Source organism: Sprattus sprattus (assembly GCF_963457725.1).
Source record: "Sprattus sprattus genome assembly, chromosome: 15".
NCBI lineage: Eukaryota > Metazoa > Chordata > Actinopteri > Clupeiformes > Clupeidae > Sprattus > Sprattus sprattus.
The window spans coordinates 20940981-21010919 of record NC_137913.1 but is presented as its reverse complement, the minus strand read 5'-3'; the positions used below and the strand labels follow the sequence as shown (position 1 = coordinate 21010919).

At 42.4% G+C, this 69939-nt stretch overlaps 7 protein-coding genes across 8 annotated transcripts in view; 6 read left to right on the top strand and 1 right to left on the bottom strand.

Moving 5' to 3' along the window:
• The window catches only part of ier3 (immediate early response 3), a 984-nt gene extending 25 nt beyond the window's left edge, over window positions 1-959 (top strand). Inside the window, exon 1 of the mRNA XM_080852150.1 lies at window positions 1-959. This exon is cut by the window's left edge and continues 25 nt beyond it. Within this exon, the coding sequence (XP_080708276.1) occupies window positions 35-568 (534 nt within the window). The 5' untranslated portion in view covers window positions 1-34 and the 3' untranslated portion in view covers window positions 569-959.
• Window positions 960-7663: 6704 nt separating this feature from the next.
• ddr2l (discoidin domain receptor family, member 2, like) lies at window positions 7664-26436 on the top strand. The gene is made up of 17 exons (XM_080852345.1): window positions 7664-7787; window positions 12935-13039; window positions 13529-13631; window positions 14055-14280; window positions 15809-15956; window positions 16698-16803; window positions 17015-17201; window positions 17658-17904; window positions 18310-18399; window positions 18727-18869; window positions 19141-19348; window positions 20808-21052; window positions 21561-21688; window positions 21965-22162; window positions 22651-22885; window positions 23211-23360; window positions 23722-26436. The coding sequence occupies exons 2-17, from the start codon at window positions 12982-12984 to the stop codon at window positions 23854-23856; spliced, it is 2607 nt and encodes an 868-aa protein (XP_080708471.1). The 5' UTR covers window positions 7664-7787; window positions 12935-12981; the 3' UTR covers window positions 23857-26436.
• Window positions 26437-26946: 510 nt separating this feature from the next.
• Window positions 26947-30247, top strand: LOC308376057 (sesquipedalian-1-like). Its single transcript, XM_080852310.1, has 3 exons — window positions 26947-27013; window positions 27973-28075; window positions 28578-30247. Exon 3 carries the CDS (start codon window positions 28599-28601, stop codon window positions 29451-29453), a length of 855 nt encoding a protein of 284 aa, XP_080708436.1. The 5' UTR covers window positions 26947-27013; window positions 27973-28075; window positions 28578-28598; the 3' UTR covers window positions 29454-30247.
• Window positions 30248-31973: 1726 nt separating this feature from the next.
• On the top strand, window positions 31974-49445 carry ube3b (ubiquitin protein ligase E3B). 2 transcript variants are annotated; one of them, XM_080852346.1, is made up of 27 exons: window positions 31974-32054; window positions 32775-32907; window positions 33114-33284; window positions 33493-33610; window positions 33753-33812; window positions 34187-34291; window positions 34867-34963; window positions 35058-35143; window positions 35353-35435; window positions 35540-35645; window positions 36064-36184; window positions 36446-36623; window positions 38891-39060; window positions 39368-39535; window positions 39861-40032; window positions 40480-40598; window positions 40737-40851; window positions 41045-41144; window positions 41402-41521; window positions 42720-42896; window positions 43411-43659; window positions 44074-44139; window positions 44250-44308; window positions 44755-44937; window positions 45180-45291; window positions 45661-45753; window positions 46153-49445. In XM_080852346.1, exons 3-27 carry the CDS (start codon window positions 33124-33126, stop codon window positions 46342-46344), a joined length of 3210 nt encoding a protein of 1069 aa, XP_080708472.1. In that variant the 5' UTR covers window positions 31974-32054; window positions 32775-32907; window positions 33114-33123; the 3' UTR covers window positions 46345-49445. The 2 variants fall into 2 exon arrangements, with proteins under 2 accessions (XP_080708472.1, XP_080708473.1); XM_080852347.1 differs by lacking the exon at window positions 31974-32054 and adding an exon at window positions 32197-32222.
• A 1479-nt stretch (window positions 49446-50924) lies between these two features.
• Window positions 50925-55105, top strand: aldh3b4 (aldehyde dehydrogenase 3 family, member B4; the record flags this gene model as incomplete). Its single annotated transcript, XM_080852006.1, has 8 exons — window positions 50925-50954; window positions 51396-51516; window positions 51694-51779; window positions 51897-51978; window positions 53439-53828; window positions 54087-54253; window positions 54534-54633; window positions 54906-55105. The coding sequence occupies 8 exons, from the start codon at window positions 50925-50927 to the stop codon at window positions 55103-55105; spliced, it is 1176 nt and encodes a 391-aa protein (XP_080708132.1).
• A 960-nt stretch (window positions 55106-56065) lies between these two features.
• On the bottom strand, window positions 56066-59250 carry mmab (metabolism of cobalamin associated B). Its single transcript, XM_080852513.1, has 9 exons — window positions 59109-59250; window positions 58895-58959; window positions 58604-58697; window positions 58442-58499; window positions 58275-58347; window positions 58003-58100; window positions 57653-57717; window positions 57478-57537; window positions 56066-56252 (listed from the first exon to the last, which is right to left on the bottom strand). The coding sequence occupies exons 1-9, from the start codon at window positions 59210-59212 to the stop codon at window positions 56168-56170; spliced, it is 702 nt and encodes a 233-aa protein (XP_080708639.1). The 5' UTR covers window positions 59213-59250; the 3' UTR covers window positions 56066-56167.
• A 287-nt stretch (window positions 59251-59537) lies between these two features.
• mvk (mevalonate kinase) lies at window positions 59538-68606 on the top strand. Its single transcript, XM_080852041.1, has 10 exons — window positions 59538-59771; window positions 60311-60458; window positions 60589-60736; window positions 61608-61763; window positions 62244-62347; window positions 63850-63895; window positions 64025-64115; window positions 64972-65091; window positions 65323-65476; window positions 67860-68606. Exons 1-10 carry the CDS (start codon window positions 59694-59696, stop codon window positions 68009-68011), a joined length of 1197 nt encoding a protein of 398 aa, XP_080708167.1. The 5' UTR covers window positions 59538-59693; the 3' UTR covers window positions 68012-68606.
• Window positions 68607-69939: the final 1333 nt, after the last annotated feature.

Genomic DNA, 69939 nt, shown 5'->3' with positions numbered 1-69939 from the left:
CAACTTTTTACAAGAAAGTTTTTCCTTCAGCTCAATGCCACGTAGCAAAGAACCAGAGATTTTCACCTTCGACCATATTCCTGCTCAGGTTCAGCACCGACCCGCTGCGGTTACCCGCCAGCGACGGAAAAACACACGGGTCATGTACCCATCGAATGTCCGTAAATACCTTCCACCAGTTGAGAAGAGTGCTGCCAAGCGCTGGCTGGTGATTCTGTGCCTGGTGGTGTTCCTCCAGATCTGGACCGAGGAGGGTGTCATTGACACTCAGACCGACTGCGCCGTCTCTGACTCGACGTGCGAGGAGACGACTTTCGCTCAGTACCAGGTCCTACCATTCCAGTCCGCCGAGGAACAGGCGCGCCAGATGAGGAGCAACTCGGTTGAGTCCCAAGTGAACGAGCAGGAGCGTGTTTCCAGCGAACAAACCTCATGGAGCCTGCTGCTCAACACCACTTGCCCGAGCTGCACTGAAGGAATCGAGTGCTTGCCTGAGCAAAGCACGAGCAATGGCTACGTCGTCGCTCTTCTGTATCCAGTTTACCACACGCTGGGAAGTGACAACTAAAAGAACTGACACCAAGTCGAGAAGAGACGACAGAGAACGAACTAGAACTGCCTCACCTGGTTTTGAGACCGAATAGGTAGAGGACTCGGGCCCGCCATGAAGGGCAGACATCAGAAGCACATTGATGGCAATGGCCTGAGTGTATCATAGATACACACTCAAATTGAAGTGGCTCTGAAGGGACTGGCACTGATTGCTGACCTTATCTTGGAATGACACTTGAACGGCTTATAGATAAATACTTGAAATTACTTTGAAGGCAGAAAGGATAGTTGTTAAAAAAAGCCTTACGAGTAGCCTTACGAGTAGACCATCCTCCAGGTCCTTGCATAATTCCTGAAACCTGCTTGATGATGTCACCTTTGACGTTTGTGTGTGTAACACATTACTACTTAACTGACAGTACTTGAATTCGATACTAATATTGTTAATGTTGTTATAATTGTTGTTATAATATTGTCTTGTTTTTATTTAAAGTTATTTTAGTTATTTATTTAATATGTTATTTATTTAATATGTTGTGCTAAATTATTTGTGAACAATGAACTAAATATGATAAATGAAATATGTGAACTACACTTTGGTCTCTGAGTTTTCCATTTAAGTATTGTTGAAAATTTTGCGAAAGCAATAACAACAGCAGTGAAACTTTTTGTTCAAAGTAGCATATCAAACACACAAAACATATGCAACAGACAAAACACAATTCCAGGCATATTGTATTCATTTTATCTTTAAATTACAGTACAGGTACAATAAAAGGGTTAGATAAGTATTATGCTTACAAAATGTCTACAGAGTGTCAAAATAAAACTATCAACCTTTGACCCATGACACTTTGGACATACCTGATGTCACAGAACCCTTAGTTTAAGAAGACAACTCCAGAAATCCTTTCTGGGGTATAAGGAATAGAAAATGGTGCCTTATAAGAGGTTGTTAAAGTGGAGCACATACCAAAAAGTGGGAATAAGACTTGAAATCCTTAGTATGAGAGAGAGAATGTTGACGTTCAGGAGTAAGGATGCTGAAGATAATTGACAATATGGTACTTGTAAACATGCTGTAGGGATATCAACGGTAATAACATCAAAGATTCTGGACCGGTTACATCAAATTGTAGATGACTGCATGACATTGGATATTAATAATAAAACCAATAACATTCACATGTTAATACCAGAGCAGGGGTGTCCTTCCAGAGCAGGGGCATCCTTTAGCTTTATGAAGCTCCCAACTCTTCAGAGAGCACCTCCTTTCCTAACTTGCACTTCCTCTCCCTTCCTCTTCCTTCATATCTTGCCTCTAATGCTATCTCCTCTGACTAGTACTTAACTTGCACTTACAGTAGTTACATTCCTGCACTTTTTATTTCTAATGTAAAGTAGTATTTATTGTTACACTGGGTCTTCATTGCTTGATTGTTCTCTCCTTTGTATACGTTGCTTTTGATAAAAGTGTCTGCTAAATGACTAAATGTAATGTGATGTTAATACAGAATCGACTCAGATGGCAGACATTAAACTGGTGCTGTGGCCATGCACTAGTCTGCATGCTGAACTGTGTGGCTGACCCAAGTGACAAGCCTTTCCAATATATTGTGACTTATCTATCCCAGAAGAACACAGATTTGTGTTCCATTATTATCACAATGTTGTTTTGCAAGCCTGTAGTTGTGCACAACACAATTAGATCAAAACGTTAATTTGCCGTTAATTTAAAGCTGTGCAAATACTCCCTGAAATCAGTGTAGAGTATACTATTTTGCTTTACTCGTTACAAATCTGTGGTTATATTGTTAAATGGCAATATCTGTCTTTATCACAATAGCTATTTGTTTGGTATCATGTCACCATTTGTTTTCGTGTTATTTAGCTAAATTACTGCCACTCTGACATTGACATTGTCTGACATTGTTTTCGTGTTATTTAGCAAAATTACTGACATTCTGACATACTGACATTCATATTTTTGTAATGTATTATAAAACTTTTACAAAGTGTCATTGATGAAGTAATGCAGAAATACTGGCCAGCTGCCACATAATGCAAAATGCCTTTTGTTACTCATTTGATTGTAATGTATAAAAGTAATTAGTGCTTGTGATATAAATAATGACCTAGATTCTAATCTGCATTTTGAATTTTGTCAATAGTAAATGTTTTTTACCCAGTTTTATACAGAGCATGAATGAGGGCTTAACACGTGTGAGCATTGTTTGAAACGGTTTATCTTTTCCATGTAATTGTTTATCCTAAATCTGATACCTCTCATCCCTTCACAACAGTTGGCTGGTCAGAGCTGGGGGCTTGTCACGGCACAGCTCCGAGGCAGGAAGCTCAGTTGACCATGGAAACTCCCTACCACACTTGCTTCCTCCTACATGCAACAGTTGGTTTACACTCAGACAACTCAAACCGGATAGGTAGGAGAGGCCTCTGGACAAACACGCACACGCAACACAACAGAGGCCCTACTTCCTTCCCCCTTCCACACACACACACACACACACACACACACAACTCCCTCCTCCCATCTCTCGAGCCTTGTGAGTTAGTTGGGCATTCCAGAGCAGTGAGTCAACCAGGCTGGCAGAGGCTGGCAAAGGGAGGGGGAGAAGGAGAGCGGGGGAGGGAATGAGAAACCCACAGCTTACGATTGGGCAATAGGGAGAAAAGGGGATTCTGCTTTGATGATCTGCCCCGTACACAATAAAGAGGAAGGGAAGGCAACCTGTTCAAACTTGTGCAGACCGAAAGTACATAAAAAAGAGAGAGTGATCGAGACTGATAGAGAGTGTGTATAATTCCTCTGTCACTGTGCAATAGAAGTGCACAGGCCACATCACAGAAGAATATCTTTTATCGATGAAGTCAGAAGAATAAGTTGATATAGTCAGTATTTTCTTCCTCTTCATGGCAACATTTGACTTGTCCCATATCAACCATTTTCTTTTGAATTTTACTGACCTACGAAAAATGTGCTCTTGAGTGCACTTTTGCCCTCTTTAATGGACAAAACCATTTCTGTTTGACTTTAAATACTATAATTATTATTATTTTTCACAGCTTATCATTATTAATAACAATGAAGTTAAGTTCAAGGGGAGGTTAGCCAGTGCAGCTGAGAGAAGTCTGCAGGATCACATGGATAACCTCTGAAGGCTGCTATCAGAGTGGTTTGGCTAAAAGATGTGCCCAGTAAGCAAAAGACTGCCACAAGTCCACACCATCAAAACAAAGCCTGCATGCAGAGGGTGTGGAGTTTGGATATGCTTAGTGAATCCGCTCTCTAGGACACATTTATTTTCTAATGCAAATTTACTTCTAACTTATGTGTACAAAATTTCAAACCTTCTGAAACACAATGCTATTACACAGCGTTCAGTGCTCAGTTTCTAATATCTCAAAAATAAATGAATGGTTCTTCCTCTGTTGTAAGTGCTGTGCTTCACACCTTTTTCTTTGCAAATATTTCAAATGTCTTTCTCACAAGGAAAGAATTCATGCTATGAGTAATATGTATGCCAGCTGTGGGAACCCCATTGAAGTTTACATTGCGGGCAGAAGAATGAAAAAGGATTGCAAAAAGTGAAAGTATGAGAAATAGAGACAGGTATGAGGGCGAGTTCCACCTGCACATTCAGTTTCTTTGTAAGGAGATCAATACAGTGACATGCAATACAAGAATTGTTCCTAGTTCCGGGGAGATGAATGGCATTCTTGTGAAGTATGACTGGTATGAAGTAGAGAGCTTCCTGTGAACAGCTTGACTTTTACCCCTTTTTTTTTACCTGCATACTTTGGCAGATTAAAACAAACACGCCCAGTTTGTCAAGGTGTGCCACCAGTGAGTAAACTGGCTTTATCAACGATGTATTTTTAGACAGTTGTATTTCCTGGGAAGAAATGCTTAGTAAGAAGAAGCAGAAATGGCTGAAGCTGAATCTGTCAATGGCGGAAGTTTCAGTTATTCAGTTTTGTTGACTGAAATGGCTGCTCTGCTTTTTGGGAAAAGACAATTATCTGGGGGAATTTATCTATTATGAAAGACCAACTTTTGTACTTTCTCTCTTTTGGATAGAGTGGACTGCCCTAATGAAACTTCCTGTCAACCTCCCCCCCCCACCACCACCTTTTTGTGACTTTGAAACTCTCAAACCCTGGTTTTGGTTATTGACCTACACATCGTCCTGTATTGGCAGCATGAAGACTAATTATGTATAATGTGAAATCTCATTGACACTTAAACTGTAGCCATTCAACACTGAAAGTGACACATTCCTTCAGTATCACAGCAATCTGTGATCAAGGTCAACTAGTCCATCTTCCTGCCAGTCTGTGGGTTTGTGCAGAGGAAACTGCTTTTCATTTGGAGTTTCCATATCATCATATCCTCTTCGTGAGAAAATATATAACACTGTGTTGTAAGCATTTAAAGCAAACAGCTCTTATGCCACCTGCCGAACTGTCAACAATCCCCCACACACAACTTTTACAGCTGTGCTTCACCATGGTTACACACAAACAGACCTGCTTGACTTTCCTGAACATTTCCTCAGCCTCCCACACAGTGAAGATGCTATCTACACGCAAGCCACTAGAATACATCCGGTGTGTACAAGTCAATGATCTTAGCCATTGGTACACATTTTTGAACTCATTCAACTTTGAATTGAACTTTGAATAAAACCGCTTACAATACAAGGGTATTACCTTGCCATTCTTTGCCGTGACATAAGAGCGACACACCCTGAGATGTGGGGGTTATAAGAGGTACACACCCCAATGGAGACGTGAACACACAGATGTGGTTCAAAGATGAATGGACACAAGTGGATATGCTGATTCATTTAACCACTGAGAATGTGGTAAAGGTTATAGAGGGCTGAGCTTCCATTGATACACTGAGAACAATGATTGGACCAAATCTGTTTTCTCCTTTCACTCGCTGCCCCAATGCTGTTTAATGGGAGTAGGATGCATTCGGAATTTGGGATATAATGAGTTCTACTTCACCAATTATTGATTTATGTGATTACTGAGAGGGTAGGAAATGGCGTCATCTGCTGATATTGTGGTGGACGCATGGACATACTATGAAACCATGAGCCCCTTGGCCTGGACATGTAAAAGCCCCCCCTCCCCTTTGGCACGCAAGTAAACGTGATATTGTGACAGCACAATAACTAAATTCACCTGTATCTCAACAGGATTTACAGCGGACACACATTTTCTAACACAGCGCATGTACACTCAATTAAAGCCAACAACAAATGAACAAAATTCACCTCTTTCAACAACATGAGATACATTAAGAGATACATTGCTGCAACTTCACACAGAGGCTCTGGCTTGGGGGCCCCCTGAGCTCATGGGCCCCTGGACCGGGCCCGGCCAGTAATCCATCCCTGGGTGGACTCATCCCCGTCCCCCATCCGCCATCCTCCCTACGCCCCTGGCACATACAGTATTCATCCACTTTTTTTCGTAACTTGACGTCCTTATGTGACACCATGTGCCTCTCTGAATCGTTAATTTATTACCAGTACAAGATTGATTAATTAATGAGTCTCCACAGGGCACATACTTGGCTCTGTAAATGGGAAACAAAGTGGTTCGGACTGAGCCATGCACTATTCCAGCAAATCAATAACATAGAGCAATGAAAGGGAGAGGTGTATCAATGTTTTAGTTCAAATATCTAAAACCTTTCACCAGGATCGAGGACTGTACCTTTAATGCCCCTAGTTAGTTCAAACTATTTGAATCAATTTGACTACGATGCAGAGAAACCAGAGACTTTTTAGACAGGCTGTAAGTTTTTAAAGAGGGTGATTGCTTCCCCCTGCTGGCCGTTTACGACATCACCCTCTTTGAAAAACGTACTGCCTATATAAAAAGTTACTGGTTGGTTTCTCTGCATCATAGTCAAATTGATTCAAATAATCTATTCTCCGGAATTGAATAACAATTACTTTAATGAAGATTATACATGAATTGTTGTGTGGTCGTTACATTTAATTTGACACAGACCGTTTAAAACTCTGAATTATGTGGATAGGCTAATATAATATCTTTCCTAGTGGTTTTGTCTTTTTATTATGAAAATGAAAAAAGTTGACGTCGAAATAAGAATGGATAAACATTAAGAATGGATACAAATAATAGGGGAAAATATTATATTAACCTAAAACAACTAACAAAAAAATGGAGCTGAATCAAAATTTGTTGCAAACTTAAAGTAATAGGTAGTTCTGTTCCAAAACTAGCAGGCTAACTACCTAAAATTCTTGCAAAAACCTTGCCAACACCACCAACAGCACAGTTGGCACTAGTATAAGCTTGCCAACACACTAAATGGTCTCGTTTGGCAGTATAGCTGGCAATGTCATGAATGTGAAGGCTTTTCTTCCATTTTTGAAGGGTGTTCCGGCCTGGAACTCAGAACTTCACAGTGTATATCCTGGATGGCTATTGGGAAAGATGCAGGTGTGTATCTTTCCTTCACATGACCATATGCTATGCACATTTATTTGAGGATGTTACCAAAACTAGTTGCCTATTAAAACATACCTCAAAAAGTGTCAAATTGTTACATAGTGTTGCTTTAATATCATGTAACTTCAGAGTAGGCCTATATGCCCATATTTCAAATGCGAAAAGATTATGCCAGCTCTGAATTTAGTCTCTCTCTCTCACCCTCTTTCCCTATATGACATATGCTAAATGCACATATAAACAGTCACACTTGCCATATACGCTATAAACGCGTGTGTATGTGAATACAGCATGTGTGTGTGTGTATGTGTGTGTGTGTGTGTGTGTGTGTGTGTGTGTGTGTGTGAGAGAAAGAGAGAGAGCTGTTGCGTGTGAGAAGGAAGTGTTGCCTGGGATGCCAGAAATGTTTTCACTGCATTTCCCTGCATTCAACGTTCCTGACCAGCCGAGGGAGTCATGTTTCATAGCTAGTGAGCTATTCAAGCTGTACTCCAGAGATTGTATTGCAGCCCCTTCTCTAGTGGCCGGAAGCGGGATGTGATGTAAAAATCACATTGAAACTTTTTTCTTGAGTGTGCACATCTCCCGATGTATTGTAAAACAACGAGGAAGATCACTTTACTTGAATATTTTCCGAAGTTTTGAACTGGGTTTTGTACCTTGATGCAACTTCGACAAAGATAAACCACTGTCGGATCCCGTCAAGAGCCCAAAATCAGGTAATCGATCATATTGACTACAAGGCTACAGTTGAACAGACAAAAGTTGTTCCTCTGCTGTTGATGTTGGCCTCTTTGTTACAGTTGGAACACTGAAACAAAGACCATTGTGGTTCGTGCGTGTTTATAATAAAGTCACATTGCCTAAACAGCTGTTGAATTTACATTGTGCTTCGTCAAAACAACTTTGAATTTCAAAGTATCTAACGAGTGAATTTATAGTTTAACAGGTAAAATAGTGCGTAGTTTGTCGGGGTATGTTACTTTGGATTAATCAGTTTGAGCTTCTGCTATATTTATTTCGATTGTCTTTTCGCCCCGTTTCATGTAGCCTAGTGTATTAGAAAGTTGAACAGTGCCTTTACGAATGCGAGCTTCACTGTAGTTGATAAGCTTTTCCACATCTTTGTTTTCTTGCCATTGCGAATGTTGGTTGGGATGGAGACTGGTGCTAGCGGTAATTTATAGGGACAACGAAGTCACTTGGGAATGGGTTACAGCCTTTGTAACATGCCAAACGGGACACGAGATGGTAAGGCCATAACGCCGCAGCTTCTCATTAGATTTTCTCCATACTCAAGCCGAACTTTCCGCTGTGTTCCCGTTACCCTAGCCATGCGCGCGCATCTTCAGTGGAGCGCTCGCTCGTGCCCTTGTAACGTTATCAACCGGAGGCCTCCTCACTGACGGGCCATCGTGGGGTTTAATTCAACCTGAACTTAACGGTGCTTAAGCATATTTAAACTCTCTCTCTCTCTCTATATATATTTTTTTAAAGAAACAAAATGGAGAGACACAAATCACTTACTTAACAATACATATAATCAGGAGCAGTTGTAAATTACAGTAAAACCTTACTGCTGAGAATCACACGTATCCCATATTTTAGCCTTATCGACTTTTTCAACTGTGCAAAGTGCTTCGAAAGGTGTGGGGGTCAATGTGTACATCTTCAGTCGTTAAAAATAAACAAACTGTGTAGGCCTTCTTTACATTTTAATCTCACTCTCTCTCTCTCTCTCTCTCTCTCTCTCTCTCTCTCTCTCTCTCTCTCCCTCTTTCACGTTCTCTCTATCTCTCTCTCTCTCACACACACACACACACACACACACACACACACAAACACCATAATGTAAATTTTCTTTGAATCATTGTCAACCACCAATTAGTTTTGCATTTGGGCTACTAAGGGATTTAGGGCATCTTCTACAATTGCATGCTTTGCCTGCATGCCCATTTCCACAAGACAAAAGAGTGACATTATTTGAACTTGTTTCGCATTGTTTTGTCCAAAACTATTTATGATGCGCTTACAATTATATGTCAAAACACAATGTCTGTGATGTTGGAAAATTACATGCTTATCTCATGGGTAGAGACTACAGACTGTTACAGCTGTTGTCTAAGAAGCTGCATTTGGGGATCTTTTGTCAGTCATGGCAAACTGAGAGGAAGGTCATGGATTCCCTGAGGTAAAGGATGTTATTCCTGGACTCCTGTGGGTTTAGTTAGTTTAATCAGTCGTCTCTGAGATAACTACCAGCGCTGTGCTAATGTACATCATACATGATGTGAGCTACAAATGGAGTCACTTTCAATAGACAGTAAATCTGATTTTATCTGATGCTACACCTTTGACAACACGGTCAAGGAGCTCCTGAGATTTTTTTTTGCTGGCCAATTCTGTTTCACAAGGCGAGGATTGGAGAAATTGAACATACCGTATATCAAAGGCAAAATAGATATTATGGAGAATTCCATTTGGCTAGGTCTAGTCAACTCTGAAACCCTCATCTATCATTTAGGCCAATCAAGATAACTGAAAACTATTTAACATTGTGCAAGACCTGGGTTTACAACAGTATCTTTCATTCATCCTGTTGATTGATCTGTACAGAAGTCATCAAGGTTAGAACAGACAGCACTACACCAGTTTATACAGCACCTACCTACTACAACAGTAGAGGCTGGGTGTATTGTCAACATGTTCGGAGTAACAATAATGTTATTAATCCTTGATGAGGATGTATTTGCAAAATAATGTTTGCAAAATGTCCATAGTATTCAGTCTGACAAATGTGTCAGTGGTTACATTTAGTTGTTTTTATTGTTGGTGGTGTGTGTGTGTGTGTGTGTGTGTGTGTGTGTGTGTGTGTGTGTGTGTGCATGCATGCATGCATGTGTGTTTGTGTGTGTGTGTGTGTATGTGTGCATGAATGTGTGTGAGTACGTGTGCATCTGTCAAAGGGTGGGGTAAGAGGTCACTTGCTGAGCAGTACCAGGGCCTTCCTCTGGGGCTGCTGGTCAGATGTCTCAGGTTTCAGTCACACATGCATAATGTCACCGGGGGACTCAGAGCAGAGAGTTACAGAGCAGTCCTTACCTATGGTAATCCTTGGTGGGAATGACCTAAGTGCTGGTTTCCCAAAGCACATTTAGTTTTTGAGTTATGTAATCTTTTAGTTTTTGAGTTATGTTATGTAAGCTCGTACGCAAACCCCTTAAGTGAGCGTGCAGGTGGTTAGCAGAAGATGGTACCTCCTGTGCTCTTTTTTTAGTGTGTGTTTAGTATGAATTTAAAATTCAAATAATAATACAAAAAAAATAACCGTCATGAGTTGCCTGTTGTCAAGGGACATCCCATCTACAATCCTATCTGCATTTTGATTATTTTTTTCTCCCTCTTGGATTCACTGGAAGAGCATCCGCTATGTGAATGCACGCAATTGCACTGTAGTCCTCAATCCCTACTGGAAGAGCATCCGCTATGTGAATGCACGCAATTGCACTGTAGTCCTCAATCCCTACTGCAGTGATTTTGGGTCAGAGCCAGGCCTCCCTTGAGAACAATGTGTTGCACATTGTTTATCGTGTTGCATAATAAGTAGATTAGGGCCAGCAAGCTTGTCTCAGCACTAGAGTTAGTGTCTCAGCGAAACAGGCCAAGAGTCAGGGGGAGGGTTCGTGTTTGTGCTTTGTTCTCACTGTGTGCTGATTTACTTACCTTGGGCATGCTGCGTCCTGCATGCAAGCTGAAATACGTCTTCTGTTAGGAATCTGCATTTTTTTTCGCATTCTGTTTTTTTTTCTTCTTCTTTTTTTTTTTTACTTGCCTCCCAAAAATGGTGGGTGGCTGTGTGGGGTGTGGGTCATCGCTAAAAGATGTCGGTATGTGTGTTTATGAGTTTTAGTTTGACCGGGGATGGGGAGGGGGGTCTTCTTGCTTTAAAATAGTCTGCGCCCTCTCCATCTTTTGTTTTAAGCAGACACCCTTTGGTTGTTTGCGTTTTGTTTTGTTGCTCTGTTTCCTCGCTGGTCACATGATGAGGCCCCTCTGGAAGATGAGCAACGACACAGGAATCCGATTGCTAAACAGGCCTCGGCTTGTACCCAAAAATTACATAAACCAGCTGTGACTCCCTGTGCTGTTATGTATCCCCCCCCCCCACACACACACACACCTTGTCACCTCTGCCTTGTCAGAGCCCCTCTTCCAACCCCTCTCCGCTCTCACCCTCTCCCTCGTGCGTTCCTTTGAGAAAACACATGGGCTTCTAAGGCCCCGAGGCAGTGGGTTATCTGTGGTGCCCCGGCGAGCCGAAGTCAAAGGCAGGATCGGCGCCACGTGACATGTGGGGTGTAATGAGCGCGCCACTGCTTTTGAGAAAGGAGAGAGAGAAAAGCACTCATCAGCACCAGAGGAATGTGAGGAGATGGGCTGGGGAATGAGGGGAGAACGCAAGGAGAGAGGGAGACCAAGAGAGAGAAGGACACAGAGAGAAAAAGAGGGATTTTGGACCACATTCCTTTGTGGGTTGTGTAATGACTGTGAAGTAATGGGACATTAGCCTGGATTTGTAAACTGCTCATTCATTACGGGGGCATTGAAAATGACACTCTTCTCAGAGCACATTCAAGAACAGGGTGTAACTCTTGCGTGCGCCATCCAAGATGACATTAACTGCAGAGGAATAGGCTCTTTAAGCTATTAAAGCTACGACAAAAACTAGATTGTCTTTGGGTTGTGAAGAGATCGGAAGCATTACAATCAATGACAAGCCTAAAATTCAGAACTTTCTGTACCCAATTAAAAACTATAACAGCGCTTACATGTAATCACTATACTTTGCCCACATACTGTACTTTCAGGAGACATGTCATCCTCAGAGTCGAACACGCTCTTTTAGTTAGATATGCACGAAAAATCAGTCTAGGCATATATTTCATTAGCACATGCTGTTCTGGACATGACCTTCTATGTACCCTTACCATTTTCTCTTGGCACCCATGTCTTTCTGTCAGAGTATTCATTTGCGAACTTGTGCTCAGCCTGGGCCTACAGCTCCAGTGACTGCCCCAGGGGAGGTGTAAGGACGAAGAGCAATGAAAACCAGAGACGTGGGGAAAGAGAGAGGGAGCGAGAGAAAAAGAGGCAGAAATGAAAAGGAGAGAGAGAGAGAGAAGGACAGAGGGGAAGAGTGATTGAAAGAAACAATAAGAAAGAAGGTGAAAGAAAAACCATGTGCTTGTGGGAAGAGAAGGGAAGAGCTCAGGGAGTGGGAAAGAGAGCAGGCAGGAGAAAAGAGTGGCAGAGGAGGAGTAGGTGGGGTGAGAGGGGGTGGGGAGTTGTTGATGAGAAAGATGGTGGGGGAAGGGTGAAATAATGAAAGAGAGATTACGGAGTCATTACAGAGTTACAGAGAGAAGAACTCAGTGAACCTAGAGGGGAGAGAAACGTTTAGTAAAGACCAGAGAGGTACTAGTTAGGATTATGGGCTTCTTGTTTTTTCATCACACCATCAATGCTTTGTGTATTTGCACAACTTTAGGCTCTTTGATGGTGAAGTTATGGAGCTCTGCACAGTAGGCAGTGAGTGTGAACCTAGCTGAGGGATGTGGATATGGTTTGTTCTGAAACTTTCTCACAGCCTTCTCAGATGTATTTTCATATGATAGTAACAGGAGTCACACGGTCGTCTACATCTGTATTCAGGCTCCGTTACTTCACTCGTACGGAAATATTTTTTTTCTTCAGGTGAAAAGTGCACTCAGATCAACTGCCATTCCAAATGTTATAAAATGTCAGATTAGATGTGCTCACTTAATCAAATTCAGTATTTTTAAATCTTTTTTTCTTCTCCCTCCAGAGATGTAGTCTCTGTCCAAGTCTGCTCGCAGACACCCAAGGCTCACCATGCTGTTGTTCCTGCTCCTGGCGTTACAAACCAGTTCCAATGCTCAGATAGATCCAGGTGAGAGCCAAAGAGAGCTACTACATACGCATACATAAAGCTGTGGTACTATGATCATGCTATAGCTATGGATGAACACCAGCAGAATCTGTGGTTGTAACACCTCCCTCACATCTGATCTCTGAGTCTGATATCTTTGCATTGTGATCTTTATTCAAAAATGCACTATTAATAATTGTTTTAATAATTTCCTATACTGGTACATTTATTTTCTTCGAACTCCTTCTATTTGTCTTAGAGAATTTCATATTTTAATTCCACTGTGTTTTAGTAATTTACAACGAAAAGGAATAGAAGCAGTTGTTGTCATACGCTGAGAAAAAGCATTAGTGCCATAGCTCTTTACCTGATGTAAAGCATTACTGCAATTTGACCACACCCAGAGTACATGCTGTTGGTAAATGTAACTCATCCCACACATTGAGATGAATAAACAAAAAACCTGTTTGACGTCAGTTTCAACATCAGTTGACCGCTGTCTTGTTACAGCGCACTGCCGATACCCTCTTGGCATGGAGGATGGCAGGATCAAAGATGATGAAATCACTGCCTCCAGCCAATGGCACGAAAGCACTGGACCACAGTTTGCAAGGTATGGTTTGAATAACTGATCATAGTCAAGTATATTCAGTATGAAGTGTTTTCTAGGGAAAGGCTCCTTGAGCAAATATCTTTTTATCTACTGTCCTGTTATGAGAATGTGAGTAAGTTACCTTAGCACTAGTGGTGTGCTAATTGCCATCTCTTTCTTCTCCCTTGACACTTTTTATTTGCCTTTTACTTCCTAATCTTTTGGGCCATGGCCCATATTCTCCATATTTCAACTCCTACTTTACTGGACTAACTCTCTGCCTTGTGTTCCTGTCTTTGTGTATGTTTTCCCTTCTCTTTCTCTCTCTGTCTTTCAATCTGTCTCTTTATCGCTGTGTGTGTCTCAATCTTTCCGCTCGGCCATTGAATTCTCTCAATCATTCCTCCATCTCTCCTCTGTTGTAATCTCTGCACTTGCCCCCAGGTTTAACAAGGAGGAAGGGGACGGGGCATGGTGCCCGGCGGGTCCCCTAGAGCCCACAGATGTTCAGTACTTGCAGTTGGACCTGCGCCAGCTGACATTCCTCACAGTTGTTGGCACCCAGGGCCGTTATGCCCACAGCTCTAACGAATTTGCCCGCATGTACCGTCTAGACTACAGCCGCGATGGTCATCACTGGATTTCCTGGAAAAGTCGCCTTGGTAACAAGGTATAGTGAAAGGATCTTAATGCCTTTACTGCCATTGTGAGGGATTCAGGCGTAGTCTATTTACGTTTATATTGAAAAGCAACTTACTAGTGAGAAAGAATTTAACACAAGTAAATAAGTCAACAATTAAAAAGAAAAGACTGGAAAAATAAATGACACAGAGCAACATTTCTGCTTCACCAAACTTGAAGACCAATTAGCTGTGGGAAGTTAAAGAAACTGGTAGGTATATTTAATATAGACAATGGCAAAAATATAAAAGGCTAGGATAGCAAAGGATGACAGTCTAGAAACAGATGCAATGTGTGTAGTCAGTTAGTTGATATTGACTGTGAACTCCAGATTTCTGAATGACAGAGATGATGTGTTTCAGCAGGGGCAGGGGTATCTGGTGCTTTAACAGGTCAGACACTGGTGACAGAACCAGCAAGATAAGTCTGACTACTGGGAGGCAGCTCATAATGTCCATCTTGTTTCTACCACCAATTTATCAGACTTTTCCGTGGAAAGACCACTCTTGAAACACGTTATATTGGGATACAGCAGATATTCATGCAAAAGATTTACTCTGACCTAGTTGAGAACAGCACGCTCGTGGAACTTAAATAGATAAAGGAGACTCTAAATTGGCCTGTAGTTTGCAACGTGAGATGGGTTGAGTGCTTTTTTTTTTTTTTAAAGTGGTAGGGTAAACTGATCCTGCTGAAATGTGGTGAAGAACATGGCCACTGTGGGTGATGAGTTGATGATATGTGTGAGAGCAGAGGTCAGGGAAGCGCCAAGCTTGTCTAGATTGCCAAGCGGCTCCAGCACTCCTTGCTTGTTTGCTCAGTTGTCGAATGGTGAAATATCACAACATTTTGAAAATTCAGTGGCCTCCTTATTGAATGCATTGCCTCAGTGGCAAAGAGCCACCCAGCAGCCCTTTCCCAGCCACACAGTCATACAAATTACACCCAGAATATGTAGGAGACAAGTCTTTTTACATTCCCTCTACTTTGTGCATTTCAGTTACGATGTTGTGCATCTGGCATAGACCTAGGCTGTTGAGAACCTAGTTAAATACACACAACAGAGCTTCAGGCTGGATGTATATATTTGTATATTTATGTATGATCAATATGCTCATAATGCATGTGCGTTGGAGTCTGTATAACCTTGTGATATGGAAAATAATTTAGGAGTACAAAGTTTACAATACATAATTCCTTTAAATACATCGTATAGCGCCCATCATAGGTCTACATATTTATATAAACATGTAGGCCAGATAGTGTTTTTTTGTAATAACTAGGACTAACAGTAATAACCAAGCTGGACTATTTAGCACTTTTTGTTAAAAAAAAACGTTCTGTACTCTCGGTGGAGAGGTTTTGAAATGTGTTGACTTCCTCCCGCTTAACATCTGTTTCCTGCCATTTTTATACAGCAGTCCATTAGTCAGTCCAGTTCCTGCAATTAGGGATTTATTATGGGATATTAACTCACAAGCACGCTGAGGTCACTTTCATTCATTTCTTCTTGGCAGGTGATAAAGGGCAATGATAATGCCTACACCTCAGTGATTAAGGACCTACACCCGCCAATTATCACTCGTTACCTCCGTGTCATCCCCGTCACCAGTGTGTCAACCAGCGTGTGTATGAGATTGGAGCTCTATGGATGCCCTTGGACCGGTGAGTGCTGACTGCACAAATGTGTTTTTCTCTTTCACTTGGAGTGGTTATACGCTATACACAATGTGTACTTAAAGGGGAGCTTAAGTTTTTGGTGTGTGTCCCAATTACAACCACTATGTCCCATTGTGGATAACACCAAAAAGAAAATAAATCAGAGGAAATTTAGTTTGAGGCTGTGTAGACACGGGTTTTAATTAAAAGACTACATTCAGGATATTTAACTTTTAAAAGAGTTGTTACAAAGAGTTTGAGACAGGAGAGGAGAGGGTTTTCATTAAAGTCACCTAAAATCTTCTCTCACTTCATATTTTGCATGTTTCTAGGGCTTCGTTTCTGAGGTTGCTAAGGACACTTTCTATAGTGTTTGAGGCAGTGACGCACATACATCAGTCTGCCCTCTAGTGGCCTTCTTGTATACTAAGCTAGTATGATTTGTTATGAGTTATGACTGTTACACAATTCTTTGGGTTGGAACTGTGGCCACCAAGTAATTAAACCCGGTGTAGTCAAAACAAAGCATTCCCTTTTGGAGCCAGTTAAATTGTTCTCTTGGAGTGCTTAATGTCTACCAGAACCACAAACTTAGTGCCCCCTTTCACTTTGTTTCACTCTCTCACTCAATCACTGGTGTTCTGTCTCTCTCACTGTCTTCCCCCTTTTCTTCTCTCTTTCATTCGCTCTTCTGTCTCACTCTCACCATATCTCTGTCACCCTCTCCCCCTGACTTGCTCTCTGTAGATGGTTTGACCACGTACAGTGCTCCTGAGGGTCAGGTGATGATGGCCCCAGGGTACTCCGTCGCCAAGCTCAATGATTCCATTTATGACGGTGTCTTTGAACGCAGGTAGGCCTTGAGACCACACGCTGCTGTCACACTCACACAGACAAGAGCTGTTTACTCAGCCACAGTGCACTCTCGCCTTGGGCTACAAATTAGACCATGCCACAAACAGATCCGAGCATGCCATGCAAAACCGCCTTTATTGCTACACTGCTATGCTGTGCCACCGTGATATGCACCACAGCATCGCTGGTTACTCCCTCCCTTTTCCCAGGAAACTGAGTGGTGGCTTGGGCCTGCTGACGGATGGCGTGATTGGGCAGGACGACTTCCTGCTCACCCATCAGTACCATGTGTGGCACGGATATTACTATGTGGGCTGGAAGAAGGACAGCCTGGGCCCTGGATACGTGGAGATGGAGTTTGTGTTTGACAGGCCGAGGAACTTCACATCCATGAAGGTAAAGAAGACATGGTGTCTAAAGCTGATAATTTCTGTCACTTCTATATTTGAGTGCTATAGAGTTTTTTTTTTGTCATTCCATGACTAGACCACAGTGGCTGCTTACTAGGTGATACTGGGTTATTAACTTGATTCTTAATGGTTTTCGCTTCTCTTTCACAATCCTGTGGCAAAAAAATGATTCTAAACATGCATCATGCCAAAGCTTGCTCATACATGCTAAAGGCTGATACATGATACAAGCTAAAATATACATCGCAACAAGATGCATAGCAAATTGTCATTTATACAAGTAGAAAACTTTCAATAGTGTACGTTCCTAGGTGACGTCTGCTTCATAATCAATCAAAGACGTTTGTGTAACAAGACACTTTTAAAGTACTTTGCTTTTGTCATTACAGTGAATCTGTAGTCCCTCAGCACCTAACCAGTCTCTCTTCCTCTCCTCACACAGGTGCACAGCAACAACATGTTCACTAGAGGGGTGAAGATCTTCTCCTCGGTGGAATGCTGGTTCAAGCCACGGCTCATTGCTGCCTGGGAGCAGGAGACGGAAGAGTTCCGCACCGTCCTGGACGACCGGAATCCCAGTGCCCGCTACGTAACCGTGCCCCTGGGCCGCCGCATGGGCAAAGCAATCCGCTGCCGATTCCACTTTGCAGACACGTGGATAATGTTCAGCGAGATCTCCTTCCAGTCTGGTAAGGTCTCAGCGAATTTCGCAAGCAATTTAGAAAGTATTGCTCTCTCAGTGCATGCTTAGACAAGGCTCACAGTAGAGAGCCCTTAGGCTTCTTTAGAAATCTAGCATCTAGAAATGTAGCCTCAAACATAGAATTCATGGCACAATGAATCCGAAAAGGGGTTTAGAATTTTTTCCAAAAGCTGCTCTTTGGAGAAACTTCAAAGGTTGTTCAATGCCGACAAGAGACAATAATCTAACAGTGTAGAGAGGCTGTCATAGCCTTGGTGACTTTCGTGGAATCGACCTCTACTCAATATGTACAGTTAAATTGCCAAAGCTTCAATCCTGGTGGAATTGAACTATGACACAAATGCATGTTATTATTTGGTACTATCAGTGATCTGTCCTTTCCCTTCCTCAGCCCAGGACCTGATCCCTACCCAGGCCACACCTGTCATGGCATCCTCCTGGCCTAAGACTTCCAGCTCTTTGCCTACCACACTGAAAACTGGTAAATGTTTGACCTTACTTGGACTTGCCTCTGCAGGTGTCCCAATGGATGGCTCAGCGTAGCGTTTAAAGCAAATGCAAGGGCATCTCTTTCACTGACTTTGTGTTTAACACCTCTGAACAGAACAATAGTGACACACAATCATCTCTGTTTGTTGGTCATCTGACTCAGAATCGTGTAGAGTCAGCTTAGGTCAGATTCAGCCCTGGTAGAAGTGTTCACCACACTCATTTTAAATTGTTTCTGAAGTTAACCAATTACTGTTAACCTGATTAGTCTATTAAAGTCCTGTTCCTTTGACTGTCCCTTCTGTACGACTCTGTTTAGTGACAACTGCATGGAAGACGGTCATGCCTGAGGAAAGCAACACCTCCATCCTCATTGGTTGCTTAGTGACCATCATCCTCCTGTTGGTGGTGATCATTTTCTTGATCCTGTGGTGCCAGTATGTTTGCAAAGTGCTGGAGAAGGTGGGTGTGGAAGACGATACACTTGGCTCAAGACGTTACATCAGCAGATGCCGTAGTTCTTCTGCCAGTGTTGAATTAAAATTTGTATTAGCCAACAAGTGGCACTCAGATATAGGGTTATTATGAATTATTATTATTACGTTTGAAAAGGCAGCAGCAATAACAACATATACTGATTTATGGGAACGAACAATTAAAACAAACACATAAAGAAGAAATTAGCCCTTTCTGAGCAGTTTGGAGGCGACACTTATCTCATGTTCCCTCTAAGGCCCCGAGACGCATCCTGGAGGAGGAGGTGACTGTTCGGCTCTCCTCCACCAGTGACACCATCATCCTGCAGACCCCCCCTTTGCCTCCGCGCATGTCCCAGCCTGACCCCCCCTATGAGAGGGTCTTTCTGCTGGACCCGCAGTACCAGGATCCGGCGGCACTGAGGAACAAGCTACCGGAGGTTTCGCAGAGTGCAGAGGCCTCGGGTGAGTGGGAAAAGGGGAACTCTTACGAAGATAAATATAGCTAGTGTTTCATTTTAGCTTTCGGGTAGTGGGATGACGAGCTTCTTCCTAAACTGAGGGACATCAAAGTTGGACTTTGATGACTTGTATTCACATGATTGTTTCTTGGAGGACAATTCATTTCCTATTAACAACCTTTATGTGTGGTGTATATGAATATTATTAGAACTGAAATAGTTCTAATGCACATTTCAAGCAAGTTGTGCATTGTTTCATATGTGGTGCTTGCTAAGATTGTGTTAATGTCACCACTGCAGGGACATTTTGTAAGGCAGACTACATGTGATTTTAAATTTGTTTAGTATTTTCCCTCGACTTCTCTCTAACCACAAGGTGACTGAAAAATAAAAATATGTAAACATGGAGAAATGTTTTGATAACCACATTCTGTTTACTGTGGTGAGGTTGTAGGAACGAGTAGATGTGAGTCAAGATAACAATGTCACCTTTGTGTTGTTTGTGTAGTGGTAGTAAAGCCTTTAATTTGGCCTGTATAGAGTGTGAATGTATTTGCAGCACAGCTGTTGGGAAATGTATTATACTGTAGCATTGAATGGGACAAAGTAGCTCAGTTGTTCTACTGTATGTTTGAGCCTGCATGGATTCTTTGTCTGGAATGGTTGCCACTTTCCTGTCTGCGTATTTTTTCCCCCTGCAGACACTTCTGGACAATGGGCCAGATTTGTCTCTGCATTCTGCCTCTTTTTCACTTATTGAATTGCTAATCCCTCAAGAATGTTTCTGAGGACATAGAAGAATGCAGTGCATGCTGACAAAAGCTTGAGTTTCTCTTTCTCTCTCTCCCTCTTTCTCTTTTATCTCTCCGTTCCTTACCCTGTCCAGTCCCCTGCCCTGCCCCTTTGCCCTCTAGCTTGTATTGCTGTCTCTGACCTCTTCCTGAAAACTCAGTGCATGACACATGCCCTGTCTCATGGTAAGACCCTACTGATTTACTTGGTCTCTTGTTCTTCTTTGGCACTTTAAAACATCCTTTTCAGTTAGGCCTACTTGTTGAAGCTATTGTGGTTGTTTCAATAGAAATGGTTGGTACTTTTGTGTTATGGTCAGCAAAATTATTATATATCTCTATTTGTCTCTCACCTACCCTGCTTGTCTTTTTATCTGTCCTTTATAATTTCCTATGTCTTTTTCTTCTTCTCTTTTTAAACTGTTCTCTTTCTGGCTTTATCTCTCTACACACCTATCATTCTGCCTGTCTTTCTCCCCCACCATCTCTCTCGCCCTTTCTATCACCCTCTCTCCCTTCCCCTCCCCGCACCCCCTCTCTCGCCCTCTCTCTCAAACTCTCATTCGCCCTCTTTCTCACCCTCTCTCCTGCCCCCCCCCTCTCTTACCCTCTCTCTTGCCCTCTCTCTCACCCTCTCTCCCTTCCCCTCCCTCTCCCCCCCTCTATCCTCAGGCTTTGGAGGGGGCTATGCAGAGCCTGACGTGACCCAGTGCACACCTCACCAGGGCTTCCAGAGCAGTGTGCCCCACTATGCAGAGACAGACATCGTCAGTCTACAGGGCGTGACTGGCAGTAACATGTACGCCGTCCCCGCCCTGACAGTCGACTCACTCACGCGCAAAGACATCTCCGTGGCCGAGTTCCCTCAGGAGCAGCTGATCTTCCGTGAGAAGCTGGGGGAGGGACAGTTCGGAGAGGTGAGGGCAGAATCAACCCACACACACACGCACACATGTAGTAAAATATTTTCTCAGATTAAATTGTTTTATTGACTTGTCGAGTGGTGACAGTGGTGCACCCACCCACCCCTACGCCCACACTTTTTATAACCTGGCAATGTCTGTGACAGTACCTCAGATAGCACATATAAAGTTTATGTAAAACCGCATCACTCATAACATTTATATAAAACCCGGACCTTTCTGTCGTCACTCAGACCCCATACCTCCTCTGCAGCTGGCTCTGATTTAGCAGTTTATGTGCTGATGCCCTCAAGGGGTTTCACAACACACAGTAATGAGACCTGGCTTAAGAATATTTACCTGCAGGATGTTGTTCTGTGCCCCCCTTGTCTCTTCTATTCTCTTAATGTCAGTAATCACTTTTATGACTACCTGCTTTAATGACCTTCGCATGCTTTTGGAATTGTGTGACCTGATGTTTAGGGGTGATTGGTATGAGTCATTTGTCGCTCTGTGTACTCAGGTTCATTTGTGTGAGGCGGAAGGCCTGCTGGAGTTTTTGGGAGAGGGGGCCCCTCTGCCGGAGATGGACGACAGGCCAGTGTTGGTGGCGGTGAAGCAGCTGAGGCCGGATGCCACCAGTACTGCCAGGTCTGTTAGACTTTGGCTTATTTTGCTGTTGTTAAGTGCATCATTAAAAAAGATGTGTCAGTAACACTGATATTTTGTATGTCATATTTACATACATCATACAGCATTAGATACAGTATCTCTTACGTAACAACACTGATGGTTGATACTATGTATATAACGGCCATTCCATGGTGAGCCATTTACTGCCAATGTATTTATTATGAAGTATTTGCACCTTAGATATGACCTCACTAGTTACTCACTGACCCCCTCATTCTCTTGTGCTGTTGACAGGAATGACTTCCTGAAGGAGATTAAGATTATGTCCCGACTCAACGACCCCAACATCATCCAGCTGCTGTGTGTGTGTGTGAGCTCGGACCCACTGTGCATGGTCACTGAGTACATGGAAAACGGCGACCTCAACATGTTCCTCTCCCAGAGAGAGATAGAGAGCACGCTAACCCATGCCAACAATATACCCTCCGTCAGGTCTGCACCTTACCCCCACTATGACTTTGTCCAAAATAATTCCAGACATTGAACAGTGTGTACAAAGTGTACTAAGCACATGTTTGAATTTCTTTGGCTAATTATTATAGATAAGAGGGTTTAGGGGAAAACCATTTAATTAAGTCAAGTCAATACAAGTCACTTTGTTTGTATATCACATTTCAAAACAGTTGTAGCAAAGTGCTGTCCGTTTAAGTTTATGATGCAACATAAGTTGTCTGTCTCTAAATTGCAGTGGCCAGTGACATCTTGGAAGGTTCTGTTTTTACAACAAAGAGTTTTTATGGAAAAGTCCTTTGAAGAACCTCAGATCTTTTTAAACAGACTTACCTTCTTCTTTGTAGTTGTTTACAATGTTACATGTGATCCAAAGAGTGGGTGGGCACGACTGTTCCTGTACATAAGCTTCACTTTCACTTGCTGAACGTCTCTGAACTTCACTTTGACATCACAACTCTACTCCACAGCCCCTCGGATCTCTTGCACATGTCAGTACAGATCGCCTCTGGCATGAAGTACCTGGCCTCTCTGAACTTTGTGCATCGGGACCTTGCCACTCGCAACTGCCTCCTGGATCGCCGGCTCACCATCAAAATTGCAGACTTCGGGATGAGCCGCAATCTCTACAGCAGCGACTACTACCGCATCCAGGGCAGGGCCGTGCTGCCCATTCGCTGGATGGCCTGGGAAAGCATTCTACTGGTGAGTGGACACATGTGTGTGTGTGTCTGGGGGTTGAATGTGATAATGATATAGGTGCCCAACTGTAGAAAGACGTAGATTATGTGTGTGTGTGTGTGTGTGGTGGGGGGGGGGGGGGGGGGGGGGGTGGCGTAGGTTTGTATTTTAGAGATGGCAATGTTTGTCATTTGTGTGTGAGTGGATGGATGGATGTACTTTGGACATATTGCACGTGCTTCTCAAGTGTGTGTTTGTATGTGCCCCTACTTGCAGGTATGCCCTCCATGTATGTTTGAATACGTTGCTCTGGTGTTTTTACGTATTTTTGTCGTCTGTCACCCTCCAGGGGAAGTTCACTACTGCCAGTGATGTGTGGGCGTTCGGGGTCACCCTTTGGGAGATATTTACCCTGTGCAAGGAGCAACCGTACAGCCTTCTGTCTGATGAACAGGTCATCGAAAACACTGGGGAGTTCTTCAGGAACCAGGGGAGACAGGTACACAGACCAATCCAACTTCTACTTTAAATTCTGTTTATGTTTAATGTTAAGATAACAACCTTTAAGATGCAGTCTGCGTCTGTAGTTTGCAGTCATCTAAGGATGTTGATATTTTAGTTCAACAACCAATCAAATTACACCCCTCTCTTCCGTGCCCCTGAAGCAACGTGTTGATTGGCTGGGATTGTTGATGTCCCAATCCGAGCCGCCATATTTGTTTCCTATGTATGGAGCCAGGACTGTGTGCACCGGAGTGTTTTGTTTTGATGCACACACTGAATAGACACCTGGAGGGCCGCAATGATAATGGAGTAGAATCACGGACTGCACTTTAACTGTCTGTCTTTTTTTCTCACAGATATTTCTGTCTGCCCCTCCACTCTGTCCGGCCTCTCTGTTTGAGTTGATGATGCGTTGCTGGTACAGAGATATTGGTGACCGGCCGTCATTCAACTGCATCTATCAGGCCCTGCGACCACATGCAACCCAATAAACCTTCACCATAAGTCCCAGAAGTCTCCAGCAGGGGATCTCAGCCCTGACCTGAATCCCCTAGCCTCCCAGAGTAAGGGGAAATAACAGGAGACAATCCAGCAATGATGTAGCTTCAGAAGCGCAAGAGGACAAGCGTGGGGTATGGGGCTCGAGTGACTTTGTTTGGCTTTTATAAACAAAAACAAAAAAAGAAAACTTGGCGTCAACTCGCTGTGGTGACTGCGTCGCGTTATTGATGCTTAAATCCAAAGACACTTGAGTAATGTTTTATTTTTTTGCCTCTCTTTGTAATGTGTTTCCTATCAACTGTACCTTTTCCATATTCTGCCAAGTGTTACATCTGAATCATTTCAATTGGTACCAAAGGAGAGGGGGAAAAAGAGATGGAGGGAAAAAAAGAAAAGACTTAATGCTAGGTTGAAAGGAAAACCAACAACTGGAGGAATGTTTTTTTTAAGGGCCTGTGGTTGTGATATGTAAAGCACTGCTGTGATTTAGTTTCTTCCTTTTTGCTCATGTTCCTTATTTACCCCCACACTGGAGTATGACTTAATAATCTTTCTATGTTTTATAGTATTTTTTTTTTTTTTTTTATCTCTGAATATGAATGTTATGCAGGTTAATTTGGATGAGGCTAGGCTGGCCATCTGTGCTCCTAGCTCCAGCAGAACTACTGTCAGTGTAGAGTAAAAGCCCTAATGGAGAGGGTTGTAGAGCCACAATGGACTGATGTGCAATGGATTGCACTGTCTCCCCCCCTCACCCCCCTAATTAGAATGGGCTGCTTTATGGGCTGTATGAACCTCTTCACCCACACATAAGGAGGTGGAATTGTCTCAGCCGTTTCAATTCCTCCAATGCTCCACACGTCACACTTAATTCCTGGCAACTCTTTTGAAAGTATGCAATATCTCCATAGCAAAAGAGCTTAGGTCTAATGCGCCTTTGCACCATCTGTTGGTGTTGCGAGAAATGTACTGAGATGGGCCTATGCGGTTGTCACTAGCATTTTTGATGTGCTTTGTGCTTCAGTTATTTTGGTCTGTGAAAAAACAAACAGAAACAACCAGAAAACAATAATCCTCAGTGATGGCAGCGCACTTCAGTTAGCATCGCTGCAGTAGACTGTCAGAACGTGTGTGATGCATGCATTATTTACATATGGTCCATATTGTAGTTCAGATATTTTGAGAGGTCTTAGCTTTTCCTGGACCTCTTTAAAAGGCACATTGTCTGGGAGAGTTTGAACAATTCAAAGCACATATTACTTTACATGGTTGTTCCCCTGTATGCTTGTACGCCCTTTTTAACTATGAAAACTAATATGAATTTGTGTTCATGTTTCAAGCCTTAATAAGCCAAATTGGATGCACGTGTGATCATTGTTTCAAAGCAAATCACATTTATAGACACATATGAGGCTTCATTAACTAATATCAAAGATCATTTTTTTTCCATTTGTTTATTGTTGTTTTGTTATGTCTGTGTCATCTTTATTTTAACATGTCATTTTTTATAGTATTTTTTTTTTTTTTACTGTATCTCATTGTGTTGTCATAAGGTACAAAATACATTGTTGTTAGGGCTGCTGGGACGTGTCACAATCTGGAATAGTTGAATGAAGCATTCCCAATAGCGCTGGGATACACTTTGAGAGACATAGAAGGGTCAGGGAATTTTGTGTGTGCGCGCGTGTGTCTGCTTGGTGCCTGGCATTGCATTCCAACCCGCAAACCTCAGGGCCAGGTTGACCTCTTAACTCAAGTCTCCCAGTCGCATTTGCTGAAGTGAGCCTGTGGTCTTCTCTGTTATCACTGAGTAGAGCATTTTGTTTTTCCTCTTGTCTTGTTTTGTTCTGCATCCTCTTTGTTTTTGTTTTGGTTCCTTATTTGTTTTGGATGGCGTGAGAGAGAAGAAAGAAGGGTTATTTGTGCAAACAAATGTCCAACGTGCGACTGTGTGACTGTATTTGTAGTGTGTGTGTGTGATAAAAGGCTTTTTTTGTGGAAATGAGAATGACAAAGGAGTGAGAATGATCTAGTGTGGGATGAGGCTGATCTTATATGTATTCTCAGTCCCTACACTCTAGTGTATGACAGCATATAGATTCAGTAGTATGTGTAGTTTCAGCACTTCTCATAATTGATAGCTGAGTGACAGGTTGCTCTAAAACAACATGTGGCCTTCTGGAAGTTGTAGCTATGATATCTCTATAGTTCAAGATGCACATCTCCAACATTTTTAGCAGTAAAGCAAATAAAGTAGAAGTATCCCCTGTCTAAATATTGGCATATATGTGCTTGCAAATTGTTGAGTGTGTGCATGTGTCTGTAGAAGAGAAAAGAGAGGTTGTACCTGCACATATTTGTTTCTTTAGATAAGTAACTGGTCTCCCCATTACCTAACTTTTCTTTAGCTATAATTCTGTCTCTTCACTCTTGTAGGATGTATGTGGCTGTCATGTACATAGTGTAGTCAGAATAGATGTAAAGTAATATATTGGGAACTAAGGAGGACATTCTTGCACCGTTTGTAACCATCTTGTGTGTTTCTCATTCTCGTTTCCTATATTAAGAAATTAAACCTTGTCTGTACTTTGGCTGCATATCGATTTTTTTTTTTAAATGTTTCATCCCTCTCAAAGGTGCTTCATTTAGCCCCTCAGCATCTCATAGTTGACTATTGAAAGAAAACAGCTATAGGCAGGCTATATGTGTATTCAACCATCCAGAGAGAGCCACTTAAGGTTACAGCTTTGCATCTTTTAGATTAAAAAAAGGTAATATTTCTGTAGCCTACACCTATGTAGCTTACACACAATCACATAAACACGAGAGAAAAATGTAGCTACAAGAAGTGTACTCAAATCAGCTATTGGGTCACAAATTATAGTCTGTAGCCTACTATAAATTCTCACAAGGTTGTGTAACACGTTATTGTGCTGTAGACGTCTCCATAGTACATTTAATTGGGCAGGCTTTGTGAAATTAAATAGCTTTATTCAAGGCTCCCGTGGCCCACGTTGGCACAGACAGATGTCTGGCACTTCGGATTGGACGCGTATAGATTCCATTGTAGCACGTGACCACTGATCAGCCCAGAGGGAAAAAGGAAGAATGAAGAAGGGAGAAGGTGGGAAACGTCTTAGATTGACGGTAAGTTGCAACATTGTCTGTTCATGTGTCATATTGAAAGTTGAAAATACGTGTGAATGCACACAATATGTATCTTTTAATTCCGAAAGCAGACTGTATAAGTACCGAGAATGTGCTGACGCTGTGAATTGGCTAGGCGCACCGCCCGCCCAGATCCTGGTTATCCACAATTTCACTGAACGGTCCATAAATCCCATTAATTCGTTGGGTAGACTGCTAACCCTGATAAACTTGTTAAATTTCAATCTTAGACACGTTTCCTTAGTGTGTTCGTATGTTCTACATCATCGACTGCTCGTTTCTAAAGAGAAATTTGCTGGCGGACATCGTGTCATCACTTCAATTTTGGTGCCTAACGTTACAGCTGTTTTGGAACCAACTGCTAGTTAGTTAGTTAGCTAGCTAGCAAGCAATAGCTGCAAGCTGCATTATAATCAGAGACATAGGGCTTGGTGTCTATATGGCCATAATGAACAATTTAAATAAAAAGTAAATACAATATATGTGAAGGAAAAGATGACAACTAAAGCAAACATTTCTTCAGGTGCTTGGGATAAGTTCGTCTGATCTTAGGCAGACGATGCATAACTTACTCTTGGTAAACAAGTTCTCTGTAAACCTTGGCTTTGTGCCTATGTAAGTAGGGCGGTAGGGATCTCAGAGTATCTACAAAAAGGTTTAAACAATAATATTCGAAATTAACGTTAAACCTCCACTGTATTGTTGAACATCACATGGCCTTGCCATTTTGACGACATACTGGATACATCCATTTTGACATTGCATGGATTGACTTCCAAGACATTCAGTTTTTATTTCTGTCAATTGTCCATCTCATGAGCAAATTTCATAGTTTTCTTCTTTTAGTTGAGTATGAGTCATTGTCTGTCAGTCCTCTCATTCACTGTGTCACCCGCACCTAAATGTTTCCAATTTCCTCATTTATTCATTTTTCACAGTAAACATTCAGTGATGTGGTATGGCAAGCTACGGTGTTGTGTGATGTAGTGAAGGCAAGCCATTCCACAGGCTGAAGGTCATCCAAAGGATTTTGAAATATTGGTGAGTGCGAAATAAAGATTGTGAATTTGAAGTGAATTTCAGCTTGCTGGGAGATGCTGTAATGCAATTGTTTAGCCAGAAGTTGTACTTGTACTTGTACTTGTACTTTGAACCTTCGTTTATTGTGTTTTGTGATAAAACCATTTTTATAACAATGACACTTGATGATTGCCCTGACTACAGTATATCATCCACGACTTGAGGAGCTATACCTTATCAGTAGTCTTCATAATGGTTCTGAGTCTACCATTTCATGCAAACATGGAACTACACCAGTAGTAGGAAATAAACCTATTCCTCTTGCATCAAACGTATTTTTTTTTTTTACATTTCCTCAATCTGTTCTGTTTGGTCTAGGACAGCAATGGTAAAATATACAAGGACATATCTCATCAATTATTACTCACAATCCATATCAGACAAATCATTCTAAATGCAACAGATGAAATTATTGTTGAGTTAACATGTTTCCCCTTGTGACTGTTCTCACCCGTATCATCAGCTACTCTCGGGCCATGCAAGCATGAAGCTGAACGAACGCAGCGTGGCTCACTATGCAACGTGTGAGTCTCCCCCGGACAAGACTGGCTTCCTGTTCAAGAAGGGGGAACGGAACACGGCCTACCACCGACGCTGGTTCATCCTCAAGGGCAACATGCTGTTCTACTTCGAGGAGCGGGAAAGCAAGGAGCCAATCGGCGTCATCGTGCTGGAGGGCTGCACCGTGGAACTGTGTGAGTCGGCCGAGGAGTTTGCCTTTGCCATCAAATTTGACTGTGCCAGGGCCCGCATCTACAAGATGGCCTCCGAGAGCCAAGTGGGCATGGAGTCGTGGGTAAAGGCACTGTCACGGGCCAGCTTCGACTACATGCGCCTGGTGGTGCGTGAGCTGGAGCAGCAGCTGGAGGAGCTGCAGGAGGGAGCCTGGGGGGTGCAAGGAAAAGCCAAATCCTCCAAGAAACAACAACACCAGCAACAGTCACGACCCAAATCGACTGTGTCCACAGGTGGCGCTCTGGCAGCGTCCTCTTCGTCTCAGCCCCAGGTTCCCCCCGCTGCCTTGACATTGAGCCAGCCAGAGAACGCACAGCCCCAGACCGGTCTCGCCAAGGAGAACGGTGTGGCGTGGAGCAAGCCCTCCACCCTGACCAACGGGGTCCCCGAAACGCCGGGCGTGGTCTGGGAGGCCGACGGCAGCGCCAGAGGCGACAGCTTCAGACCCCCGCCAGTGCCGCCGCGGCGGAGGGGAGGGGAGGGGTCAGCCCAGGGCTCTCTGGAGAGCCCTGTCTCCCCGGAAACCGTGTGCTTCTCTAAACTCCATGACTGGTACGGTAAAGAAGTGGCAGAGTTGCGAATAGAGTGGCTACAGGGCCAGTGATGAGCTGGAGCAAGTGCCTCGGCGCCTCCTCATCGCACAGGTTGTGCCATTGAAGACTGTGCCATCTCAAGATCTATTCTTCTTTCAAACAAAGCACTGTAATTAAGATTCCAAACCAGCAGAGAAGGCTTTAGCATATTGGTTTGTAAATCCAGCACTTTTCTGGTTCTGCAGTGCTTCCTCTGTCCACAGGGAATGCAGTTAGCAGGGCATGGCAAGACTATTCATGTTTTGTTTTGTAAAATGTGGGTAATTCCTTTGTGCTTTTTCTTAAAATCGAAATGCAAAGAAAGTTTAAATTGAATTTGAAGTCCAACACTTAATGATTTTTGTGGTCAGAGAATACAGATAGAGTTGATGGCTCCCTCGGTCATTTGTTATAGTGTTTGTTACTTTGCCTTATTTGGTTGTGAGGATGTCAAGATCCCATAATCCAGACTTATTGAGTTACAATAGTTTACATAACAACCACTTCTCTTTTATGCAGAACATTTTTTCACCCTTGCCTTTAAACTTTATTTATGCCAAAAATGAGAGATGTCAGTTATTTAGTATCTCGCATAAAAAACAAAAAAAAAACAATTACCAACATGAATTATTAAAAGCTTATGAAAAGGTAAATTGAAATACCCTTATTTGTTATCAGTATTGCTTCTTATTTCAGTGCTGGTCTAATTGGCACAGATGTCTTATTGATAAACTTAAAATACATACAGAACAAGAAATGGGCCATCTCTCTTTTATGCCTTTGTCAAAGTGAGACAATGGCTTATAAACGTGTTAAGCCAGCACCAGCCCCTCAGTATGTTTGTTTTCAAAAAGTCGTTAAAATGTCAGTGCGGTTACATTTATAGCTTTATGTATATTGTGTTGTAATGCATTAACATGCAACTGAAATGTTTTTTTTTGTTTACCAACAGTTGGTTTGCTTGGAGACCTAATCTTCTGTCAGTCAGTAATGTTATATGCCAAGGTTGAGATGTTTGTTGAGACATTAGTATGTGTTTTTTTTATTATGTAACATAAGGTTGATTGGTACAGATAAATGAAATGGTGTCAAATACTGGTTGTCAATGCATATGCAAGGTCTTTTTTTATTGTGTGTGCCATTTGGCCACAGCTTGCTTTTTCATATCAGGATGCTGCAGTCATTAGTTAGTAGATATGAGCAAATAACATGATATTTGGTGGACAAACTGTCAGCATCACAAACACACAGTATTCCTTAGTTTCCCTCTGTCTTCTCAACTAGTTTGTTTTTGTTTCAGCCCTTGATTCAATGTTTGATGTACTACCAGGCATTATCACACTTTAAAATTGAGAAAACCCACATCCAGTACACTACAGATGCCGCCTGTCTTTCAGACAAAACCAGTGAACAGAATTACAATTTTGTCAGCTCATTGGTGATGTTTTTCCATCTGCATTTTTGACCATCAGCCACCCACATCTAATTTAGGAAACATGAATTCAGTTTGTATTCTCCTAATCCTAGCTCTGTTTGAAGCTTGGAAGTAGCAATCATAGAAGTTCTTGCCCTTTTTTCCCTTGTGACCGTGGAAGTTAGGATCTGGTCACTGACACTGTGCCATTACTATGCATTTTTTGTACATGTTTTGAACAGGTTGGAGGCTTTTACATTAAGCCTATATGCATTACACTTACAATCATTAAGGTACCGGGAAAAAAAGGAATACAACATTTGAGATGATTTTTTATTATCACAATCAGAATATTGTTGAAAATGCTGGTTATGACTTACTTCACATGGTATAAATGTAATCACTATGGATATGTATGAATAAAAGATGACAAAAAGAATGTGGCTAATCAGTTTGTGAACAGCTGATTTGGCATTCTGCTCCATCTTTACAATGATGTTAATATAGGATTCTACAGTATAGTAATTACAAATAAAACAATCATAATTTAAAAAATCACAGATTAATTTGCTCTTTTTTTCATTTTGCTTGTCACATGTGATTTAAAGTGGTTGTCAATAAAGTTATATAAACCGTAAAGCATGCTTGAGAAGGATTTCTGTTACCATTTTTTAAGGTAATTGTCATGCTATTGTAGAACGGGCATAGTTATTTGATTTTCAGTCCCCACGTGATAATTATTTATAAACATTGACAAGACTGAAAATATGAAATGTTTTTAAAGATATCTATATAAGTCTCCCATCAATGAGTGATCTATCCATTTGAACTGTCCATTACTAGTTCATCCCAGAGCCTTTGCTTACTTATCTATCCTTGGTTTTCATTTACTGTATTCCAGTTACTGTTTTGAGGACTAGAATCTCTTAATAATGTCAACTCACCTCTATCCATTGGCAGAAATATGTCTGAATTCAAACTAAAACTTGATGAAAATTAATTTACTTAGATATAAGGCTGTACGTGGTTAATTAAGCTAAATATTAACTATTGGACCCAACTATTTACTTGTGGTGCTTCGTACCCATTACAAGCGGCCATCTAGTGGTGAAATATGTAACAACATAGCCAGTCAGTGGTATTTCTTTCCGGGCAGCAGAAGTGTTCCTATCCTACTAATCGGTCCCCCACGACTATTGAAAAGGGTTTTGAATCCAGGGTATGACAGCAACATGTTCAGTTGTTCTACAGTAAAATATTGGGTTGCATCTGTTGGTGTTCCGTTTAATTTCACAAATCGGTGCATTTCGGAGCTCCAAAATAGTAAAATGGTTCCTCCGGAAGAGTTTTCAAGTGACAATGGGCGAGATTAATGGCTGCAGTCGCAGTAAGAAGCTGTCTTTGTTGTTTACATTCTGTAACCACTTTCCTCTTCGCTCAGTGCTCGCGCTGTTTGTCGTTTCGCTTGATATTTCCTTGAGTTGTGTTTACTTTGGACTGTCAGCTACTGTAACATGAAATAAATCCTTAAACAAACTAAAGATATCCTCGCAAGGCGGCTATCCAGCTAAACCGCTTGCTAGCTCACCACTACAAAAACATTGACAAGAATGCTAAGCTAAGTTAGCCAGCTAACACTATTTAGTAAAGCTTGACCATGTTTGCTCCAAGGAGCTTGCGAAAACACTTGTAAATAATATTTCTGTGTCATTCAGATACGCCAGGGCAGGGATGCTTCGTAATTAAGTTGTGGCGTTACCAAGTGTTAGCTGCTCCTTCCTTGTGTTTTTAGCCAAAGTTAATTATTGCTACATAGTCATTAGAAGATGCTGATTCGTCACACGAAAAGCCAAGTTCTGAAGTGATATTTAACTGGCATTATGCGATGTATTTATTTTGTCATTTCAAGCCTTCTTATACACCATAGCCTCTTTTGCAGAGTTGACATACTGATCCCGATGGTTTTGGAATATTGTATTGAAAATATGAATATGAAGGAACAGAAATGCATTAGCAGAAAAAGGATCCAGTGAAGTGTGGACATAGAGCCGAAGTACCTAATAGTCCTACAAGTAAGTGTCATGGCTGCTTTGACAGCTGTTTTATTGTGTGAACAAGATCAGCTGCCAGTGAGACACAATAGTAGTATTGATAAAAAAAAGAAAATAAATTATGTTTAATTCGTTTCCCTTTGTTTGTTACTTGTAAGCTGTAAATGTCCATATAAAGTATTATGTGACCCTGAAACTTACATTTTTACCGTTTTTTCTTTGACCAGGGTCAGAAACATGTTTACTGCAACCCAGACCTCCAAGACCCAGTTCTTGGAACAAGCCAGGCAGGCGAGGGAGGAGAGGAAAGGGTACAAGGAGAAGGAGAGGGCCGCCACTCTCATGCAGGCTCTGGTCAGGAGGTTTCTCTGTCGCTGTGCACTGCAGAAGCAAATCAGGTTTGTTACTACATGAGTGAGCCTGCTATTTGGCAAAGACTTCAGAGGATGTCAGAGAACAGGGGCGAGCACTGTAGTGTAAACAGAGCTTTGTATTGATTTGTGATGGTCTTATTCCATTTAGTCATGCTATTCTGACTAGAAGCCAGCATTAAGACCCAGGATCGAACATTCTGTTTATTATGTCTCTACTCTGCTTTCCATTCAGGCAAGAAGTTGATGAGTTTTTCGTGGCTGCCGAAACGGGCACAACGAAGAGAAATGCATTATCCATATTTAAGATCGCACGAAAGTTGCTATTCATCTGTGGCAAAGATGACAAATTGGTAAATTTATGAGTCTAATGGAAATAGTTTTATATTAACAGTTTTCAATTCAATCCATAATAGATTAATCTAAAGACGACGGTGTCCTTGATGAATTAAAGTGGTTGCAATCCTTGACGCTTTTCAAATCTCCCACATACAGCGCTTTGAGAAGCTTTGCCGTGCCATTCTCAGCAGCATGGAAGCTGACAATGAACCCAAGGTAATTTGATCTGGTAGAACTCCATCCTCTTAGATCCCTCCCACCCACTCCATCCTTGTTTTGATCTACTTCCTTCTGGCAGAAGATTCAGAATGCCTTTGGCCAGGAAAGCAATCTACAAAAAAATCATTCATCCCCATAGCTATACACACACAGAACACTCATTCCTCAAAGAACTCACACAAATAACACACACACACACACACACACCTCCAAGCCTTCAGTCAAAAGACAATTTTCTAGTATGGCAACATACTAGACAATAAAGCTTTTTGAATCTTGAATCTTGAATCTTGAGAAACTAGATAACTCCACCCTTTGTTTTCTGAAACTGTTTTTGACATATTTGTCTGTGAATGTTCTGGATACCATAGGTGTGGTATGTGTCCTTGGCCCTCTCTAAAGACCTCACCATCCCGTGGCTCAAGCAGATTAAAGATGTCCTGTGGATGTGCTGTGAGTTCCTCAAAAAGTTAAAGGTGGGTCAATCAGTCTTACTCAGCCCACCACACTTACTGTGCCGTCTTGCTGTTTGTTGTTAGCTTTTCAACGATAATTTTTGATAGAATTCACACTGATAGCACAGCTATTTTTTAACAAAGTGACTATTGGTACGGAATCTGTGGTGATAAGATCAGCACTATGGCAAGGGATCCATGTCAATGTCTGTGACTGGAGGTGCCCACAATGAGTAGTACCCTATTGCCCTCGCGGCCACTGAGTGCTGCACTAGGATTCACCCCAGCAGGGGAGGCAAGCCTTCTTTTGACCCTCTCCGCTGACAGACGCCATGTTCCCTAATGCTGCGAAATACGAATAACAGTACTATTCGCATGGAAAAGCCATTCCAGACCGATACTATTCAAAATATTGGTACAGAATCTAATTCCATAGCAGTATGCACTAACTGCAGTCAGTGCCATTGTTTAAAAATTGTCATCGTTTCTGTCGTTGCTAAATGTCCTGTTTTCTTCTTTTCTCTCCCATTTTGTCTGTTGTCCCCCCCCCTTTTCTATTCCTTTCTCTTGTTCTATCTTTTATTGTCTATACTCAGCCTGACATAATGCTGGACAGTAAGTTGGTGACACTACACCTCACTATGCTCATCACTTTCACTGACACCGCTACTTGGAAGATAGTGAAAGGAAAAGGTAAGCGCAAGCATTTATGGCTGCCACACTTCATGTCGTCCATGGCGAGGGACTGCTATTGAACTTGGTTTCTTTTCTTTGTCTCCCTCACAAGGAGAGCAATTCAAACTGGCCTTGAATAGAATGTGTGAGAACATCATGGGCCATCTCAACCAAAAGGGATTTTACTCTGTGCTGCAGGTACATTGTTGATATTTATATCGATTCCTTAGATGTTCTGTGATGATCTAGGAGATAATAAGATAGTAGAACATATCCCCATTATCGTGTTATGGTGTCCATCTGTGCAGTCGTATGTTAAAAAGAGACATGGACATGATCAGTTACATGCAGCAGTACGGAATTTGTTAATGCCAATGTGTCGTGACGAAATATTGAATTTTCCATAGATTTTGCTCACAAATGGATTGGCAAGATCCAGGCCCTCACTGACCAAGAGCATGTTAACAGCCATCTTTACCCTCTCGCTCAGGTAAGGCTGCCAACATTCAGTCAGTGCTGCTGAGTAATATGTAGTACAGGTAGATGTGATGAACCTTATTGGTGGGCCTGTGTGTCTGTGTGTTTCTTTTTTAGACCTGTCCTTGCTGCGCACTTCTCTGATAACTTGCTGAGGTCATTCCTCATCCACATCATGTCCGTTCCAGCAGTGATCTCTCACCTCAACACACTAACCCCTGAGGTACTCTCATGACCGACACAGGCCCTTTCCTTAGGGTTAGGACTAGGGGAGTGGTAGTCAGTAAAAATAGGATGAGTGGGCAGTTAGGCAACACACATTGAACCTATGTTAAAATATAATTGGAGAGTTTTAGGTTTAGTATTATCTGTTATATATTTGTGCTAACAGTTGAGCTGAGTTGAGTAGTCTGTACTTTCTTGCCTGACTTCATTGAAACAAAGATCTGAATTTTACACAACGTAAGCAATATTATGTCCTTGAGTTATTTTTATTTCCACATTAGCAAGCAACTCAATTGTTGTGAAATCCAACTGTTCACAGCCCCCCTGGTTTAAAGTTAGTTCACTGTTGTTCTGTTGAAAAGGTGACTGACTGTTTTCCATGAGTGTGGTTATTGTATACTGTGTTCTTTGTTTAGTGTATGGCCACTATGCAGACCCATGACCTCCTGAGGAAGTTCATCTTGTTCCTGAGTCGAGAGGAACAGTGCCTTGACATCTGTGTCTGCCTGGAGGGAAGTCACACACTGTGCTTACTAGGTAGGGTGTGTGTGTGTGTTTGTGTGTCTGTGTGTGTTTAAGTGTTTGTCTGTGAGAACCAGCATGGGTCCTCTATGACCCTCATTTCATCAAATTTCTTCACACAAAAACCAGGTAGAAGTTCATGAATCTTTGTTCTGTGAAAAGCCAATTACTATTTTAGCCAGGTGAGTTTAGGAGTGCCTCAAGAGATGCGTGCCTGAATGCTAGTCCTGTCTCTCTTCGATGTAGATCTTGAGCACATTGTTTATGCTCTGACAGGTAATCTCATCCACCTGGGTTTCCTGAGCGAGAAGGTGCTGGAGGAGGAGGCCAACCACTTTGTGAAGGACCTGACGGACATGCTCTCATACTGCCAGAGATACGTGTCACAGAAGAAGTCCAACCTCACCCACTGGCACCCAGTCCTTGGCTGGTTCTCCCAAACTGTGGATTACGGGTCAGTTCAGAGAAAGACTTGCCCTTAAGTTATTGCACTGTTATCATGGTTCTTCAATGAGGGTAGTATAAACAATGTCAGGGTATATCTGCAGGGCTCAACATTCACTTTTAAAAGTGGTTGCTGAGCTTGGCAACCAGGCAGGAGACAAGGGGGACAAATGCAATTAATTGGTTACCATCTTTAGCCGGCTTTATTCTGAGTTGTGAGTGTATGTCTGTTTGTGTGTGTTTTTATCACAAAATTGTATTTATTTCACCTTAACCATTTGTGATCACAAAAGCCTGAGTTTGATTGCTCAAACCACAATTTGTTATTGTTTAAAACAGTTTTAAACAGGCACACTACCCTTCCTGAAGAATTTATGAAGGGTTCACTCGTGTAAGTGTGTTAGCAAAGTGATTGGATGCAGATATGATTTGCTTTGGAGGGGTTGGTCTAGAGAGATGTTAATCATAAAGGTATGTAATATTAGCTTGTGTCCCCAGTTATCTAACACAGGGTTTTTCAACTGGTTTTGTCCCAAGGACCACCATTCTGACTAGAAAGTAATTTGCGGCCCACTGATGTGCCTGCATGCGCGTGCGTGTTTGTAACTGTTGCCCCCACGCCCCTTCCCCCTGAACAGATATTCTGCCTATAACACTTAATTATGCGAAATTATCATGGTACATCGCTAGCCGCTGACACGCCCCCTCCCCCTGCACAGATATTCTGCCTATAACACTTAAATATGGGTAGATCACCACCAGGGGGCCACGGACCCCTGGTTGAAAACCCCCGATCTAACAGATTAGTTAGCACAGAGCAAAGGCTATGATATACTGTATGTTACAGTCTAACATGATAGCTAGCTTCGGTCAGGCTAAAGCTACCGTTGTTTGTGATGGTGGCTGTAGTTCATAGACTGACTGAAGATATGACTGTGTTCCGACACACACACATAATGCAAGTTCAACTTTGTGCTTAGCAGCATGCCTCAGTTTTGACAAGTTGGGATCAGTATCATGAATCAAATGGTGATATACAGCGGGAAAAATAAGTATTGAACACGTCACCATATACGAAATATATTTCCAAATGTGCTACTGACATGACATTTTCACCAGATGTTGGTAACAACCCAAGTAATCCATACATACAATGAAACCAAAACAAAAAAGTTCAGAAAATATATTACGGTAATAATTTGATAATGCACACCATGTTTGGAGGAGAAATGGCACTGCACATCATCCCAACAGTGAAATTATGAGGTGGGAACATCATGGTGTGGGGCTGCTGTTCAGCATAAGGTACTGGTATCTACCAGGATGATGAAGATAAAACGAGGGTGGACATTTCCAAGACAATGAACAGCCAAGGAAACTCTCAATTGGTTTCAGAGAAAGAAAATAAAGCTGCTAGAATAGCCCAGCCAATCACCTGACTTGAATACAGTCGAAAATCTATGGAAAGAACTGAAGATCAGAGTTGATAGAAGAGGCCCAGGGAACTTTCAAGATTTGAAGACTGTTTGTGTGGAAGAATGGGCCAAACTCACACGTGAGCAATGCATACGACTAGTTTCTCCAAACAGGAAGCTTCTTAAAGTTGTCATTACCTACAAAGGCTTTTGTGAAAAGTGTTCAATACTTTTTCCCTGTGTCATTTCACATTATTAGACATAACTTAATTTCTGAACTAATTTGTTCTGGTTTCTTTGTATGTTTGGATTAACTGGGTTGTTACCAACATCTGGTGAAAATTTCATGTCAATAGTACTTTTTTCTACCCGCTGTATGTTTTTACAGTACTACTATTAGGTACGAATTGCAGTGCAGCGGGTCTTAGGTCACTTAGAAAAGATTTTAATTTATTCATGAATATCATAAAAATACAGTGAAGATGTGGTTCCCACAGGGGGCCACTAGGGATAATGAATTGGTTGCCACTTAAGAGGCTAATCCAATTTCTCTGCAACTGGCTCAGAAAAACAGTCTTTAACATCAAACCAGTCAGAACAGGCAGGGGTATCCAATCAGTCCAAATGAAGACAATAAAGGGCAATGTCAAATCTATGTCCATGTAAATTAGCTTGGGTGTAGGATCTGTGGGGGAAGCACTGCATGCTAGGGGCTGTAGTATTTATTTAGCTCCAGAATCACTGACCGTCTCTCTGAATGGAAAACTGCAAACTTTCATGGTGAAAATGGACCACTGTGCCGTGGGCGGCTTCCTTGATGAGTCATGTCTTCTGTCCATCTCTGCTTCTTTGCCACGTGTAGCCTGAATGAGTCCATGCCGCTGGTGACACGGCAGCTGCAGTATCTATGGGGCGTGCCGGTCATCCGCACGCTCTTCTGGGACGTGCTCAGCAAGAAGCTGGAGGCTCAGGAGCCCACCCCTCCCCCTCAACCTCCACCAACCACGTCGCAGAATAACCTGCCAGTCAAGAGTGAGTACAGCCAATGAATAATGACACACGTGTTTAAAGGAATGACCAATTGAGCGCGAGTTATTAGCATGGGATGCATCCTGATTCGTGTCCGTCCTGCTTTCTCCCATTGGTCTTTGTTGATTTACAGAAGTTGCCATGGTTACTTTATGTATTAATGATCAGAGTGTTCATTGTATGGCTTTCCTTGTGTTGATCGTGCTGTGAGCTTGGCATGGCTATTGCCTTACCAGGAGAGCTCTTTTCTGTTGTGTCTGTTGTGGTGAAGTTCCCTGATGGGCTCTCTGTTTGTGCTTCTGCCCTGTAGATCTGTTCAAACGGGCGTTCCAAAAGTCTGCGTCGGTGCGGAACATCCTGAAACCAGTCGGGGGGAAGCGCGTGGACTCAGTCGAGGTGCAGAAGGTGTGCAGCATCTGTGTGCTGTACCAGACCGCCCTGACCACCCTCACCCGGATCCGTCTGCAGATCCTCACTGGTCAGTTTGTCAACATACCCATGGACCTGGATGTGTGGGAATATATCACAAAAAGCTCCTTTTGTCTTAGTGCAAACTAATGTTCAGACACCTGTGGTCAATAAGACACAGGCATGTAGAGGTTAGGATACATTCTGTCAATTCACATCCAAACCTGCATACATTTTGACATTAATTGATTCAACAGGTGACCTATTACGAACTAATTTACAGTAAGGTTATGCAGTACATTTGAATGAGGCCTGTAGCTTCATGCATGCACACACACTCATAAACTCTGCTACATCACAGACGTACACCTCACGTGTCCTTTGTGTGTCTGCAGGCCTGACATATCTGGACGACCTGCTGCCTAAGCTGTGGGCCTTCATCTGTGAGCTGGGCCCCCAGGGCGGCCTCAAGCTCTTCATGGAGTGCCTGAACAACGACACGGAGGAGTCCAAGCAGCTGCTCGCCATGCTCATGCTCTTCTGCGACTGCTCACGCCACCTCATTACGTGCGTGACGTGCATCACACGTATTAACACGCATCACTCCATCTTGCATGCACACACACTCACACTCACACACTCACACACTCACACACTCACACACACACACACACACACACACACACACACACACACACACACACACACACACACACACACTCACACACCCACACTCACACACACTCACACACTCACACAAACACTCTCACACACACACACACTCTCTCTTACACACACAAACACTCACACACACACCCACACACACACTCTCACACACACACATTCCTAGACATGTCTGACTTATTTACACTTAGAAACAGGCACTAAACAGACACTTAGCCGCACCTTAATGTTTCATATTTGTAGTCTTTTGCAGGCTTTTTTGCAAATGACTGGTCAGTAACACACATATTAGCCTCTCCTGTGAACATAACCATTTGAAATGGATTGCAGGATCCTAGATGACATCGAAGTCTACGAGGAGCAGATATCATTTAAAATAGAAGAGCTGGTCACCATCTCCTCGTTTCTCAACACATTTGTGTACAAGTTGGTTTGGGACGGCATCCTTGGTGAGCTTCATAATACCAGTCGTTGTCATTAATGAGTATTTTGTCATTGATGAGTATCTTGTCATTGATGAGTTGACTGTATACCTGACTGTTTGCTCTGGGTGTCTTTGTGCGTGTGCTCCCTTCTCTGCTGTGTAGAGAATGCTAAAGGTGAGAAGCTAGATCTGTTCCATAGCGTCCACGGCTGGCTGATGGTCCTTTACGAGCGAGACTGTAGACGCAGGTTCTCTCCAGATGACCATTGGCTCCGAAAGTAAGGGACACACACACACACACAAATCTCCCTTAATTAACTGTTTCCAAAGAAAATTCCATACAAACTCACAAATCTCCCTTAAGTGACTGTTGTAAATGTACACTGCATTTTGTAGACAATTTCATGTCCTTTTTCCTGCAGGCTTATTTCCTGGCCTTATTGTTGTCCCTCTCTCCCCTCTTCTTGTCAGGGACCTGAAGCCAAGTCTGCTCTTCCAGGAGCTGGAAAAGGGCAAGAGGAGAGCCCAGCTACTGCTGCAGTACATCCCACACATCATTCCACACAAAAACGTACGAGGACAAAATGTCACACATGCCAGCACAGAACATTTGCAATGGGTTGAGAACAGTCTTTCGTTTTATGAGCACTTCTGAGAGTGTTAAAACAACCGTGTTAAAATAGCAACATTTCATGATCATTTTGATACATCGGAGTAAATCATTCACCTACACATTGCTTGTGTGCTGTCATTTTCATAAACGAAGGCTGTAGACCAAAACGGTAAAAAACTGACTGACTGAACTGAAACGGACTGTTTTCTCCTCAGAGAGTGCTGCTGTTCCGGAACATAGTGACAAAAGAGAAGGAGACTCTGGGACTGGTGGAGACAAGCCAGGCCTCCCCTCACGTCACGCACATCACCATCCGACGGTCACGCATGCTGGAGGTACAGCCACATATTCAGGCCACAGTCTAGTGCTTGTAGCTTGTCTGTTCTGCTCGTAGCTTGACTATTCAAGCCCTACTGCCCTTGTTCATCGCTTTGGACAAAAGCGTCTGCTAAATGTAAATGTAGTTGCTTCTCAATATTTTTAGTGAATTAATGTGATTTCCATGAAATGGTGTATACAATTAAGATGGTGGTAGAACACCTGTCTGTAATATAGTCAGATTTGGGTGATTTTACTTACATACTAAGGCATGTTCAGGAGCGGGTTGCACCAACTAGTCTTTGCTACGACTGTCATAAGTCCTAAGTCAGTCTTAACTAAGACTGGCCGTAACATGCGCGTTCATTAAAGTGCCCCTGGAATTTTAGAATGAAATGTCGTTGCCATGATACCCATGAATTACCGTTCATTCACGCAGTTCGCAACTTTTCCGTCTAATTAGATATGGAGGATCGTAAAAAAAGAAAGAGTTATTTCTCTGATTCGGAAAATAAGAACATTGATTGAGAAGTATGACCAACATAAATATATTTTAATTATAAAGCTGTAGATTTATGCACGCCGATCATGTCCCCCACAGTGTTTTGAAATGCACCGTTTGCATAAAACCTCAGTGCATTTAAAAGCTATAACGTTGGTGTCAGGGCAGCATTTCGGTCTGACTGAAATCGCAAATTTACGGACAGTTCGTCAACTAGAGAAAAAATCGCAACCCTACTGAAACAAAACCTTTGAATATACTCCTCATCATTGTATATAACCAGTGGGTAAGTTCTGTCTCGCACTACTCTCTCACGACTTAAAGCACGTTCATTATACAGTCGATAAATTAGACGCACCATGGTAATATTTGTCGTTTTTGCTGCACTCAACGGTTTTTTGAAAATTACTAAAGAAACCAACACACAAAACGTTGTCTGTCTTAGCATAAGTCTCCTCTCCACAGGGCATAAAACTTAGGACTAGACTTGGAGAGAGAGCAGCCTAAGTCAGTGTGGTGCATCATTTTAGACATAGAACGTTGAGTTACGCCGGGCTTAGCTTAAGACTGGTACTAAATCCTGTTGGTGCAACCCACTCCTGGTTCCTTGGCGTTGGGGACGAGATTGTGCTGCCTCAAAAACAGTCTCAAAAACAATCTGCCATGGTTCTTCTGAGACTTATGCCTTCACTTTATCTACTCACCTTATCCAGGATGGATACGACCAGCTCAGACGCCTTCCTGTTAACTCCATCAAAGGAGTGATCCGTGTGAAGTTTGTCAATGACCTGGGAGTGGACGAGGCTGGTATTGACCAGGATGGCGTCTTCAAGGAGTTCCTAGAAGAGATCATCAAAAAGGTCTTCAACCCTGCACTGAACCTTTTTAAGGTAACCCATACAAGTTATCATCACTCAAGAGTGTGCCGTGTTTAACCATCCCACACTGCATTCTCATCCAGCCACAGAACTTATCATGAAGATAAGATGGCATACTCTGTTGACATTGTATGACTGAACATGTGCCTCAGGGATCTACTTCACTTCTTCAGTCTTGTTGCTTTTTCTGGTTTTGTATTCAAATTTCTCCATCGTAACCCAGGGAGACTCCTACTGCGCCCCATATTTTCCATTTCTTTCAGCTCTGCTACACTCTTTTACTCAGCCAACGCAAACATGTTTAAATGCAAGAGTAGCATTGATTAGTCAATACATCTGTGACCCAACAGGAGTGGATGGAAAATGTGTTCTGCAGAGGTTCACCCAAATCAACCGCTTTCTCATTTTGCTATTTGACTTTACACTGTATGTGTCTGTTTGTCTGTCTGGGTGTGTGTGTGCCTGTCTGTGTGTGTGTGTGTGTGTGTGTGTGTTTGTGTGATCTCTCATCACTCCCCATCCCCAGACCACCAGCGGGAACGAGCGCCTCTACCCGTCACCAACGTCCAACATTCACGAGTATCACCTGCAGCTCTTTGAGTTTGTGGGCAAGATGCTGGGCAAGGCCATGTACGAGGGCATCGTGGTGGACGTGCCCTTTGCCTCCTTCTTCCTCAGCCAGGTGATGGGCCACCACCACAGCGTCTTCTACAGCTCCATCGACGAGCTGCCCTCGCTCGACTCCGAGTTCTACAAGAACCTCACCTCCATCAAGGTAGGCCGTTTTACAGTACCCTCTGACTTCTGTCAGTGAGAGTGTGTGAGTATTTCATGTTTGTGTCATTGCTGGAGAAATTAGGTATCTGTGCTTGGGCCACTCCCTTTCTTTTTCTGTGTTGAACGAGAGTTTGGTTCCCCAGAAACATCACTGATGTGAGCCCCATTGGAACCCGAAAGAGCATTTAAAAAGAAATACTTACGCTATATGGATGCCTTGATACCACTCCAAGCAGGAATCTCGTGTGAAAAGTTCCTTTTTTAGGCACTTCAAAATCTTATCGGAATGCCTGCTGTTAACTGCACCAGCTTTCCCAAGCATCACACACTGAATAATCCCAGCTGTTCGGTTGGGGTATTTCGAGTATGACAGTCTGACCATTTGTACCCATTTCATTGCTTTCATTTTCAGCGCTATGATGGAGATGTAAGTGACCTGGGGCTGACACTATCATATGACGAGGAGGTGATGGGGCAGGTATGAGTTTGAAACTGAAATGCCAGTTTGATGAGAGATTATATCACTTCCTCTTCCTGTTCCAGTTTGTCTCTGTGCCACGCAGTCATGATTGCCGTGTCTCTTTGCAGTTGGTTTGCCATGAGCTCATTCCCGGAGGGAAGACCATGTGTGTGACCAACGAAAACAAGTGAGTCACTGACCCGCATCAGGTTTTTCTGGCTAAAGGAAAATGTAAGAATTCTATAAAAGCCATTGAGAGATTTAGACTTGAGACTTATTTATCCAGGCTTGGTTAGGATAATCCATCTGAACTTAACGTGCACTGACGTTTGGCTATTTTAGGATTCCATTCTCTCAGAAATAATTAAGATTTCTGAAATAGAGAACATATTAACCCACATAATCGTGTGCAATGCAGCACCAGTCAGCTCTGGGCTCACATACTGCTTTCTTGCTAATGTCTTGGCGTTCACAACCTGCTCTCAGTATGAATGAATCACTAATGAACAGGACAAGACAAGACAGTTTTTGGGCCTCATGCCCTTTGGTAAGACGGGCGCAGCAATGTATCCGTCTCAGCCGAGTTTGATTTAAGACGTGACCTCTGACCTTTGCTCTCCGGTGCCCCTGCAGGATCAGCTACATCCACCTGATGGCACACTTCCGCATGCACACGCAGATCAAGGAGCAGACGGCGGCGTTCATCCGGGGCTTCCGCTGCATCATCAACCCCGAGTGGCTGCACATGTTCTCCACGCCCGAGGTGCAGCGCCTCGTCTCCGGGGACAACGCAGAGATGGACCTGGATGACCTCAAGTGGGCTGAGTCATTTGTTGATTCATTTGATTGATTTCCTTGAGTGATCAATTGATTGATTGATTCACTGTACTCTAGTGAATGCTGTGGTCCCAGTCACCTTGCCTCCCCCGTAAAAATGATACATCAAAGCAATATCCCACTCAGAATGCACTGTGAAACATTTGCAGCTACTTTGTAACTTAACCGTTTTTTTCCCCCCTCTCCCTCTCCCTCTCCTCTCTCTGTCTTTCTCTCCTCAGAAAACACACAGTTTATTATGGAGGTTTCCACAGCAGTCATCGTGTGATCATCTGGCTGTGGGACATCCTCTCCAGTGACTTCACCCCTGAGGAGAAGGCCATGTTTCTCAAGGTAGAGCCAGCCTCCCCCTGTCCCCTCCTACAGCATGCAGCAGGGTTCAGCGTTGCTCCTCAGTGTCCATGATTCATATCGTCACTCTAGGCTTGTTTACTGGGGATCACTACTCCTACTCCTAGTGCCCTTACAAGGCCTTGGCTATATGCCCTCCACATTTCTCTATCAGATCTCACCTTTTAGAGGGTACCTTGACGTGACCTTGTATTCCAGCTTAAAACTTAACTATCCAAAGACTGTTCATCTCTTTGAGGGCTCAGTTATCATTCTGATAGAGTGACAGCAATGATAAACAGTGATATGGGTTTTCTTATGGCTCCTGCACAGTGCACTGACCTCTCCTCTCTCTCCGCTGGCTGTGTGCAGTTTGTCACCAGCTGTTCCAGGTCCCCACTGCTGGGCTTTGCCTACCTCAAGCCCCCCTTCTCCATCCGCTGTGTGGAGGTGTCTGATGATCAGGTGAGACATACTGTACTCCAGGGGAAAGTTTCAAGTTGTGGGGAGTTGGCAAATTCTAATAATGCAGAGGTTGAGGTGATTATAATGATTGACGCATACACTGTGTTTTTTTTATTTAACCAATTGTTTGGCCAGGTGTACTGTCTATGGTTGATCCCCCCCACAATTGCCATTGCAAAATGCACACTCTGTGTAGATTTAAACTAATTGCTGTGTGTGTGTGTGTGTGTGTGTGTGTGTGAGTGTGTGAGTGTGTGAGTGTGTGAGTGTGTGAGTGTGTGAGTGAGTGAGTGAGTGAGTGAGTGAGTGCGCATGTGTTTCTGTCTGTGCATTTATGAATTTATTTGACGTTGTGTTTGTATTCCTGTGTGTGTGTATGTGTGTGTGTTTTCTCTCCAGGACACGGGGGACACTCTGGGCAGTGTGCTGCGGGGCTTCTTCACCATCCGCAAGAAGGAGCCGGGCGGCCGGCTGCCCACCTCCTCCACCTGCTTCAACCTGCTCAAGCTGCCCAACTACAGCAAGAAGAGCATCCTGCGCGACAAGCTGCGCTACGCCATCAGCATGAATACAGGCTTCGAGCTCTCCTAACACACGGCCATCCACAGAGAGACTGCCAGCTCTATCTTGGTCACACATATATACACACAAACACACACACACACACACACAAGCAAGCAGACAGACACACACACAACACTATGAGGCAATTTAAACCCTGTGGAGTTGTATGGAATCACTGGTCCCTGCCTCCCCAGAACTTTTTACCTGTAACATAAGAGAAGGACTACTAAGCTCTTTTTCTTAAAAAAGGACCCTGTCTCAGCATCTGAAGCGCATGGAGCGTCAGTCGCCTTACTGAAATCAGATCCTTTACAGAGGTGGCCTCTGTGGCGGACTGAAAGCCTGGAGGCGAGTGGAACCTCCTGGACTGCTGCTTCCGTCTGTCCCCTGATTCGATCCCCGCTGGCCCTCAGCACCCTGTTAGCTCCCATCCCAGGACTGAGCAGTTCCCCCTCTGAGCAGTGAGGAAACCCTCATGTAGATGCTAGTGTTCTTCTGTGCTGGGGAACATGAACAGAGACTACTAGAGACATATGAAATGGTTTGCAGGGTAGTGAGAGTGACTTTCTGTGCGTGACTTCCCACTAAATCCCTACTCTAAGGAACTCTCCGTTGGAGTGGAAAGCAAAGCAAAGCAAAGCAAAACAAAACAAAACAAAACAAAACAACACACTCTTGGCATTGTGCCAGTATTTCTCAGGGCCCCCAGCGGCCCTTGGCCACTCTTCTAAGAAGCGACCTTTGACCTGGAAAGCAATACAGACACCACGAAAGAACAAAGCCATGCAAGACTTTATTCACCTGCCATCTCCATCACCCCGCCCTCCATCACCCCGCCCTCCACCCCCCCCCCTCCCTCCACCCCCCCCCCCCTCGACACACACACACACCCTTCTCCATGCACCCAGATAGAATGAGGAAATGGGGAGCAGTGATATTCGTCTTTGCTTTCTGAAGTCGTTCTAGAGTGGAGTTCATTGTAACGTCATTACGGATATTCGTGATGGCTTCACAATGGACAGCGTTGACTGGGCTTCTGAGCAGCTTTGATGAGGAAATGAGGACGCTGCATAGGAGGTCATGTTGGGACGCTGGTGACAGCATGATAAGTGCTAGTTCTCTCCCTTTAACTAACACTAACAGTCTCTATATACACATAAATACATTTTTTTAACATCTCCCGGCATATGCACAGACACAGTATTCTGTTGTACCACTTTACTGTTGATCCGACAGACCCTCTCACTCCTTGATGTCTTTACCATTAGAGATTTCCATGTACTGTTAAGATTTTAGAAAAGGATTCTTTGTGTTAGGTGACTATTTCTCCAGTTTTATTGCTTTTAATGTATGTTATATTAACACTGGCACTGAAATTTCCTATTATGAAGTTAACCTCTGGTTGGAGTTTTGTAGCCAGAAGGGTGTTGTACTCCTAATTACTTCTAGAAAGAGGAATAGAAAGCAGTGGCTCCTGCATGGTGTGTATATCTCCCCTACCTACATCACTCCTGCTTTTAAAAGGCCACACACCTCTCACCCACACACACAATTTTTTTTTATCAGCCGTATCCTATTCGCATAGCCTGGGTCTGCTTATGATAAGGGTGAGGAGGTGGAGAAGAAGAAGATGATGGAGAGGCCATCTGCGACCCTGTGTGACATCACTCATTTTTACCTCCCCAAGACACGGCACGAGGGGGAGACCACATGAGTGTTGCCGTGGAAATTAAGCCATAAAATCCAAGGGGGTAGTTTCACAAGAGCAGGAACTGGGGAGTGATTCATGGAGAATTTCCACTTGAGACTTGCAACTGATGAAGAATTACTTTTTAACTCAACTATTAAAACTATTAAAGGACACTTCTTTCCTAGTGACTAGGGAAGTCATACTGAATGATGTCATTGGCCGGTTAATGGAGTCTGCTACAACAGGCCCACCCTCTTGCCTGCCCCATACTGAGCACAAGATCAAAGCTTTCGGCTGGACATCTTTTGCTGTTTTTATAAATTGGGGAAAACCTTTATTGCTACTCAATACATTGTAGATTCAGGATGCTGAACGCTCCAGTGGCCAGATTTCATTTGGTCAATCATTCAAAGGAGGCTTACATTGCTGGAAAAATTGGCAATAGCTTGTTTTCAGTCTTACGTTATGCAAAACTACCCACTTGTGTTATGTGAGGGGTGTCCGCAATATACCTCCACTGAAATCTTGTAAATCCTTGTCCTATTTGTTGTCTGTGTGTACTCAATCATGTGTGCAGAAGTTGGGGTACACAAGGTGAATTGTGTTAGCTGATCTTGTCATGGACAAAAGATGGCTGAACAATGTGAATGGCCAAATATCCTGTCAAATGTTGCAAGGGAAAAAAGGCATTTATTAAAACACAGAAATGCAGTTCGATAGACACAGGCTTTATATCCAGCTCTTGTTTTTTGGCAATCCACACTACTCGGGCATTATGGCATTTTGGAAAACCTAATAGCCAGGCGCATTAAAGCCTCTATCTTCAAAAAGCTGTTCACTTTTCACATAGGACTACACCTATGTTTTGTCATGGCAAAGGCCAAGGGCTGGAATTCAACAGATCATCAAGTCTAGGGATTTTTTTCTGGGTCAATCAACATCATGTGATGATGAAAGCGGACTGTGCATGCCGCCCTATGTGAAAACACCAACATTTCCATGAAGAGATCCCTCGTGTTTACTGAAGACTTATAACAGTTCTTGGACTCTGCACTGGTGAGAGGGCTGTAAGGGCTCTAGTGGAACCTCCACTAAACACTGAACAAGTCCACAAAAAAAGGAAGTAGTTAAAAGCATTGAGAGTCACATGTGAGACCTATGACATCTGGGTGTAAACAGAACCACAAGGGATTATCTCCAATGTGCCAGACAAACTGTTATTGGCGAGACAGAGTTACCTCAGTGGCTGGGACTACGAGACAGACCTTATTGGCACACTTATTGTGCTTTGATGATGTCACATATTCATGAATATATCCTAATAATATTTGTTGTAAAGAAAGATTGCTGAAAGAAAACATTAATTCCCTTGACCTTTTACATTTGGTTGCACTATGTCAAATGCAGGTAATCAAAAGGCAATTTAAGTGTAAACATGTATGAGGTGAAATTTTCTCTGTAAATGTATACATAGTTGTCAATCAATCATGTAAAGCTTTGAGTATTGAAAAAAAACTTTACTTAACAACTCAGATTGAGTTTGCTTCTTCATTGATTTTAACTATCATGGTTTTACTATTCATTGGCTTTAAGTTGATTAAACCGCAGGATAATTGAATTTCAGCGTAAAAAACGGAAACGAATAACTTCATGTCTGCTAATGTTGGAATATTGTGAAAGAGGTTTTCTTTTCGTTATCGTTGATTTATTTATTTAAGTTTTGGTTTGGGGAACACCAACTGCGCAGTCTCAGTAACAGGTTGCATTAATAGAGCGCTCTTTTGTTTGATCCCGTGTAATTAGAAAATGCCTTGTTCGTTTGGTTTTGGACATTTGCTGAGGTAGACTACAAGAAACATGAGTTCAACGCCAAGTCCGTCTCCAACACAATGGTTCAAAGCAATAAGAAGGTAGGAGATTTCAACTGATAACCCTACCCTAATATGATGCTCTTACATTTAAAAGAAATTCAAAACTATTTGTTTTATAGAAGTAGTTTCAAATATACATTTTGATACGATACCTTAAAGACTTTATTACGTATATCTCCAGATTTGATATAATTATACTCTCACGAATGGATTAACAGCTTAACGAGAACCCTTTGTAGACCTACGGAATTTGACTTAAAACGGCTACATATTTGTGGCATTACATTTTGTATCTGATTGGTTGCCATAAGGATCGTAGGCTACTTGTCAGTATGCCAGGGTGCTGATATTTATTGAGACTCTGAACAACGAACAGAGTTCTATGGCATATAGAATATGATCCGTGTCAAAAAAAATACAGCATGTCGTTCATGTCAGAGAAACGGCCGCATAACATGCAGAAGGTAGGCTGTCCGACTATTGACTTTAAAAAAAAAGGAACTTCAATTTAGAATAAGTTGTAGCCTTAGGGTTATACCCTACTTTTAAATGGTATGTGCAAACAGCTAAATCCGTTGATAACTCTTGAAGGACTCGACACGGAGATCTCTGCTTGAAGACTGGTCCAGGGGAATGTGCCGAAACACTGAAAAGGGCCAGAGCAGCCTTCCAGTCTGGCCGAACAGCGAATGAGTGCTTTAGACTGGCCCAGCTGAACGCCGTTATACGTTTGGTCTTGGAGCATGAGTGTGACTTTGTTGAAGCACTTGGAAGGGACCTGCACAAGGTAAACAGGGGGCACTGCAAATATGCTCAACTATCTATCTTATATCTTTTGACTCTACAGATATCGGATTAATAGTTTGTTTCAAATGCAATCATCACCATATCCATGAACAGTATAGTTTTTATAGTCTTAAATGTGTATGTTCGACTCTCTTTTAAATTGTGTTGGATTTTTTCAGCCTCGCTTTGAGACAGTTGTTTCAGAGTTGATTCTGGTGAAGAATGAAGCTCTCTATGCCATCAACAACCTTCGGAAATGGATGGAGCCTCAACGTGTTGAGAAAAACCTGGTGCGAAAATGCATTTAACTTTCACGTTAAAGTTCAGATTGCATATAATGGGCTGCATACAGTTAATGTTATGTAGCAGTGTGCAAATTATAAGAGACTCAGACTTCTTAGTAGGTAGAACGGAAGGAACACTCCCTTCTGTTACAAAGGTCTACATTTTGCTGAAGGACCCAATGCAGATTAAAGGCCACTCTAGTCTAGAGGAGGTTCTTCAAGCTTACCCTGGGCATGGCTGTTTTTTCCTGAGACGTAACATCGTGGCACACTTGGCAAATATAGAAAAAAAAGACAATATAATATAGTTCCCATCTCCACTGATTCCTCTGTAGGTATACCGTAAATGCTCCTAAACTTTCCCTTTGGCAGCATGTACAGGACATATATGGGAATGTTGCCCTTGAGAGATTCTGTTTTTAAACCAGTCTGTGTTGTATGGGCCAGTCCACAGCTCTGGATGAATGCATGGTGGTGAGCGAGCCTTTGGGCACAGTACTGATCCTCGGGTCCTGGGCATGCCCCGTTCAGATCTGCCTGGTGCCACTAATTGGAGCCATAGCTGCAGGTACAGACAGTTTAGTTACTGTCTTTGCTTTTTAAAATGTCAGTTGGTCTGTAGGGCTATCATGTGTCAGCATATGTGTGTGTGTGTGTGTGTGTGTGTGTGTGTGTGTGTGTGTGTGTGTGTGTGTGTGTGTGTGTGTGTGTGTGTGTGAGTGTGTGTGTGTTTGCATCTATGCAGGGAATTGTGTGGTCATCAGCCCCTCTGAACACTGTACTCACACAGCAGAGCTCCTTCAAAGACTTCTACCCTCTTACCTGGATAATGTGAGTGCTCATTTCTTTAAAATGTTTTGCCCAAACCTTTGGCTCATGTGAACAGCACAAGAGTACAGTGTCTCCCTTCTCACAATAAGATCATCAATCCTCTCCCTCCTTCCTTAGGAGTGCTACCATGTTGTACTTGCAGGGGCTAATGACTTCTCTGAGATGGTGGAACTGAAGTTTGATCATGTCTTCTTCTCTGGTAAAACTCTTATATCATTCTTCGGTTAATGTTGCTGTACACAACGTCCATGCATTTACATTTAATCATTTAGTGGTTTAATGGACCTGTCTATTGTGCAAAGCAATATGAAGACGTCTGGTTTGAAAAAAGGTAATTAACCCTGGGAACTGCCTGATGAAACCACACACAAGTACCTCTGAGCACCAGACCCATATACAGTAGCACATTTGTAGCTCTAAACATAAAGGTGTGGTGTGCAATTCTAGCCTGACGATGTCATACTCATGATTCTAGTCAGAATATGAGTCTGATACCGGACCTTTGGGCTGTGATTATGGGGCGTGTTTCAACGAACCAGGAAAGAAAATGCCTATTCGCTGAATTGGATACCTAGAACCAATCAGAGCAACGTAGTAGCCTATTACGACACCATCTGATAGATTAAACTTTTACCTGATCCCTAGGAAGGACCGCAAAAACATCTTTTCAATGACAAATGCCTTAATCGCGTTTCTCTGTTCCTCTTTCAAAATGAATGCGCTGTCAATGTCTGTTGAGATATGCCTGCTCACGTTAATTAATTAGCATTAAGGCTACAAGCTACAGTTTATTTCGATGGGTTTTTTGTGTACACGTTAGCAATGATTTAACAATAATGGTCTAGAGAACTTTAGTTAAGACAAACAATACTCTGTAACATTCGTGTTGCACATGCACAACTAACCGAGTCAATGTAGACATTAAAAAGTCGTGTAGATAGCTTAATTCACATAAAATATTCCCCACTAAGCACCCGAGACGCGGCCATCTTGGTCGGAGTTCGAATCTACCGGTTAATTCAACTCAAGCGTTGGTATCTGTCCATCAACGTATAAAGCCCGCCCTGCCAATTTGATTGGTCCGGTTTGATCCTACCGATGAAACTCTCTCCCAATTAACCCAGAGCCAGACCAAATCTCCCTGACAAAATTTTTTGTGGGCGGGGTTTGGGCTGGTATCCAGGCTAGTGCAATTCTACTCTTTTTTGTCAAATTCAGCGAATAGCTTCTCACTGTCTTCTAGCTGTCCATTCTGTGTGTGCGCGCTCAAAGAAATTCTAGTGTTCGTCACAGTCCTGGCTCTGGAAATAGGAAACAGTTGCTCTAACCAACAATACACTATTCCAACCAATCGAAACAGAACAGGAGCACGGAAGGAAGGGGAGCCATTTGATTGGCTGTTGAGCTCAAATACTTACAACCTTTCAGCAGAATCTTGGACTGTGCCTTTAAAGCTTAGAAAAGGGTGACAAACCCAAGCCTTTAAAACGCTCAGTTGAGACCTGGAGTTGTGAGTCTTGAATAGGAAAGTGAGTATTGAATGTATTCAGCTTGAGGTACTAACACTATGTAATTGTCACTGAGTACAACATGATTCTGATCTCCTAATCACAATACCACTGTGTATCTTCGTGACCAGTTCTGCGTTGTGTTATGCAGGCACTCGCGAGGAAGGCACCAAGGTGTCTTTGGCCGCAGCCCACAATCTCACACCAGTCACTCTTGTGCTAAGTGGGAAGAACCCGTGCTACGTAGACCAGAACTGTGACATCAACACTACGGCGCGCCGGATCGCCTGGGCCCGGTTCCACAACGGCGGGCAGAGCATGGCCTCGCCAGACTATGTGCTGTGTCATGAGGATGCGAAGGAGCGGCTGCTGCAGGCCCTGCGCTGCGCCCTGCTCATCTTCTATGGCTCTGACCCACGTGAGTCCCGCAGCTACGGCCGGCTGGTGAATGTGGAGAACTTCAACCGCGTCAGAGACCTGCTCTGGAGGTCGGGGAAGGTGGTGATGGGTGGCCAAGTGAATGAGGTGGAGAAATATGTTGGTGAGTGGCACATTCAATTTGGACATTTCCAAATCCACTTGATTTCTCAAACATGTGGTGTCAGAGATAGCCTTGTGACTGAAATATGGATTACATACGACTGTGTATTTCATGTCTGTTGTGAAGATTGTTAATTGTTTTAATACGATTTCAGACTCATAGTTTCTCAATGATCTGCCTTGTTGTTTGGTATGCGTTTTGTTTGTGGTGTAGTCAGAGGATGTGTTTTATCTAAATTCCTTTTTCGTTTGTCTTTAGCACCGACAATATTGTCAGATGTGACAGAGACAGATCCAGTTATGCATCAGGAGTATTTCGGCCCGATCCTTCCTGTCCTGACAGTGGAAAATGTGGATGAGGCCATCTCCTTCATCAACAAAAGAGACAAGCCTTTGTGTGTTTATGCGTATTCCAGCAACAGCAAGGTGAATGGCAGCTGTAACAACTCAGAAATGCACACATGTGTAACAGTACCCAGCAGGTACAGAGCTGTGCAGGGAGTAAATCTCGGACGAAACCTGCTAGCGACTGATGTGCTAGCAACTGATGCTAGGACCCAAGGGTTTTAGCCTCCTTGCTGGCACTCCCACGTCCAAGAGTTGTGAGTTCGAGTCCAGTGCGGGACTGTGATGTCTATTCACACCCACACACACGCATGGTTGAGCAGTGACTGATGCAGGCTTTCTTTCCATCTCTGTTCTGCAGGTCATTTCCAGACTGATGAATGAGACCTCCAGTGGAAGCTTCTGCTCAAATGACAGCGTCTTGCAGAGTCTCATGCCCTGCCTACCCTTTGGAGGAGTGGGTGAGTCTGGATTAGAAAGTGTTTTGTCTAAAGTAGGATTAGGATTTGAAAATGACTGATAAACTGTATCTGCTGGGCGAGATTGCAAACCTCCTAGTTATACGCATCCACTGCCGGCTAATGTGAATTGGTGTTGCGGGACTATCTGCAACAGGACTACATTTGGTAAACTTTTGGTGTGGAGTGCTTACATTAGGCAAAATGTCTTATAAACACTGCCTACATTCTTTAGGGGGTAAATAAACCATAAACTGAACCCAAATTAATTTCAGGTCCAAGTGGGATGGGCTCTTACCATGGACAGTGCAGCTTTGAAACCTTCTCTCACAAGAAGTCCTGCCTTTTGCGGGGCACTCGGATAGAGTGTTTGACCTACCTGCGCTACCCACCCTATGACGAGCGCAACCTGTCCCTCATGACCTGGGCCAACACCCTGACGCAGAAGAGCCAGGGCTGGTGTCAAATCCTATGAAGGCCTGGATGGAACAGTTAGTATGGTCCTAATAAAGAATCTGTTTGGTGCCTTGTCTGTATCCATGTTCTCACCAGCTTCATAGCAACTACAGGGACTGAATATAAGGAATACTATTGGAAAACGAAACAGTCAGACAGAAAGTGACCTGAAACCCAGACACTGTTCATGATACGATGCATAAAAGATGTAGTTAATTCATTGGAAAAAAAAAAACGTATTCATTCATCTCTGACTCTTATATATTGATCTGCTTTTGTTCTGATGTCCTTGGTAAAAAAAAATAAAAACATTTAATGAATTCACAGAATATTAAGAACAGTCTCTTTATTTGATTTAGGGATTTCCCCACTTTCTCCTAAACACACGTGGATGTAATTCAGGTCTACTGTTGATGCTTTCAGCTTCTCCCTCTTTCATGGTGGCATACCTGGCCAGTGTAATTACTCACTTTCTACCCCAGACTTCGATCGTTGCGGATAGAGAGTGCTCGTCTAAATGATAGGGCTATCTGTATTAGCTATCTGTATCAGTTTGACAAACTAGGGTCCATGTAAACAACCTCTCACGTAGTCGGTGTGGAAATTTAGAAAGGCTTTATAGCAAAATGTGAATACAACACATTTCAAACTGAGTGTACACTTGAACATTTATATTTAGTCATTTAGCAGACGCAATTATGCTAATTGACCCTGGTAGCACTCCATAAAAAGAACACTAAATAAACGTTCTTCACACAGGTTTGACAATTAACCCAACTACAATTATGGACATGGTAAATGATAAATACAACAGCACTTTGTTTTTGTTAAAAACTATATTTTGAGCCTTTTGATTTAAACTCTTTCGTAATAAATACTCTAAACTCTCTGACCAAGCCTAGACAGACAGGGACATTTCAGTTTTCTTCTGGTAGAATAAATGACAATTAAAAAGGACAAAACCCCTGGCATTTTTTGTATTATATACAAACATTATCGTTTAATACTTCAATTAATTCACAATCCAGTCTCCGCATATCATTTAGGAATTTCCCCACTTTCTCCTAAAGGCGCATGGATGTCATTTAGGTCTACTGTAGATGCTTTCAGCCGCTCCCTCTTTCATGGCGGCGTACCTGGCCAGTGTGAACAGGTAGTCACTCAGTCTGTGTGTGGAAATGAAAGAGAGTTAACAGTTGGAATGTGATTGATAGGACCCAGTGGCGGTCCGTGCATTTCACGACTAGGCCTTCAGCGATGTCCTACACGATGTTAAACTGAGTGAATCCACCTCCTAATACCATCATTATGACGCCATGGCTCTCGAACCAGTATATTTTATACAGAAAGGCAGTATAAGTGAGCATTGCATCACCTTAACATAGTCGAGTACAACAGACTTTATTAATATTTCCGGAGCATTTCAAATCAATACACCCGTATTAACAATACATTAAGAGTAGTAAACTCTAAGTTATATGATCGCTTGGATATTACTGTCACAACTTAAAAATAAAAGGCGATTTTCAGGGATTAGTCTACAAAGTTTTATTAAGTCCACCAAAAGTAGCCTATGTGACTCAATGTGAGGTTTAACAAGTTTAACAAGTAACATCGCATTGTCCCACCTGCAAAGCAGTTTCATTAAACTTCCCATCCTCACGATATCCAGTTTTTCTTGAAAGTTCCGGCTTGAAAATGGCGTTGTAATTGTATCAAAAACTGGAATTATCAAGTTTGTGTAAACTAATTTATTTGAGTTGGTTAATGTAATTATATTTAGTCTTACCAATTGAAACAACTAGAAGAATAAGCATTGAAACCGATGTACGTCGTTTTAGCCAGCTAAACTGAGCACTGAAGCGCTGCACCGGTCTGCCTCAGTATCCAATCAAAGGACGTTTACGTGTCACGTTCAACACGAGGAAAGAAATCTTCCGGGCCTTCTAGAAGGCCCAGTGTCGCCAACTCGAAATCTGATTGGTTGTCACAACTGTCTGTTTCAGTTCATTCAACTTAAATGAACTGAAACAGCAAGTTGTGATAGCCAATCAGATGTACACGGGCCTTCAATGTGAATTCTGAAGGCCTCAGGGAAGATTTCTGTTCTCGGGGAAGATTTCAAGGAGCGTGGCAACACATGATAGCGGAAATATGATTGGATGAAAGCTCTAACATAAATGAACAACGCTGGAAGCATGAAATGAAGATAATGGACTATGGGGAATCATTTAATACATATTTATGAAAAGAAAATATTAAAATTAAATTTATTTTATTACATTTATTTTCTGATGATGTTTAGGCCAGCAGAGAAGGCCTTGAAGGCCCTGACGGACCGCCACTGATAGGACCCTGCATTAGGTAGATTTTGATGGGTAACATCACTACCTGTTTAGAAACTTGGCAACGTCGGGATCAGCCTCTCCTGAGCGAACAATAGGGGCCACACTAAAATAAAGAATAAAAAAGAAGTGAAAGAACGAAAGGTAAAAAAAATATGCACATCATTACCTGAGCTAGTGTGAGTGTGTCCGTGCATTCTCTCACAGAGATTGTTGCTAACCTTCTCTCTGCCTTACGACACACTGCACGAGCCACGTGCAGAGAGGCACTGCTCTTTCCTCCAGACTGCAGGGTTGAAAACACATCCACAAATACACATCCTTCAATACACAACACTCTGTCAGTAACTTGTGGATATTATCTATTACATGACATCATACCATTAATAAACGGTACAGTTGGACTTCAACTCTTTTGCTTAAATGCATACACAACACCATTAGCTTTGAAAAGTATATGGATAAAAGTTACTTAGATGGTAACATGACAAATGTAAACTCAACAAGAGTCAAGCTTTACATGTACTCAATGCAACACATTTTTATTTATAATCACTCTAGTGAACCTTACAGGTAATATGAAATTAGTCAGTGGTGGCAGCTCCTCTGTGTACTTGTCAATCCAACTCTCGAGGTCTGACACAGGCTGGGGACTAAACTTGGTCTTGACTGGGAAAAGAAATAAAAAAGAGACAGGTTTTCATTAATTAAGCAGACACCATTCAAAGTAGGCCCAAAGCAGTGCGTCTCCCCTGTTACCCTGTGTGTGGCCTATATTGTCTCAAACACCTAGGTAGGTCATGATGAGACCAATAGACTATCAACTACCTTTACCATATTTACCTCTGTGACTCTCTCTAGCAGATGAAAGAGGGGTAGCGACATTAGATCCCACATCTTGCAACACACACTGAATCTAAATACACACAAAGGAAGGATGATCAGCATTTTAGACCAGAGCACAGTAGAGATAAGTACACATGTGCAATAAAACAGACAGTGGCACAGACCTTCTCAAGTTCTTCTATGAATGGATGTCCCTTGTCCTTGCAAAATTCCCTTGCCAATCTTTGGAAGAAATGCAGTGGGTCACTGAAATGCAACGAATGCCAAAACCAAACACCTTGCATTCTTATTATTTTTAAGCCAACATTGAAGTTCATTGAATCTACCCTATGGCGGACGACAACTCATCTGTAGCTCCCAAAGCCTCGAAAATGCAGTCTTCTTTTGGTCTTCTCTCACCAGTGAATGTGCTGGAAAATCCTACATTTGGGGGCAACAAAACAGGTATAAGTTGTCTCAGAGTCCTGATCATGACCTTGTCTTGAAAGTAACCTAATCGATATTGCAATAATTGTGAAAACACTCGGTTAAACATGTTTCGGGAATACAGTCAAGGTAACGAATAGCTTTTACGTTTCAGGTGATAGTGTACTGAACCGACAATTAAATAGCAACACCTTTATCTCCGGTTTTCGTGTAAATTTTCAGAACTCTACTCTCTTCATCAGACTTGGTGGCAAAGCTTGAATGGGGACAAAAGTAGCATTAGTTCGACGACTCAATTAAATAACCACGTTGCTAGACATCACCGTACTGTAACTGTACCAAAAATACTTTCCGTCCTTCGCTAGATAGCTAGCTAGAACGACAAGAAGGCAATTATTTCATTACCTTCTATCTTTCCTACATACATGCCGTATCCTGTACAACTGTGCACACTGTCTTGTCCAAAATATAGAGTGCATATGCAACCGGTTTGTCACAGCAACTGCCATTATTGATCAGTTTCGTAACAAGAAAGCAAGGTTGTTGCTCTTGCTATTTACATTCATAGTAATGTGTCTGTGTTCGGCATCCGTACGAAGAAGGAGGGGCTTAACTGTCACACGACCGAAACGTCTGATAGGCTTTTTAGATCCCCATTCTTCCTATTGGTTATTGATTGGTCTGTGCATAAGGCGTTCGGTCCTCATTGGCTCTAATGGGCCTACGGTATGATCATCCGTATGTTGACATGTCATTTTACTTAAACTTAGAATGGCAAGTTCATTCACTGTATTTGACGTGCTGTGACTCGATTAAAAACGGTTTTATCTGGACTGAAACGACGTGAACTATTGCTGCGACCTCTCAAATACCTCATGCTTGTTCAGAATGCGTCAGTGACACTGTCAAATTTAGTTAACGTTACAGTTTCACAGTGGATAACTAACATACTGTTGTATTCAGGTGGCTGTATTTTAATTGAACTTCACAATGCACACCATTGACTGCATTGTTTCAGCACCAGGGAAAGCTATCCTCCATGGAGAGCACGCTGTCGTCCACGGGAAGGTGAGTCTGGTGGAATGTTGCTTTCTGATGTTTCGTTAGACTAGACTAGAAGACTTAGAATTCCAGATCTTGTCAGATCTTAACCTTAATGAACGATTATATCAAACAAAGTCTTCCCTAATTACACATTTGTACATGTACCTCAAAATTAAATGTCCATGGCACTGGGGAGATGGTTCTGTATGATGGTTTACAGACGATGTAACGTACCTGCGGCAGAAACAGAGCATGTGCAGTTAGCCCTATGCCTGTCTTTATGTAAGTTTGTCTGGTAGCACCAAGCTTGTATTCTTATCCATCCCACACAAAAGATGCTTAGGCCTACTCAGTGTAAGACTGTCAGCACTGTGCACTGTGACCATTATCGTCTCTTCTTCATATTGATGGTAAGAATTTTAGATGATGGAAAAAACCCATAAAGGCCAGTATCACTGAAGCAGTGCCAACGTAGCCTTGAAATATAAGTCACACTGTTTTTTCGAAACAAGACTACTTAAAATATTAGGAAATATTATTAACTTTGTCTGTAATAATTTCAGGTTGCTCTGGCTGTAAGTTTAAACTTAAGAACATTCCTTAAACTTCAAGCTACCTCCACTAGCGAGGTCTGCATCAATCTACCCAACATAAACACCTTTATGTCATGGGATGCCAGTGCACTACAACAGTTACTTCAAGACAAAACAAGTAAGTGAATCTGTCATGTTGGTTGTCTGTATGCTTCATGTGACGTACATGTATATACAACTCCTATTAATCACATCATAATGTTTGATAGTGCAACTTTCTTTTACTCTACCTGGCATTTATTTTTCAGCTAACCATAGGAACTTAAAGGAGCTGGATTCTGAGCTTGTCGGAAGACTAAGAAAGTTAACGGGAATAGAGGAAGGAAGCACAGATGCAAGTAGCATGGCTGTCTTCGCTTTTCTCTACATGTACCTCTCCATTTTTGCCAAGTCAAAGTAAGAGTGCCACAGAAGTCATGTTCTTTTGGCTGTTTGAAGATTTTTTTGTTATGTTGAAAAGTGCCTCTCTTGTCAAGATGTCTGTGTGGGCCAATCTCGAGCTAGACAGGTGTTGTGATACAGTTGTGATGTGTAGCTTTGTGCTGGCCAAAGAAAACAGTTATTTTGTCCATAGTGCCAATACACCCTGACAGTGGAAAAATAATTAGTTTTTTACTAGACAGAATGCAGGAGTTTTGACAAGTGCGGGTGTGTGGTGCCTGAGGAAAATGAGCGGATTTGTTTATCACTCAGATCCATCAAGAAGCTCTTTTGTTGAAAGTCAAGGCTATTTACTGGGACTTCTTTTGACAGTGTGGGCACCAACAAATGTCACTGAGTCGGCTTTAAATGGCAAGACAATTTAATCCCCTTCTGGAGTGGGCTATGTCTTATCAGCAGGAAATGTCGTTCGTGTAATGACTGCAGCACACATTTATGGTCCATTTCAAACTGCAATTCATGCTCCCCATAAAGAACAATGAAGTAATGCAGTTCAACAGCAGTGGGCTTCTCTACTGTTTTTCTGTGTGTCGTTTCTGTTGTTTTTGAAGGATATGATATTCAGTTTGAAGCACTGTAAGCATCCTCTCCAGTGCATTAAATTCAGGCTTCACGTGGAAAACAATGAAAAAGAATAGGCTATGCATTTATTTTGTGATTTTTGATTATTAAATGAACAGGCTTAAGTCATTGTCAAATAGAAGTTATTTGAATGCTTTTGTTTTTTTTCTTGTCTAACATGTAGTTGAATAGTCTTTCAACACACTCATGGGTTTGTATGTTTGGCGTTTGTCTTGTTACTGACTGGGAGGGTGATGTGTTGCAGAGCATTACCCAGCTTGACTGTGACTGTCTGGTCAGAGCTGCCCACTGGAGCTGGTCTGGGGTCCAGCGCGGCCTACTGTGCATCTGTAGCTGCTGCACTGCTCTCCACACAGGGGGCCCTCTCTTCTCCTCTGGGGCCAGATGGGGACACGGCCAGGTAACACATACACACACGCACGTGCATGCGTGGCATATTTAAACACATGTACGCTTTCACACATGTACATTCATACACACACACACACTGACAAACTCACATTTTTTATCTACAATGTCCACTTTCATGAAATTTCTAGCTCAGAAATTTCTAGCTAGATTTGTCAAGCTGTAAAATGTGTTGAGAGAAGGTCAGTACCATCGATGCTGGCCATTACAGTGCGTTCTCACAATGCTGCTGTCACGGCAGGAACAAGAACATTTCAAATAACTCCTGGTTATTTTCACTATTTAATCCTGGGGATGATTCATTAATGTTTTGTGCTAAAACCATCCTGGGTCAGATGGCCTATTGTTCCCTTGGTAAGTAGACACAAGCAGTAAGTGTTTGTATGCTAAAAGTAGACTGCACTACTGAAACAGCTCCGGTTTGTACTGACTCCAATGCACAATATTGACACGTGTCTTTACTTTGATTCAGCTGGAGTGGCGAGGAGTTGGAGTTGATCAATCAGTGGGCTTTTCAGGGGGAGAGGATCATCCATGGGAACCCCTCAGGAGTCGACAACGCAGTGAGCACATGGGGTAAGACCGGATCAGGACTGCAGCTTCACCATGCTCGCTCTGCATGGGCAGCTAATCTGATGTGGATGGGTATTTGTGTCATGTTTTAAGCACTTCAGAGTGTTTACCAAAACATCAAACTGTTGAAGAAGACCTGTTTTGCAGGAACTTTGTTGTTCAGTAAGGGCTTAAACATAAATAGATTTTCAGTTTTTGAGTATTGGGCTTTGAATGTAGTATTTTTAAAGTGTTAATAATCAATACATTATCATGAGATATTAGATATTTCAAAAGCCTCAAAAGCGTTTAAACCATACCTGGGCATTGTACGGCCCGCGGGCCAAATACGGCCCTCCGGGTGATTCTGACCGGCCCGCGAAAGATTACATGATAATTCCATTTATTTTTATTATTTTTTTACAAAAAAATCATTTTCATTTTCAAACTGTTTTCTTAAGGACTTCGGAATACCAGCTGTAAACACAGCTGAAGTGTTGAAATTGAACTTGAAATTGAATAAGGTGCCAGATATCTAGAGACTTCCAGGCGAAAAACACCTGTTGGTTTGCCCAACGATAGATGCTGCGTATGCTTTCTATTACTGTGTATGCATGGCAAGTTTGAGAGCGCCGAAGTTGCGTAGTGGCCGCAAGCGGTATTGCAGACAGACAGAGATTTCAAATTGGATATGAAGATGAAATCTGACATATAGTTTCAGCGTTAAACTAATAACATAATTGCTGTCTGTGGTTCTATATGGGCTGTGGAAATAATTTAGAAAAATTATAGTTTGAGATGGATTGATAATTGATATAATTGAGAACCCCTGGTTAAATGTGTTCTTGGACACATCAATTTGAAAGCTGGACCAAAGTGTTTGATTTAATTCAATTACAACAAGGCCTAATACAAAGATAAGCTGTAAGTACAGTTTGGAGTCTGGACAGTCTTTTTTACTCAACGCCTCAATAGGTAGATCTTGCCTTCACCAAGGCAAAGGTTGGTGATCTTAGGCCTAAAAAGTTTGGGGACCACTGATGTAGGCATATAAAGTCAAAAAGGCAACAAAACTGGGACAATTTTCTTAACACAGTTACACAGTTCAGTGACTTGTTGTCTTGTTTATTTTGGCTACAAAGATGATGTAATGTCTTTAGAAAGCTAAGAAAATCCTTGTTTCAATAGTATATGAAACTCAAAATGCCCTTTGTTATTAATGTGACTAAAAATGAGTCAAATGTTACACATTTAGTTTATCATTTTGGAAATTCAATTTGAATAAATTATATTTTTGAAAGCTAACATCACATTTGAAATGCCAAATAATAACAAACACTCTTACTCTTATTATGCATAATTGAGTTCGGCATTTTGGCCCGGCCCTCCAAAATATTTTCAGTTGCTCATTTGGCCCCCTGGGGAAAATAATTGCCCACCCCTGGTTTAAACCCACAACAGATGTTCTGGAAGTTTTTTGAAAGCATTTATTTACAGTTTCATGTTTTTTGATTCCTCTTTCCCAGGAGGCATACTAAGATACCAATCTGGGAAGATTACTCCTTTGCAGAGGTACCTCTCAAAATGAGATTAATGCTTTTTATTTAATGAACAACAACAGCGATGTGCACATAAACGGCCATTAGAGCTTCTATCAGCATCGATTTGTACAGCTCATTTTGGCCATAACTGTCTCCTCAGGGTGCCCACGTTGCGGATTCTCCTCACCAACACTCGAGTTCCACGCAGCACAAAGACACTTGTTGCTGGTGTGAAGGACAAAATTAACAAGGTACTGAAATGGCTGCACCTCACTCCCAGGCCTGTAATTAGTATAACGGCTACAGTTACCTCAGTCACAATCAGCTCTCTGGGGGTTCAGGGGATACTATTTAAAAATAAAGAAATAATAAAACACGACTGGAAAAGCAAGTGCTCTGCAGGCACCCCCAGGTGCTGTTTCCGTGACAACAGTGACGGGTTGGCGGGCGCACAATGGTCTGAATCCAGGTCGGTGGTCGTTTGCTTTGCCGCAGCGATTGTGAAGGACAGGGAGTGGAAGTTTGTGACCTTTTTTGCCAGGAGTCTGCTGTAACATGCACATCACTGCTTACTGCTAAATCAGGAGGCACTAATTGAGCTTCTGAAGGGCTGCCGCTATGTCGTGCTCTAGCTTTCTGGTCCGCCAAAGATGCCGTCTAATTTACTGTCTGCATTGGCTAATTATGATCATTACCTTAGCCCTGAATTAGAGATGAAGGTAATGGAAGTCAGAGGATGCGACAGTAGGACACCATGACCCTCCAGTTCAAAGTAATTGCTTCATACTATCTGAGGAAATGAAGAGCACATACTGTATTAAAGTATAAATCTCATTTCAAACTAAATGAACAGCAAAAGGACAAAGGAATTCAATTCAAATTAGGCCACATTTACCTAATGTGTACCTTGGGGAAAGTCAACAGAGAAAGGGTTAAAATCATTAAGCATGGAATTCCGATCATCATTTTGTGAACACTTCTTAGATAAGATAGACAGAGTTCAATATTTAGCTAAGAAAGACAAGTGGAATGCCCCAAAGCTTACATTAATCATTCATTAATCTCTTTTCACTTTTTCTTTCTTTCTCTTCCTCTCTCTGCCTCCAGTTCCCAAGCATACTAAACCCAGTGCTGGAGTCAGTAGATGCTGTGGCCAGCACATGTGAGCAAACCCTAATGGAGATGGCCAAAGGCTCACCAACTGCAGAACATTACGCCACACTGGAGGTATGGACAAAACAAAAGAGTGCCCATAAAACTCCATTGGTGCTCCTATCCTAGGGAAGAGCAGCTGAGATTAAAATATGCTTCTTGAATGTGGAGTTGTATGGGGACCCTCATCCTCTGTAGATGTTATGATGTTTAGAAATCCTGACATGCCAAGAAGCAGCCGTATTGATGTCATCTCCATCCTTGGGCATTGGAGCAGCTTGACTCCTCTTTGTTATCTCTCCACAGGAGCTGATAGACATCAATCAGCACCACCTTAATGTGATGGGTGTGGGCCACCCCTCGCTAGATGCCCTGTGTAGAGTCACGCTGACTCGAGGGCTGCACAGTAAGCTGACGGGGGCCGGAGGTGGAGGGTGTGGCATCACTCTCCTGAGACCAGGTACACAAACATACCCTCCAGTGATGGTGGGATGGATGGTGCACCTCCTTTCAGTGAAGGGAGATAGCATGGCTGTTTTTACTCTGTGGCTCAGCATATGATGGCATTACAGGAGTGAATCCATCTTCAGGTTTATACATTCGGCAGTTCCCTAAATCAATTAGTGGGAGTTATAGACTTTGAATACTGTTAAACGGGTTTTGAACATGTTGTCTGACTTGTGGTTAGTGCTAAGCAAATCAATATGCTCTCCTCTGCAGGAAAACACTTTAAGAAGAGTCAATTTATCATGACATTTGTTGGAATCTTGGATAACACCTGAAGTTGACAGAACGTTAAAATGCATTTGAACTCCAGGCTCTGAGCTTTGTCTTTCCTTTGTCTCTTGCCCTGAAAGAAAAACACTCTTGTTTGAGTCCTGTAGTGGTTTAAGTTATTTTTTTAATGAGAAGATGCATTTTGTTAAATCAGGTCCACTTCAGGGTCTTTTTTTATATCCCAGACTGGCACGCCTGAAAAAAATGGGTGTAGTGTTGAGTGGAAGTTGCCCAAAAGATATGTATTGCACGTTTTCTGACAGATTTCAACAGGACCTGTCAGACTTGGATGGCTCATTGTCTTTTTTGTTTTGTTTTTGTCTGAAGCCTTGTAACACACAGAATATTAATGAGGATGCTAGATTTCCCAGAATACATGCTCAGATGACTGCCAGTCTGGGAAGAGTAGCGAGCCAGGTACTTGTTCCTAATGCCCCCTTTTAGAGGGGAGGAGTAAATTGCATCCTTTTGCAATTGGCATTTTAATGATGAGTCCCATTTAAGACCTAAATTAAATGGCTTCTAAATGATAGAAGGCAGTAGTTACTCAAGCGTAGGTATAAGATAAATAATTGAGAAGAAATATATTTAATTGTTACACTGCTGAGAAACTAGTTTGAGAAACCACAGACTTGGGCAGAAATGGCTTTAGAATGAAAATGGAGAAGACTTAGGCTGAGTAAAAGAGAAGTTAATCTTAAGTGTCAAACACTATACACTGCATGCCTGTAAAGTATGAGTACTGTGATCAAGCAGCAAGGTTCACTGCTTTGACAAGCAAAAGCATTGATTTGCCTTACTTCCAGGGCTGTGGCTGAGGTTGAGGCCTTGGAAGTGGAGGGAGAGAAGAGAGAGCAAAAAGTGTATGATTGATAAAGAGGTGCATTGGCACAGAGGGCGACTGTGGAGAGGCATAGTCGGGAGGGTTGCCTCGTACTGTAAGAAAAGGAAATCGTCAGCAAAATAAAAGTATTACAGCAGGGTGAAGTGAGCGGAAGGCAAAGTGCCAGCACTATCACAAGGACAGCCATGGGACTGTCCCTCAGAGGCCGTCAGATTGTCAAAGTGAGGTGTTCAGGACACAGCAATACATCAGGATGCCAGTGAACTTCAAAGGTGCAATAGTGCATAAATGAAAATAATTTGACATACAATAATAATGTCATTCAATGTGAAGTCATTGTCATAAGTCAAGTCATTCTGTTTCTTAGTATTCTTGTTCATTTCATTTATTATGCTTTCACAAGATGTTTGGAAATATATTTTCATCAAAGTACATCAGGACAGTAAACATTTAATTTTCAACATTGAAAAACAACATATTGCATCTTTAATTTAATCTTTAAAAATCAGATATGTAACCCTGCCTGTTTTCCATATAAATAGCACACTTCATAGACATTTCCACAGATTCCCATATTTCCAATTTTGCTGTGTCTATGTGCACTTACAAAAGAACAGAAATACTGTGATTTGAAGCACTCCTGTAATGGAGTCTTTTTCACAGAAAATGGTAATGAAATTCTAATTTCATAGATGTGACTGTCAGTACTGCTAAAAATACAAATCCATTATAGTGCTAGTCCTTTGGGATGTCTATAGACAGACTAAATGAAAATGCATGGGTGTCATGTGGGCTATTGGGGGGAGGGGGGGAGGCAATAGAGAACACTCTAAAAAGACTGAGAACAGATATGCAGGGTATTATGTGGAAATTCTCCCATATGCTTTAATGTACATAGCATTCTTTTCAGTGTACATTCTATTTAGAACACAAGTTTGTCTACTGTACTTTGTTGTCATACTTTCAGTCTCAGACAGGAGCTGGCAGTTTTTTTCCCCAGAAAAAAGCAAGAGAGATGACTCGAGGCTCTTTCTGGTAAAAAAAAAAAAAAAACACCAGAATTGTATACTTTCAGCAGTTCGTTGTCAACAAGACAGCTTATTTTTGGCTTTGTATTAACACGTATCACCCAAAAGCCTCCTTTGATGTTCAGGGGCAGAGTGTCATTTTCAAATCTTGATTAACTTTTAATTAAGATCTGATTTCCCCTTTACCTTTTCAGACACAGACAGTTCTGTGGTCCAGAACACCATTCAGGACTTGAAAGACAGTGGCTATGAATGCTGGGAAACGAGCATCGGCGTGCCTGGAATCCAGCTGCATTCTCCCAAGAGCGTTAAAGAGGAAGTAATGAATGTTTTCAACAGCTACTAACAGCAGCGTTTGGACGTACATGACAAAGAGCCTACAAAAGCAAGGCTACTGCAGAAGTGTCTTATGGGTGTAAGCCATTGAGGACCTGTTTCCCTCCATGAACTTGGTGTTAGCCTGTCAGAGACTGGTGGTGTGTCAGTTCTCCAGCAGATGTTATACATTGCACTATGAAAATGATCCTCATAGAAGGAAGGCAAATTGATATGCCTGCCAATATGTCATGCCTGTGTGTGTGTTTGGTGTGGAATGACAATATTTGTATTCAGGCATGTTCTAAATGGCTTGGTTCTCATATTGTTACATGGTAATAAATAATAATAACATGACTGGACTTTTAAAGGTGCAAAATTATACCTTAAAACCCTTATATCCTAATGTTAACGGGAAGTGGATCTCTCAGATGGTTTTTGGTAGTTGCTTTGCATCTGGGTGACCAGTAGATGGCATCAGCCGGTCTGGTAAAGAGCTCTCGCTCTCGCTCTCGCTGAGAAAAATGCATTTTCTGGACTCAATCGAGCTTGATAGGCACTCATCATTTCATTTAATCTATTCATTTTGACACATTGTCAATCAGTCATGTGATAATATGCTGCATGTTTATCCTGGTAACCATACACAAAGAGAGAGTAATTAAGCCTGTTGGAGAAAGAGTTATTTATGAGATTTCACTTTTCATATGAAAGTAAACAATAAATCAGCTCCTTATTACATTTTAATGTTTCCTTTCTGTGGAAACGTTCGTTGGTACCTCAGATTTTCTATTTACTAGGCTACTGTCTTCTACTTCTCCTGTCGTTTGTGCTCTCCAGCTCTGTGTGAATCTCCTCAATATTTATTTGGGTGGTTGTCACAGTCTCTTTGAGGTGATTACACATACCATAAATGACAGTTCCTGTTCAAAGCCACAGTTGCCAGGAGACTCCTGGCCCCCTTCCAGCGCTGGCTTTAGTTCATTTCGGAAACACAATGAGGAAATTAACTTCTCTGCACTTTGTCAGGAACCGCAGCGGTAGCAGCAGCGAGGCAGATTTTTCCTCAAATCCCCGAGCAGCCATGTAATTCACTTGGAATTCTGCGGAAAATGGGAGATAAAAAAGACGATCTTTTGAAGACCATGCCCCAAGCTGTAGAGAGGAAATTTCAATTATATTGAGCAGACTGGTCTTTTTTTCATTCCCCTTCCTCTTCTGAACATCGAGGGGACTGCATGCCCTCTACCCTATAACTTTCCCATTGAATAAATAGGTCCTCACATCAGACCTGCCCACGCTAAATGACTTTGCCCATGGACGAGTGGTATGAAGCGTAAAAAACACGCTGGCCTTACGTTCGCTTCTCTCTTCCTCTTTCTCTCGCTCTCTCTTCAGCTACATTTCTGAAGTTAGTTGCCGCAGCTCACATCCAGATAAATCTACACGGTGACCGTGATTGCACGAATCAATTTTCTTTTTTCTCCCTCTCAAAGTCGACGGAGTCAGAATGCGTTGGGGGAATTTCATTCCAATCTTTGATCATCTGTAATGAAAAGATTGAAGCCTGTCTCCGAATGGAATAACAGGATTACCCAGGGAGGATGAGAGTGACATGAGGCGTTTTGGAGAGGATGGGGACAGCATCTGTAAATCTGGCTTTTCCAAGGGATGTAGGATTACAGTCACACGTGCTGCCATGGCACCCACCACACACACACCCTCACAAAAAGAACCAAAAAAACAACAGCAAAAAAAAAAATGTTCATCAGACAGTCAGGCTTCGTGCTTTGACAGAAAATTTCAGAATAACATATCGGCCACATACATGACCGGCGAGAATGAAACTGATCAAAATGAAGAGCGCCTGAGCACGTTTGAGGGAAAGGTCAGCCCTGTAGGTCTACTGAAATAATTGATTCTCCCCTTCCTTTGTCAGATATTGTTTGTATGCTTTTA

Coding starts and splice junctions, on each gene's coding strand:
- mvk (XM_080852041.1), top strand. CDS start 59,694: ATGCACACCATTGACTGCATTGTTTCAGCACCAGGGAAAGCTATCCTC. Junction 60,459..60,588: donor GTTACTTCAAGACAAAACAA/GTAAGTGAATCT, acceptor TTTATTTTTCAG/CTAACCATAGGAACTTAAAG. Junction 64,116..64,971: donor TGAAGGACAAAATTAACAAG/GTACTGAAATGG, acceptor CTCTGCCTCCAG/TTCCCAAGCATACTAAACCC.
- ube3b (XM_080852346.1), top strand. CDS start 33,124: ATGTTTACTGCAACCCAGACCTCCAAGACCCAGTTCTTGGAACAAGCC. Junction 33,285..33,492: donor GCACTGCAGAAGCAAATCAG/GTTTGTTACTAC, acceptor CTTTCCATTCAG/GCAAGAAGTTGATGAGTTTT. Junction 35,436..35,539: donor ATCTTTACCCTCTCGCTCAG/GTAAGGCTGCCA, acceptor TTTCTTTTTTAG/ACCTGTCCTTGCTGCGCACT.
- ddr2l (XM_080852345.1), top strand. CDS start 12,982: ATGCTGTTGTTCCTGCTCCTGGCGTTACAAACCAGTTCCAATGCTCAG. Junction 14,281..15,808: donor AAAGTCGCCTTGGTAACAAG/GTATAGTGAAAG, acceptor TCTTCTTGGCAG/GTGATAAAGGGCAATGATAA. Junction 23,361..23,721: donor TCAGGAACCAGGGGAGACAG/GTACACAGACCA, acceptor TTTTTCTCACAG/ATATTTCTGTCTGCCCCTCC.
- LOC308376057 (XM_080852310.1), top strand. CDS start 28,599: ATGAAGCTGAACGAACGCAGCGTGGCTCACTATGCAACGTGTGAGTCT.
- mmab (XM_080852513.1), bottom strand. CDS start 59,212: ATGGCAGTTGCTGTGACAAACCGGTTGCATATGCACTCTATATTTTGG. Junction 58,960..59,108: donor GTATGTAGGAAAGATAGAAG/GTAATGAAATAA, acceptor TCCCCATTCAAG/CTTTGCCACCAAGTCTGATG. Junction 58,698..58,894: donor CACGAAAACCGGAGATAAAG/GTGTTGCTATTT, acceptor CCCCAAATGTAG/GATTTTCCAGCACATTCACT.